Source organism: Bombina bombina, chromosome 2, assembly GCF_027579735.1.
Source record: "Bombina bombina isolate aBomBom1 chromosome 2, aBomBom1.pri, whole genome shotgun sequence".
NCBI classification, from domain to species: domain Eukaryota; kingdom Metazoa; phylum Chordata; class Amphibia; order Anura; family Bombinatoridae; genus Bombina; species Bombina bombina.
The window spans coordinates 878,456,157-878,528,245 of record NC_069500.1 but is presented as its reverse complement, the minus strand read 5'-3'; the positions used below and the strand labels follow the sequence as shown (position 1 = coordinate 878,528,245).

The 72,089-nt window shown below is 33.7% G+C and overlaps 1 protein-coding gene across 1 annotated transcript; it reads right to left on the bottom strand.

Moving 5' to 3' along the window:
- Positions 1-14,398: 14,398 nt before the first annotated feature.
- LPL (lipoprotein lipase) lies at positions 14,399-61,386 on the bottom strand. Its single transcript, XM_053703216.1, has 10 exons — positions 61,144-61,386; positions 43,693-43,868; positions 37,828-38,007; positions 35,473-35,584; positions 32,227-32,460; positions 26,913-27,155; positions 25,429-25,549; positions 21,644-21,826; positions 20,563-20,670; positions 14,399-18,128 (listed from the first exon to the last, which is right to left on the bottom strand). Coding segments are annotated over exons 1-10 (1,452 nt in total). The 5' UTR covers positions 61,238-61,386; the 3' UTR covers positions 14,399-18,127.
- Positions 61,387-72,089: the final 10,703 nt, after the last annotated feature.

Genomic DNA, 72,089 nt, shown 5'->3' with positions numbered 1-72,089 from the left:
GTCATTAATTTCATGAGGTCTTCAGGTTGGTTAGATTCTGGGATGCCAATAATTCTCAAATTATTTCGTCTAGATCTATTTTCCAATTCATCAAGTATGAAATGGTGAAATGGTGTCTTTGTTTTTTTCTCTTTTTTAGTTTAAATATTTTCTACACCTCTTTGCGCCATTATTCATGGGGTAATTGTTGGTAACATGAGTAATTTTAACTTGTGTATCTATGAATCCTGTGGTGCGGTGTGCTAAGGGTGTGTGTGTTTTGATTTATGTACATGTATGTTTGTGCACACATACATTTGAATACACACACACACACATATATATATATATATATATATATTCTCAGTAAAGGGAACAAATGTAAATCCTGCGCAGAAAACAGATGGGGGATAGGGATTGGGAGTACCTCTAGCTCTCCTCAACGGATACCCTAGTGTACCCGATGTGAACAGAAAATGATAGGGGGTGGAGGTGAGCGCCAAAGTAGGCTGAGGATGGGGAAGGGAGACAAATGTTGGTCCTCCTACTAGTAGTTAGGAGTGGATGTACAGAATAAGTAATGCTGAGGTGAGTATATAAGTTTATAAATGTATATCGATATTTATTCAACACAATCGGTTTAAAATGTCGGTTAAAAGTTCCGGTGATCTTCTAAAACATACAGTCAATAAAAATTACAATCAATAGAAAATAATACACATTCATAAACAATCATGGATCCATGTTACAATAACGAAATGATTTAAAATCAGAAAAAATAAATAATAAAAATAAAAATGTAAAAGATAAAATGACCTGGTGCACCTAAAACGTCTGACAATGAATGACCTGATAGTCCAAATCTCTTAATGTGGGTGGTACTCTGTGGTACAATCCGGATATTGATGAGTGTTCTTATAGTTGTGTTTATCCAAACAGATAATAATGTGACAAAAAAAAAGTGTCTCTATTTTATATCCAATTCAGAAAAATTCAAAATAGTGTATATCCTGTGATTGAGAAAATGCAAACTTGAAAGTGTAAAAAACAATGTGATCGCTGGATGTCAAAAAAAAAAAAAAGGTGAAAAAGGTTGGAAAAAATATATAAAAAATAAAAATGTGAAGAAAATATAAGTTCTTTCACAAAAAGTGTAGAAATCCTCAAATTGGTGAAACAAGATGATATTAGTCTTTCAAAAGTTAATCAATATGTGTCCAAAATGATATAGTGGAATCAGTGAAATGAAGTTGTCACCCAGTTGAATATAATAAAATAAAATAAAGCTGAGCAAAAACCTGCAAAGAAAACAAACAATACTGTAATATATACAAACTGTTCAGTGGATATATTAGTATTATGCTTACTCAAATCAGTCGACGCGTTTCGGCCATATCCTCCTGGCCTTTATCAAGACTAACATTGTGAGTAAGCTAAGGTAATTTATAAGAGCTGTAATTGATGTTTGAGCGCCAAAATCTAGTAGGCCACGCCCTTTCCTGTGAAGTGCATTATGGGTATGGGCAAAAATGTTTCGTTTTAAATTATGCTACTAAAAAACTTTTTTATTTTAACTCCTTGTTTTCTCAAGGTCAATTCTATCTAGGATATTGCCTATACATATATGCCCTTGGTTAGCATATTTTGGGTTGATTAGATTTGTATCGACCTACACTTCCGGTTTCGCTAATTACTGTGTTGACTTCCGGTTTCCCTTCTGTGTACTAATTATGGCTTTTGTCCTATGAGTAAATTTCAGTGTCTTGCTTATATAACTCTCTATTTGTTTATTGAGCATAGGCCCCCTTTGTTTTTTGATAAGTAGATCATTTGTGAATAGATTAAAAGCTTTCGATTTATGTTTCTGTTGTCTCTATATGTTAGTATCGTATGTACATATTTTACTTCCGGTATCGCTGTTTTTTAGCATTTCCGGTTTAACTTTCACTTCCGGTGTCTTTCACTTCCGGTATCGCTGTTTTATGGCGATTCCGGTTTATGTTGTTTCTTACTATCGCTGCTTGTAAATGTTAGTATTTATAACTCTAAAACATGACAAGTTGAGTAATGTCAAGTATCCATTCTAACTCTACTTTGGCTAGTTATTGAATATAGTGCATATAGCGTTATTTCTTATTGCTGTGTGTACCGGTTTTTCACTTCCGGTATCGCTGACTAACACTTCCGGTTCCAGTGTTTATTGACGTTAAGGCATAGGGACCAGAATTGACATTCTAAGCTGCTTTTAGATGAAATTTGAATATGGTAGGTAAATCAATAATTCGGTGTGTGCCAGGATCGTGTGTACATCTCACTGTAATTAATGTATTAAAGTGATTAGTGTACTTTGACAAACACATGCAAATATATTAAACCGTCCTAAAATATAAACCATGAAGAACATCTATAAAAATATCTGTTAAAAAATATATATCTATAAAAAATCAAATCTGATAAAAATACAATCTGATAAAAATACAGTCTTATTAAAAATACGATCCGTTAAAAGTGCAATATAATAACATAACCCTTATGGGGTATATAAAACAGAATCTAAACTCAGTCAGATTGATGGGTATACTAGTGAAGTAGGAACTTGCCAAGTATATAATGTTGGTTGGATTATAATGGGTACCTCCTAAAATCAAAGTGCCAGTAGTTTATATAACTGCTCATAGCTCATGTCGAAACTCTATGTCAGTTCAGGCAGTTTTTTGTGACCAAATACTTAAAATACTTTAAAATATTTTAAAATAATTAAAATAGTTAATAACCCCAGTATCAATTTGAAGACCTTTAGACTTGTTTAAAATTTCTATATTACAAAAATACTGTACTTAAAAACACTATCAGTAAAAACTTTGTATGTAAAAAGTCTAAAAAGCAAATTTGGCCATAATGTATAGATCGGACTATTCTATGGGATGCTCCAAAGAAGGGTGAAGGCTGACAAGACAGTGGAGGCCTCTTATCGGAAGTGAAAAACCGGTACACACAGCAATAAGAAATAACGCTATATGCACTATATTCAATAACTAGCCAAAGTAGAGTTAGAATGGATACTTGACATTACTCAACTTGTCATGTTTTAGAGTTATAAATACTAACATTTACAAGCAGCGATAGTAAGAAACAACATAAACCGGAATCGCCATAAAACAGCGATACCGGAAGTGAAAGACACCGGAAGTGAAAGTTAAACCGGAAATGCTAAAAAACAGCGATACCGGAAGTAAAATATGTACATACGATACTAACATATAGAGACAACAGAAACATAAATCGAAAGCTTTTAATCTATTCACAAATGATCTACTTATCAAAAAACAAAGGGGGCCTATGCTCAATAAACAAATAGAGAGTTATATAAGCAAGACACTGAAATTTACTCATAGGACAAAAGCCATAATTAGTACACAGAAGGGAAACCGGAAGTCAACACAGTAATTAGCGAAACCGGAAGTGTAGGTCGATACAAATCTAATCAACCCAAAATATGCTAACCAAGGGCATATATGTATAGGCAATATCCTAGATAGAATTGACCTTGAGAAAACAAGGAGTTAAAATAAAAAAGTTTTTTAGTAGCATAATTTAAAACGAAACATTTTTGCCCATACCCATAATGCACTTCACAGGAAAGGGCGTGGCCTACTAGATTTTGGCGCCCAAACATCAATTACAGCTCTTATAAATTACCTTAGCTTACTCACAATGTTAGTCTTGATAAAGGCCAGGAGGATATGGCCGAAACGCGTCGACTGATTTGAGTAAGCATAATACTAATATATCCACTGAACAGTTTGTATATATTACAGTATTGTTTGTTTTCTTTGCAGGTTTTTGCTCAGCTTTATTTTATTTTATTATATTCAACTGGGTGACAACTTCATTACACTGATTCCACTATATCATTTTGGACACATATTGATTAACTTTTGAAAGACTAATATCATCTTGTTTCACCAATTTGAGGATTTCTACACTTTTTGTGAAAGAACTTATATTTTCTTCACATTTTTATTTTTTATATATTTTTTCCAACCTTTTTCACCTTTTTTTTTTTTTTTGACATCCAGCGATCACATTGTTTTTTACACTTTCAAGTTTGCATTTTCTCAATCACAGGATATACACTATTTTGAATTTTTCTGAATTGGATATAAAATAGAGACACTTTTTTTTTGTCACATTATTATCTGTTTGGATAAACACAACTATAAGAACACTCATCAATATCCGGATTGTACCACAGAGTACCACCCACATTAAGAGATTTGGACTATCAGGTCATTCATTGTCAGACGTTTTAGGTGCACCAGGTCATTTTATCTTTTACATTTTTATTTTTATTATTTATTTTTTCTGATTTTAAATCATTTCGTTATTGTAACATGGATCCATGATTGTTTATGAATGTGTATTATTTTCTATTGATTGTAATTTTTATTGACTGTATGTTTTAGAAGATCACCGGAACTTTTAACCGACATTTTAAACCGATTGTGTTGAATAAATATCGATATACATTTATAAACTTATATACTCACCTCAGCATTACTTATTCTGTACATCCACTCCTAACTACTAGTAGGAGGACCAACATTTGTCTCCCTTCCCCATCCTCAGCCTACTTTGGCGCTCACCTCCACCCCCTATCATTATATATATATTCTCATCTAGCCTCCTGTTTTAATTACCTCTGTTTTACATATATATACTGTATATATAAATATATATATATATATATATATATATATATATATATATATATATATATATATACAGTTGCAAGAAAAAGTATGTGAACCCTTTGGAATGATATGGATTTCTGCACAAATTGGTCATAAAATGTGATCTGATCATCATCTAAGTCACAACAATAGACAATCACAGTCTGCTTAAAGGGACATGAAACCCAATTTTTTTCTTTCATGATTTAGAAAGAGCATGTAATTTTAAACAACTTTCTAATTTACTTCTATTATCTAATTTGCTTCATTCTCTTGATATCACTTGCTGAAAAGCATATCTAGATATGCTCAGTAGCTGCTGATTGGTTGCTGCACATAGATGCCTTGTGTGATTGGCTCACACATGTGCATTGCTATTTCTTCATCAAAGGATATCTAAAGAATTGAGCAAATGAGATAATAGAAGTAAATTGGAAAGTTGTTTAAAATTGCATGCCCTATCTGAATCATGAAAGTTTAATTTTGACTAGACTGTCCCTTTAAACTAATAACACACAAAGAATGAAATGTTGCCATGTTTTTATTGAACACACCATGTAAACATTCACAGTGCAGGTGGAAAAAGTATGTGAACCCCTAGACTAATGACATCTCCAAGAGCTAATTGGAGTGAGATGTCAGCCAACTGGAGTCCAATCAATGAGATGAGATTGGAGGTGTTGGTTACAGCTGCACTGCCCTATAAAAAACACACACCAGTTCTGGGTTTGCTTTTCACAAGAAACATTGCCTGATGTGAATGATGCCTCGCACAAAAGAGCTCTCAGAAGACCTACGATTAAGAATTGTTGACTTGCATAAAGCTGGAAAGGGTTATAAAAGTATCTCCAAAAGCCTTGCTGTTCATCAGTCCACGGTAAGACAAATTGTCTATAAATGGAGAAAGTTCAGGACTGCTGCTACTCTCCCTAGAAGTGGCCGTCCTGTAAAGATGACTGCAAGAGCACAGTGCAGACTGCTCAATGAGGTGAAGAAGAATCCTAGAGTGTCAGCTAAAGACTTACAAAAGTCACTGACAAACGCTAACATCCCTGTTAGCGAATCTACAATACGTAAAACACTAAACAAGAATGGATTTCATGGGAGGATACCACAGAGGAAGCCACTGCTGTCCAAACAAAACATTGCTGCACGTTTACAGTTTGCACAAGAGCACCTGGATGTTCCACAGCAGTACTGGCAAAATATTCTGTGGACAGATGAAACTAAAGTTGAGTTGTTTGGAAGAAACACACAACACTATGTGTGGCAAAAAAGAGGCACAGCACACCAACATCAAAACCTCATCCCAACTGTGAAGTATGGTGGTGGGGGCATCATGGTTTGGGGCTGCTTTGCTATCATCGAAAGAAAAATGAATTCCCAAGTTTATCAAGACATTTTTTAGGAGAACTTAAGGCCATCTGTCTACCAGCTGAAGCTCAACAGAAGATGGGTGTTGCAACAGGACAATGACCCAAAGCATAGAAGTAAATCAACAACAGAATGGCTTAAACAGAAGAAAATACGCCTTCTGAAGTGGCCCAGTCAGAGTCCTGACCTCAACCCGATTGAGATGCTGTGGCATGACCTCAAGAAAGCGATTCACACCAGACATCCCAAGAATATTGCTGAACTAAAACAGTTCTGTAAAGAGGAATGGTCAAGAATTACTCCTGACCGTTGTACACGTCTGATCTGCAACTACAGGAAACGTTTGGTTGAAGTTATTGCTGCCAAAGGAGGTTCAACCAGTTATTAAATTTAAGGGTTCACATACTTTTTCCACCTGCACTGTGAATGTTTACATGGTGTGTTCAATAAAAACATGGCAACATTTCATTCTTTGTGTGTTATTAGTTTAAGCAGACTGTGATTGTCTATTGTTGTGACTTAGATGATGATCAGATCACATTTTATGACCAATTTGTGCAGAAATCCATATCATTCTAAAGGGTTCACATACTTTTTCTTGCAACTGTATATATACACACACACATACAACAAAAGAAAACAGGGTCCGAGAACTCTTTTTCTTAGTAGCTGGTTTATTCAGTCTCAATTTCGTTTACACAAACGGTTTGGTAAGACAAATGTGACATTTTGCTGTCACTGGAGGACAAAATACCAAAAATTCCAGTTGCAAAACATTTTTGATCACATGGAGACCATATGAAAAACCCGTTCTCATTTGTGGCTGTAGAATACATTAGTAAATATATAAGAAGAGGAGACAGAATGGCCAAACTCCTAAAGAGAAAGGCTTAATGGGTCTTCAAACTTAACACACAATTTCCCAATGGTATAAACAAAAGACATGACTTGGATTTGTTTATAGATTGATCTTCTCTTTAATAAACTTAATAGAGTCATTAAAATTTAAAAAGTATATAAAAAAAGATTACATTGGTCTTTTGAAATAACCCAGAGTCACTGATATATATGTAGCTTAGGGAAACAAAACGTGCAATTAAGAGCACATATATATAACTTTCTTCCAAGAAAAGTTTTTTTTGTGTGTAAAAATCATTAGTTTATTATTGTTTTTTTATAACAAACTGTAAAGACTTATATACCAATTATAGTTACACTATTTACTTTCAATTTAACTAAAGGATTCTAAGAAAAGAAACATGTGGTAACTTTAAAGTAAGACTTTTATGTTAGGTATTTATCACAAATATAGCTGATCTTATGTACAAGATACAAATACATGGACAGATTAACAATTTTATTTATTTTCTGTATTTCTTATCTGTGTATTTAAATTAATTGGTACTTGTTTTATTTGTATGTCTTTTTAATTTAAATGGGTTTGTATTTTTTAATTTGCTACTGCAGCTATCTTAATAGTCAAGAAGTAGACATAAAAGAGCAGTTATTAAGATATATTCACAGTGTCTGTCACCACTTAACAATGTTTTCATTTTTATTGGTTGGAGGTTCCTTCTAATAGACTCTACATGTAGAGCATAATGATCTCTGAGAAAGCACATATGCACAGGCGTGAAACGCGTCTGGTAATGTCTCATTTGCCTTTCTAAACCGTTTGTCTAAACGACATTGAAACTGAATAAACCAGCTACTAAGCAATAGTTCTTTGTCCCTGTTTTCTTTTGTTGTACATACCTTGGCATGCACTATCCACATATGGACTGAGAACACTTACTTCATGACCGGCATCCTTAATACATATATGAATAACTGGCTGATTAAGTAACTTCCACATTTACCCATACCACGCTGACCTAGAGGAGTGGCTTTCCCGGGTGGAGTGATCCATGAGATGTGCGATGAGATCCATGAGACACTGAGGTACACTGGCAGTATCGCTACTTGCGAAAAGATGGGCAGAGGGATCCAGGAGGCTACTTACCACTTCGCCACTAGACCCAGAAGACACCTGTAGAAGCCAACATTGGCACTTTTAGGAACAACGGAGTTACTTGTCGTGTATACCACACAGTGAACGGATTCACTATTTCAAGTGGACAGAAATACTATACACCAATAAGAACTGTTACCCAGAACTACTAAGTTTTTTTCACAAGAGATTTTCAGTTGGACATTTAATTATACTAACGACACATTGTTTTAAAGGACTGGTCTTTGTTAACAACAGGATAATATTTTTTTGTGCTATATACTACTTCCAACTTACGCAAAAACCCAATATCACCATGTGCAACAGTTAGCATGCCACTTGTAACTTAGCCCTATGTGTTTAACCTTTATGCAGGAGCTAACATACCAGTAAATGTTTATTTTTTTTATAACCATATTGTGCAGTGTGTTCATATTTAACACTTTTCTAAATGCAACGTTTCCTTATATTTTGTCCTCTGTTTTATTCTTCAGAGCACACCTGTCAGCTGCTGCATTCTTTGTTTTTGTTTAAGACCACATCACAGGGTTGCTGTCTAATCTCAATTGTGCTTTTCAATTTCATGTAGTGTGCTCCTGTGCTGCTTAAAGTTGTTGGCTGCTTTATCTAAGGCGGAAACAAGCTACATTAAGGTGGAAAAAACAAACTTGTTTAAGAAGTATTCTAATTACCAATTCATTTATAGACACTTTTATTTGTTTCTTGGGTATTCCTGGGAATGTACCTACAAAGGCAAACCGGAGTTGCAAGTGAAAGATAACGTGGGGGCTACCAATTTTTCCAGATTGTAAAGTGATCCCTAGAACTGTACCTACCTTGTGAGTGTATTTGTTTACTCTTCCCACAACTGTGTGTTAAAATTGCAATACATAATTGGGGAATTTTTTGTTTGTTTGACTTTTTTGTTTGACTTGATATATAAGAGAGCCTAAATACCAAGAGGCCAGCTAGCTAGGACACTGCCAGTATACCCAGGCTATGAGCTTTGCACGCTAAGTGCTCTTGACTTCCAAGTGTATTACATTTTGATGGTTATCTAGTTAATGGACATAAAACAGCTTATTTTCTAAAAAAAAAAATAGACTTCATAGGGTTAGGTGCGCTATATGGTGAAAGAATTTGAATATAGTAAAATTTTCATTGAACTCATTTACCCAATAAAATAAACAAACTGACTTTAAAAGTCCAATGTTTAATTAATATTTATACCTATATATGGGGATATTTTGTAAGATTTTGATTGTGTTTAATGAATACACGATTGCACTTTATTAGTAATGCTGTAAAACAGGGTATACCACCTCACTGGGTAGAGGAAAGGGTGTGGCCTGAAATGCATAATGTCTGGCCAGACTTAAAGGGATAGTATAGTCAAAATTAAACTTTCATGATTCAGATAGAGCATGCCATTTTAAGCAACTTTCTAATTTACTCCTATTAATTTTTTCTTCGTTCTCCTGGTATCTTTATTTTAAAAAGCAGGAATTTAAGCTTAGGAGCCAGCCCATTTTTGGTTCAACACCTGGGTAGCACTTTCTGATTGCCATCCAATCAGCAAGCGCTGCCCAGGTTCTGAACCAAAAATGGGCCGCCTTCTAAGTTTACTTTCCAGCTTTTTTAAATAAAGATACCAAGAGAACGAAGAAAAACTGATAACAGGAGTAAATTAGAAAGTTGCTCAAAATAGCATGCTCTATCTGAATCATGAAAGTTTGATTTTGACTAGACTATCTCTTTAAACATAATGTTATACATTTGCAAGAGCACTAGAAGGCAGTAGTGTTTGCTGCCATATGTATTGCTCCAGACAGGTGCATGCTACCTACCTAGGTGTGTTCTTTAACAAAGAATATCATGAGAACAAAGAACATTGATAATAGAAGTAACTTGGAAACTTTTTAAAATGGTATGTTCTGTCTGAATCACAAAATAAAATTGTTGGGATTCATGTCCCTTTATGTTTAAGTGAGCAACATAAGCCAGTGTCTATTTACTTGAATAATGAAAAGGTGATGTGTGTCCCATTTGGAAAAATCAAGGTGCGCTTCTGTGCTCTCCAAAAACAATGTCAACCTTCCCCTTTACATAATATCCAAAGACTTTTCCAATATGGTACATGATCCAGCTTCTAAGCCTCAACATTAGGTAAATGTTTTGTGTGAAAATACCACAGATGTATCAACTGATGCAACAAATGGCATGCATCAATAATATCTTTCACCTTTAATTATTAGCAATGGTCTCTCATTTGAGTACCCTTGTCAACCGTATTGCCATTAAATTAATTCTCCATGAAATAAAACATATACATAAGAAAATCCATGAATAATTCATCTAAAGACTTGTGAGCCTGCACCGAATGTGCTCCAAAACTGCATACACAGCGTTATAACTGGAGCCCTTAGTGTTTAATGTCCTTTTAAGGTGCACATACAAATTTATGGGCATTAGACAATAATATATTTCCTAAAAATGTCATAGGGCTAGATTTAGGTAATGTTGCAGGGTGCACTCGATCTACTGTTTACCCAAAAGCACACATTTTTAGTCCCACTATTTCCTGGGGTGATAAAAACTATTGGACACATTGCTAGGGCCACAAAATTGAGTGCAGATGATCACACATAGCCTTTTGACCACCTACATATTTGATATTCTCTCTGTAGGGTAATAGATTAATATTATTGATGGAAATCTTTAGATATATACAGGTAAATGTCAAAATAAAATGAGTAGGGGAATGGATAAGAACTGTTAAACTGTACAAAGCAGAGCTTATGGTACAAGCATAACCACATTACCTTTTATAGTGTTCTTGAGTAACAAAAATCTATATGGAAATGTAGAAATTGGCTATATCCCAGAAAGCAAGTTATTATAAGTACTTTTAAATCAAGGGAAATACTTATAATGTTGTAATGCATTATTTAGGAAATAGGGGTTAATAAAAAGGGAAAGGAGTGTTGCTTGTTGTGAGATTATAAATTAAAGAAAGTATTTGGACATGATGACATTTGTGTGATGCATTACATTACTTTTATGGACATTCAAATCTTAAACAACTTTATGTGAAATACAATAATACTAGAAAACACAGGGTAAGCAATTAGTTATTTGCATGACTAATTTGAACTGATTATATTATACCATTGGTGTTCTGTTTATATATGTCTGCAGATAATTCTTGGACATCTACTAAGAATTTGATTTGTGTATGATTTAGATGGTTTTGTGTACTTTTTATAAGGACTGTTAGACTTGATCATAACCTAAAAACACTTGTATTATTGTTTACTTGGCAGGTTTTTTTTTTTTGTTTGTTTGTTTTTTAAGGGACAGTAAACACCAGAATTGTTGTTGTTTAAAAATGTACATAATCCCTTTATTACCCATTCCCCAGTTTTGCATAACCAACACATTTGTAATAATATACTTTTTACCTCTGCAAACTGCCCCCTTATTTCACTTCTTTTGACAGACTTGCATTTTTAGCCAACCAGTGCTGACTCTTGGGAGCTTCACGTGCCTTAGCTCAATGTTATCTATGTGAAACACATGAACTAACGCCCTCTAGTGGTGAAAAACTGTCAAAATGCTTTCAGATAAGAGGTGGTCTTCAAGGTCTAAGAAATTAGCACATTAACCTCCTAGGTTTAAGTTTCAACTAAGAATACCAAGAGTACAAAGCAAAATCCGTAATAAAAGTAAATTGGAAAGTTGTTTAAAATTACATGCCCTATTTAAATCATGAAAGTTTTTTTTTTTTTTACTTGACTGTCCCTTTAATCATAAAAACTAAAAGTAATAGCTAAAAATATTAACTGTGCTTACTAAATGGCCCACGGTTTTTCCCTAAATCAATCTGTACCAGAAAGCTATCACTAGTTAAGTCACCTGCTGCTCCCAACAGAGTCAAAAAGTGCTGCCCCCCAATCTGACGCACTAGGCAAGTGCCTTGTTTGCCTAGGCAAAAATACACCCCTGGTGAGCATTGTTAATGTTAAAACATCATGATCTTCTCTTCTTTCAACTTCATCTACATTACTAAATGTTTGATATTCACATTATGTTGAAATAAACACCTTATAGATACAGTATATTTATACAACAATATTTAGCTGCTGGTGAAAAAAATGAAGAATAATGTTTCTGAACTCATTTGAAAGTAATTTTATAATGACAACTTTCAAAGTATATTATTTGAAAATTAGACAGAGTAACTTGTATATTAACATGTATAAATTTATTTTTGCCTTGTTTAAAAGAAACAATATTTATTTACAGAGTAAAAAATCTTTAATATCCTTACAACATATACAAAATATTATTTACAACTGCATGTATCTTTACATACATAGTGAATAAATAACAAGTAGGTGGCTCTTAATTCCGTAACAGACTTTACATGTTTTTGTTCAAGTGCTTTATTGTTTAGCTGATTTCTGGTAGCCAATGTGTTAATGTAATTCTACAGTCACCTGTTATATATTATAGCAGCCAGATAATTCAATGTCATATAAACATAATGTAATAACATTTCAGATATTTGCTTAAAAATAATTCATTAAAAATAATACTAATGTTAGAGCAGCGTAGGAGGTTACAATGATTATGTCTGATTTATATTAGTTTTAGTAAGAATAATGTAAAGCCTATATGAAGATTTGAGATACATAAAGAAAAATATACATGATAAAACATTGTAGTCATATCTTTCAAAGCATTTAAGTGCTAATACAACACAGCACTTGTAGGCATGCAGATTTTGATTTAAAGTGAAGGGAAACTTTGATGAATGAAAGCTCGGTTTTTAAAAATACTATTAAAAATAGGGGCACTTTCATTCATCAAAGTTTATAAAGCAGCCGTTTTGTTTAAAAACTTACCTTTCTTCTTTTCACAGCCAGAGCAGCTTCCCCCACACGGAAATCCTCTCTTCACACGTCATCAATGACTAATCCGGCTTCCTCGAATCACGGCATGGCCTCAGGCAATGATTCCCCTGGGGGGAAAGCCGTGATTGGAGGAAGCTGGATTAGTCATTGCTGACGTGTGAAGAGAGGATCTTCGGCTGGGGAAAGCTGTTCCGGCTGTGAAGAGGAGAGAGGTAAGTTTTTAAACAAAACGGCTGCTTTATAAACTTTGATGAATGAAAGTGTCACTGTTTTTAATAGTATTTTTAAAAACCGGGCTTTCATTCATCAAAGTTTACCTTCACTTTAACAATTTCAATAAAAGGAAAAAAAAACATTCAAGATTTAATTTATTAAACATTACTTAAGGAAACACAACCGTTTTCATCACTGTATTGGTAGATTTTAAAGACACTATAAAAAAACATAAAGAAAACAACAATGACAAGGTTATATGTTATATATTAATATACTTGATAATTGACTTGTCCATATATATATATATATATATATATAATTTGTAGAAGAAAGTGAAGGGCACTCTCAGGATTTGTGTCGAAACAAAAAGTTTTATTAAGAATCACATCAAAGACAAAGTCAACGTTTCGGCCCTATTGAGAGCCTTCTTCAAGACATAGAAAATCTCATAATGGCACATAGCCGTGCTCCCCAATCGGGATAATGTGCTAATAATAGCACATTATCCTTATTGGGGAGCACAGCTACGTGTCGTTATGAGATTTTCTATGTCTTGAAGAAGGCTCTCAAAAGGGCCAAAATGTCGACTTTGTTTTTGATTTGATTCTTAATAAAACTTTTTGTTTCGACACAAATCCTGAGAGTGCCCTTCACTTTCTACTACAAATTGAATATTAATCCTAAGGATTGCACCCAGGTGTTTGACACATAACCAAGGTTGGAGTGCTGGGACACTTGCTATTTAAATATATATATATATATATATATATATATATATATATATATATATATATATATATATATATATATATATATATATATATATATATATATATATATATCTTTAGCTTTTGATAAAAAAAACAAATGTATATTTTGGTGCACAATCTGCATACAAAACAGAAAACAATATATATACTGTCTATACCAAACTATAACCTTACAATTTCTATTTTTCTTTAGTGTTAAACGTCCCTTTAAATTAACGATACATATATATATATATATATATATATATATATATGTATATATATATATTATATAGTATTCGATTCTACATGAAACATTTCTTAATTTACATTACATTTGCCCTAGATACATATTTTTTACAATCCATAGTACAATCATGTTTACTTTAGATTTCAGACAGGGCTTGCCAGGGTTTGAAGAATTTCAATTTGAGTTGCATGTGTTTGCAAACACTTTTATTTGACTCTGAACTATGTCATATGTTTGCCAAGGCCTGTTTTCCGCAATATATGAAAGTATAATAAACAATACACATGACCAGGGATATTCTGAGTATAAACTTATTTTCAAACTAAAAGAATTATTGGGTACAACTCTCTCCTACTCTATGGTATATCTATGTGAGTGATATCCTATTCTTATAAAATTCCACATTCTTTGAAATGCAGGGATTGACTTGGTTAGAAATGTTCTTTCATCTCCACCCACATCCAATCAGAATAAGTCTATACCCTTCCAATGTCTACATAGGTTGATGGATTAAAATACCCACCCTGAATACTAAAGTACATTTGGTTCTGATTTTTTGACACACAACATATTTGTTTTCTTTTATCTCTTTGTGCTGCTGAATACAAACATTTTGAAGAAAAGTAGCACTAAATAATACATTAATAGTAACGGATATAAAGTAACAGATATAACTATACTTTAAACTTATAGATACCACATAACATAGTTTGATGCTTTTAACTACCGTTAACTCTGACACAAAAATATCATATTTTAAATGTAATACATGTGAATAACTAACTGAGGTAATTGGCAATTTAAAGATGCACTGATAACAGGTTATAATTTAATTAATACAATTAATTAATATTAAGATCTAATGCTGTCAGTTTAAAGGGACATTGTAGCACAAAGTTTATATAAAATATGGAGCCTTAACGCTATTAAGTCACAATACATTTAAATTTAATAACTCTTTCATTTTTTGCACTGCCATTTTTTAAGTGGATATTTATGATTTATTGCGTGAACAGTAGTAAGTGGGTGCTACAGTACTCATGTCAGATATTGCAGATGTGTAATTTCCCCCCAGGTAAAATGAGGTCACATCAAAATATTTTGCTTAAACCTTTTAACTTGTAATAACAGATGGAGCATTATATATTGTGTGAGACTGAGCTTATCCTAATGCGCAGCAAAATTGTGCTCCACTTCTATTCTATAAACTAGGCTATGCTTACATTGCCTGCTACAATGAATAACAGAACGTCATCATGTCATGTGTTGCAATACAATGTCCCTTTAAATATTTACATAAAAATGCAAAGTGGTGCACTCTGTTCAAACCTCAAGGTTCAAAGTTTTATTCCCAGTAGAAACATTCCCTATTTTCATGTTTGCTGAGGTAAATAAATTGATATTCATTAATTTGGGCATGAAACACTAAACTTATCAGCTGCTACCAAATTGTTAAAGGGGCATTCATTAAAAACAAAATCATACAAAAAGAGCAAAACTTAAAACATGATAAAAAAAAAGGATACATCTTTTTAAATTAATTTTGAAACTTAGCATACTCAATACTAGATGCTAAAGTCTCAGTTTCTTACAGGCTGATAGGGACAAGTACAGTAGCTCTGTAAGATGATATTGAAAAACCTCTACGAGCATTAACTAGGGATGGGCAAATGTGTTTATATTGAAATTCGAATGTTAGAACAAATGTTATTGTAGAAATTTGATTTACATAATTGAATGTTGATAAGAACGAATATTCTTAAAAATTCTATAGTCGAATTTTATTTACAGTTTTCGAATGTCACTTTCGAATTTGAATGTCACATTCAAATTCGATTATTACATTTATAAAACACAGTATTAGACTAAAAATGCAATTTTGAAATTAAAATCAAATTAGAATATTAGATTTCGAAAATGAATGTGCTATAAAATACATAGCCAAACATTCTATTATTCTAACAAATATTTTAAAAGGTAATTAAAAAATTCGAAAACGAAAATTTGAAAATAAAATGTTAGAGTGTTATATAAACATTCGAAATTCGGTTTGATCAAATGTATCGAAATTCATTTTAAATGTTAAATTTTTAGAAACATTAGCCCATCTCTAGCATTAACCCCTTAACAACATGGACATACTCTGTATGTCTTGTGTACTTAAGGGGTTTTTAGACCAGTAATAGCATGGGTCTCACTATTGCTACAGGCCTAACACCCTGAGGTATTCATAAATAGTGTGGTTTGGTTGCTGTCAGTGAGACCCACTCTATTTCACCCTTTTAGAGTAAAAGTTGCAGTGGACATATGTTAAAGGGACATTAAACACTAAACACATTGTATAAGCATAGTTATTCCCCACCTCCCTCTATAGTCATGGGCGCCGCCATTTTGAAATCTATCTTTCACTACATTCCAACGCTGATTTGTTTGCACATGTGCAGTAGCTCTTTTTCTGATACCTGAAGTGTAACCTAATTTCCAAAATGGCAGTGCCCATAATTATAGGGAAGTGCATGAAATGTATTTAGTGTTCAGTGTCCCTTTAAAAACTAATGTTTTTTTTCAGTTCAGGAACATTTACATTCCTAAAGAAAGAAATAAACTGCAATATATTTTTAAAATATCTTTTTTTTAAAAAAGATGTATACTAAAGCAATTTTACTTCCTTTCTGAAAGAAAAGGGTGCTTAAGTAATAAATTACTACAACGATCATTTAAGATACCTCCACATTAAATGCAACTATTTTAGTTAGCAATAAATATGTAACAAACAATTCAGGATATCGTGATTATTTAACCATTTTCTCTAGCCCAGTAATATTCTTCTTAAAAAAATGTGTGTGAATAACATTTCAAAATTTAAAGGGACACTAAAAAAACAAAGTAACTTTTTCATATGAATCTATAAAATATATCAGCAATTACAGCTTATCTGCTGATTCATATTATAGATTCATAATAATAATACATTTTTAAGCACAGTGAATAAAACAAAAATAAACAAACAGTATGGTAGCTTAGAGGCAGAGTGGCAGGAAATGTTGTTTTGTGGATACTTTGGGCCTTTATGCCATAAATTCAGCAACACAGCTGTAGTATGTTCAGTATTTGTTTTGGGAGTGGTTATAAAATGACTTAAATAACTTACTACCTAATAACTTTCTATTATAAAAAAAATGAAATATGACATTGTGTTATAGGAAAATAAAAGCCTGGATGAGATAAATTAAAGGTGGCTTAATTGACCCTCTTAAGTAGGCCAAGAAGGGAGTGGTAAGTGGTATATATATATAGCGTGACTTCTTTCCATGCTGAGGGGCATAATTATAATTTTTTTCCTTGGGGTGGATAAACCGATGATGACAGTAACAATACAACAATATCACAAAATATGAAACCACAGCAAAAGCAGTGAATGAGAACAAAAGTTATGACACATATGAAAATATCAACAAAGGAAAATAAAGCTTTTACACTTTTTTCTTTTTTTAAACAGAGTAATAATGTTTTTTCATTGGTGTACAGCTATAAAAATGTTGCCACAGTGTAGGAATATCATTGTGTGGAACTACTTAAGCAAGTATCTTGAGAACTAGTGCATATCAAACAAATTTTCAAGTTCTCCATAATACATTTTTGTTCTAAACAATCTTTTTTTTAAACAAATAAATATGTGCAACCCACAGGTCATTTTATAAAATAGTGCTTATATCCTTACACGTGCTTGACTTCATTTTATAGCATAATGAGCTAAAATGTAAAATGTAACCGATCTGCCTATATTAAAACACTTCTATGAATGTTGACTGTAGATCCAGGTGTCAAAAAAGACTTTATTTTGTTTTTATTTTGTGTTTCAAAGCTTTTTATAACACAAACCAGCTTGTGGGTTGAAGGAAGTGTAGAGTGTTTCCAAATCTGTAAAAGAAATATATGGTTTTTTTTATTAAAATAGTAAAAGATGTTCTTACTCTCATATGGTTTCTTAAAAAAAGCAGATTGTACTATGCTAATAGAAAACATGAATGCTTTGCCAAAAAGACAAACTGTTCTTTTGTATTCGCTTAATCCGTTTGTTATTATTTAGGAATTTCTGTTTTAGAGAAAATTATTCTGCAGCAACATTGTGAAGCAAAGAGGAAAATAAAGACATACTACTAAATGTGTATAAAACTCATGTAGGCAAAAAAAAATTCTACAAAGTAGCCTACATTTTAAAATATACAGTAAGCACAAATGACACCCCCTTCAGATTAATCAAAATTTCTGTGCAAAATGCCTGGCATGACTTTTTGCAGAGTTGTCAAATTTAAAGCCATTCAAATTCATTGGGAAGTCAGAATATATAAAACCCATTTATCACACACTTTTTAAATGCACTTGTGGCTTTATAACTCTCCTTATACATTACATGGGGACACATTTCCAGAAACTTTTTCTATGATTTTTGTAAAAAACAAAGCAAAAAAACAAACAAAAAAACGGGTTTGACTTGTTTTTATCAGTTTATCCTTCATGTTTGCTCTAATTTGTTAGGACATCTAATTTTTGCACTTAGATTACTATGTTTTTAACCTTCAGAATACATTATTCGTGTAGGTAATAAAGACATACTACTAAATGTGTATAAAACTCATGTAGGCAAAAAAAAATTCTACAAAGTAGCCTACATTTTAAAATATACAGTAAGCACAAATGACACCCCCTTCAGATTAATCAAAATTTCTGTGCAAAATGCCTGGCATGACTTTTTGCAGAGTTGTCAAATTTAAAGCCATTCAAATTCATTGGGAAGTCAGAATATATAAAACCCATTTATCACACACTTTTTAAATGCACTTGTGGCTTTATAACTCTCCTTATACATTACATGGGGACACATTTCCAGAAACTTTTTCTATGATTTTTGTAAAAAAACAAAGCAAAAAAACAAACAAAAAAAAACGGGTTTGACTTGTTTTTATCAGTTTATCCTTCATGTTTGCTCTAATTTGTTAGGACATCTAATTTTTGCACTTAGATTACTATGTTTTTAACCTTCAGAATACATTATTCGTGTAGGTAAAATCCCACTCCAGAGCTGCACGCAAATAGTAATTGACAGATTTGTCCAGTTGGTTGTCTGGCTGTCCTGCAATGCTTCAGGCTTCTTGGTGGGACTTCAACTATGTGTTTAAACCTTTGGCATGGGTTAAATACATAGCATTCTTGGATCACTAATGCAAAAATGGCATGCTCTAATGAATTTGAAAAAAAAAAAATTTGCATCAGAATTTCCATTTAAAAGTATTGATGCATGCTGTGTTTATGGGGGGAGTAAGTATTGCAAGGACATCATTTTGCTGCAGAAAGATTTACAGGGTTTAATTTTTCTTTTAAAGTGATACTAAACTTTATTTATTCCTTTTATAGTTATATCTGCAAGCTAAGCATTTACTGTAACTCTTTCTGATAATTTAAGGCTCAATAACTTTATTTAATTGAACCCCATGTGGCTGCATTTTTACTGACCTTACAGGCTGTGAGGTAGTTGAGGTTTTTTTTTTTGTTTTGTTAGTAACACAGGTAGTACTAGCAATAACAAGCTGTACTTTCCAACCAATTTTGAGCAGCAGTGTGCACAACCACCGCCTGCCTGTTTTAAAGACAGTATATTGCTTTGAACTGTAAGGAACACCTACATTTAATGCAAACCTCACAATTTTTTTGAAGGCTTTCTGGAACTAGGATGCATGGGGGATTGTGGGTAGTGACTCACCATTATTTGATGAGAGGAGATATAACATGAGGAGGCGTGTCATGCACAGAGTTGCGGAAGGGATAGCGTGCAAACCTTCCAACCTGTCTCAATCTCACTTAATCCGTAATGTAAGAGGTATATTAAAGGGAAACTGAACCCAATTTTTTTTCTTTTGTGATTCATATAGAACAAGCAATTTTAAGAAACTTTCTAATTTACTCCTATTATCAATTTTTCTTCGTTCTCTTGCTTTCTTTATTTGAAAAGGAAGATATCTAAGCTAATGAGCCAGCCAATTTGTGGTTCAGAACCATGGACAGCACTTGTTTATTGGTGCTGTCCAATCAGCAAGGATAACCCAGGTTGTTCACCAAAAATGAGCCGGCATCTAAACTTAAATTCTTGCTTTTCAAATAAAGATACCAAGAGAATAAAGAAAATTTGACAATAGGAGTAAATTAGAAAGATGCTTAAAATTGCATGCTCTATATGAATCATGAAAGAAAAACATTGGGTACAGTGTCCCTTTAATGCTTAACTGCATTGTTAATACTAAATGGAAAAGTATGAAGTCCCTTTAAGCCTTACTTAAAGGCTGTACATTGCTCTTACCAGGCATGTTTCTTCTTTAAGGAGTGTTCATTGCATCTCACAAAAACAACAGACCCTTTTCCTCTCTTCAAAGACGCATGGTTGCCAGTCTCTGCACAAAAAACTAACCTGCAACATAAAAATATATGATATTAACCACAACACTAGAAAAGGGTGAAGATAAGGTAAAGGGAAGAGGAACAAAAATCCAAAACCAAAGCATAATACATTTTACCTAAAATACATAGAATCAAATGCCATGGTTATATGCAACATGGTGTATATCTGTCCACTGGTCAAAATGATGTTTATCTTAAGAAGGTAAAGCGGTATCAAAAGAAAAACAAACCGCAATTCTACAATTACATAAAACTCAAATATTTCTCTTTTGCTTTAATGATCTGCGTGATTGATTAAACTAATGAAGCACATTTTTATGAGTTGTACATTGTGTTGTTAAAATCTAGGGTAGTTAAAAACATAAAAAATAAAGTTTGTGCCAGAGTTTAAATTACCATTCCAGGGACATTTCTGGTTTTATTTGCCTTCTAAAAGAAATGCAGAAGTTAAATTCTGCTATTCCTCCTCCCAAAAATGTGTTTGATCCTTATGATGAAACATTAATAGCTCTTGGATAAGGTATTGGGGAAGCACAGCTTTTAAATGTTTCCATTAAGAGAAAGCAGAAGCCAGAAATGACCCTGCTTTTTAACATTTAAATAAGAGATTAGATTCTAGAACTAACAGGTTTTTTGTTTTACAGAGAGAGTAAAAGATACAAGGTAGAAAAATACAATTTATAAATCTATCTATTTGTCTGTCTATCTATCTGTTTGTCTATCTATCTATCTATTTGTCTGTCTATCTATCTGTCTATATATCTGTCTTTCTATTTGTCTATCTATCTATCTATCTATCTATCTATCTATCTATCTATCTATCTGTCTGCCTGTCTGTCTATCTGTTTGTCTGTCTTGAAGAGCAAGCTCAATTAGATCATTTATACTTGCTGTCATTATGTGACCTTGTTTTTCTCTACTTTGCGTATTCATATATGGGAACTTATATGAAATACAGAAGAAAAAAAAACAATCTGGCTTACTTTTTCTGCAATTCTCCCGATTTCACACGAATCCTTTGAATATCATATGCATACGTTGTGAACCAGTCAGACCAGCTAAAGTATGAATCTTTCTCCCATTGCATTTTCAGCATAAGAAGATCTCCTATATCTATTTCACTATAGAGCAAGAATGAGTAGGTCTTGTTGGTAGAAATTTCAGGTCTATAAATAAAGAATAATTGTATATTATAATTTGCTGAAACACAATGGAGTTATAAATTTACTTTGCATGAGAGAACAATATATGAAATGCGAAATGTATTTTGTTATTTTATTAACTTGTTTCACTAATAGGTTGTAGGCACATCTCAGACAGAGTAGGACAGAGGGCGTTTTATTTATGTTGACAATATTCTAATCCCCTTAACCCTTTCCCTGCAGCATACTGTGTGGAATATTTTATTTATGGCATCATATATAAATCTTTTTTTTTTTTTAAATGTAAAATATTCTCTCAGGTAACATTATCAGCTTCTTCGACCAACAGAGAGGAAGAGACCCCTCTAAAAGACTGCACATATAGCACTCTGTGCCTGGACTTATGAATGAGAAATTGGGAATTTTAAAATGTAACTTTTATTGAATTTTATTAAAATACAACACTCAATTAAAAACAACCTAATAGTGGTAAGCCACTTCCTACATTATCAGCTTGTTTAAGACATTTCTCAACTTATTAAAGGGATAGTAAAGAAAAAATTAAACCTCAAAGGGACAGTAAAGTCATAATTAGACATTCATGATTTAGACAGAGCACACCATTTTAAACAACTTTCCAATTTACGACTATAATTTATTTTGCTTCCTTCTCTTGTTATCTTTTGCTGAAAGGTTTATCTAGGGAAGGTTCTAGCTGCTGATTGGTGGCTGCATATATATACCGATTTTTCATTGGCTTACCCATGTGTTCAGTTAGAAACCACTAGTGCATTGCTGCTCCATCAACAAATGATTCTAAGAAAATGAAACACATTTGACAATAGAAGTACTGGAAAGTTGTTTAATGTATGTTCTACCTAAATCATGAAAGAAACATTTTGGGTTTCACGTCCCTTTAATGATCCAGAAAGAGCATGCCGTTTCAAACAACTTTCCAATTCACTACTATTTTCTAATTTGCTTCATACGCTTGGTATAATTTGTTGAAAAGCATACCTAGGTAGGCTAGGTGCAGCAATGCACTATTGGGAGTTAGCTGCTGATTGGTGGCTACATATATTGTCATATGCTCACCCTATGGGGCCGATTTATCAAGCTCCGTATGGAGCTTGATGCCCCTGTTTCTGCACGAGCCTTCAGGCTCGGCGGAAACAGAAGTTATGAAGCAGCAGTCTAAAAACTGTTGCTCCATAACTTGTCCGCCTGCTCTGAGGCCGCGGACAGAAATCAACTCGATCGAATACGATCGGGTCGATTGACACCCACTGCTAGCAGCCAATTGGCCGCAAATCTGCAGGAGGCGGCATTGCACCAGCAGCTCACAAGAACTGCTGGTGCAATGGCGTATGCTTTCGGTATTTATCGATGTGCAGCGGACATGATACGCTACATTGTATCATGTCCGCTCGCACTATGATAAATCTACCCCTATGTGTTCAGCTAGATTCCAGTACTACATTGCTGCTCTTTCAACAAAGGACAATAAGAGAATGGAATATATGTGATATTAGAAGCAAATTGGAAAGTTGTTTAAAAATGTATTCTCTGTTTGAATTGTGCAAGGAAAAGTTTAGGTCTTGTGTCCATTTAATCTATACCCCTCCTACACAATCTTTTTTAACTAAGATTTTGAAACTGTTGTAAAATTGAGATGTTTTATGAGGAGTCTGGGGTAGAGTAGCATTTGTGCTGCTATTTTCTATTAAAGGGACACTGAACCCAATTTTTTTCTTTTGTGATTCAGATAGAGCATGCAATTTTAAGTAACTTTCTAATTTACTCCTATTATAACATTTTCTTCATTCTCTTGCTATCTTTATTTAAAAAAGAAGGCATTGAAGCTTTTTTTTATTCAGAACTCTGGACAGCACTTTTTTATTGGTGGATTAATTTATCCACCAATCAGCAAGAACAACCCAGGTTGTTCCCCAAAAATGGGCCGGCATCTAAACTTACATTCTTGCATATGAAATAAAGATACCAAGAGAATGAAGAAAATTTGATAATAGGAGTAAATTAGAAAGTTTCTTACAATGTCATGCTCTATCTGAATCACAAAAGAAAACATTTGGGTTCAGTGTCCCTTTAAGCAAGGGACAGGAATTTCCCTGCTTCTATTATGTTTTTTTTTTTCTCTCAATAACATTTTTTCAAACATTATTTTATCTCCTAAAGAAAAATAATTTTTGCACTTACAGTACAAGTTGAAAACTAACTGTTATGAATTCATTAGGTGATAGGATAAAAAAGGATATAAGCATTTTACAATGTGGCTAAGTTTAAAAAATATGATTCTAATTAGTAATTAAAATGATTCCAATTGCAATTTTTTTGTTTTATATATCATCTTTATTTTAACTAATTTTACATGGCTCAATAAAACTTTACTTGCTCTGTTTTGGTTACAAAGGAATCACAATTGAATGCATCAATAACATAATTTTTTATTTCATAGATTAACAATTTATTAGATTTCAATCAAATATGTACTTTATTTTACAAAATGGCTTTTTCAAGCAGCAATGATTTCCACAGTAAAAAGTTATCACAAACTCTTTTTTATGTGTTTGATAAGTTGCATAGATTGTATTTTACTATATTTCAAGTTTACTGTTCTTAGTTATTTGTATCCTGCTAGAGGTAATACTGTAAGTACTCATTATTAATAAAACTATATTTTTTTTTTTACTATGTGACTGAGCTAATATTTATAGTTATCACCCAAATGCTTTAAAATATATAAGTACAATTTATATTAACATATGCATTAATTTATCCTACAATATCTTGCCAAACTCTAGTCTTCGAACTCTATTAAAGGGACAGTCTAGTCAAAATTAAATGTTCACGATTCAGGTAGGGCATGCAATTTCAAACAACTTTCCAATTTACTTTTTTCATCAAATTTGCTTTGTTCTCATGGTTTTCTTTGTAGAAAGCTTAACCTAGGTAAGCTTATTTGCAAATTTTTATGCCCTTAAAGGCCACCTCTTCCACAGCTAGACAGTGCCAGTTCATGTGTAGCATATAGATAACATTGTGCTCACTCCCATGGAATTAATTATGAGTCATCACTCATTGGGTAAAATACAGGTCTGTCAAAAGAACTGAAATAAGGAGCCAGTCTACAGAAGCTTAGATACACGGTAATCACAGAGGTAAAAAGTGTGTTAATATAACCGTGTTGGTTATGCAAAACTGGGGAATGGGTAATAAAGCAATTATCTATCTTTTTAAACAATAACAATTATTGAGTAGACTGTCCCTTTAACTTATTTCCCCATTACCAAAAAATATGCACCATAACGGCTGTGTTTCTTCTGGTATTAATTATTCTAAAATCTGAGTAAATCCTGAGAAATGATTTAGGGAACTCTTGATCCCCTGATACATCTGACTTACTAAAAGGATCTAAGTTGCACAGTTTCCTTTTTACGCAAAGTAATCTTAGTTGTTTTCTTTAATCAAGACAATGGTGATCCATTTAATACACTAAAATATATTAATCTATAAATTGTGATCAACCCACATTTTCTGCTTGTACCAAAACATTTACATTGACATATATATAGTTAATTCAATAATAGAGTAAACTAAGTACTTACAATGTTATTGCTATATTTTCGTTTTCTCCTCTGGTTCCGTACAAAGAAACCTTAAAAGGTTGATTTGTTACTGTTAAGTTTTTCTTCCCAAAATAGTGCACTTTAATTTGATAGTGGAAAACTAAAACAAGAGAGAGAAAAATATAGTATTTCAGACACTGCAAAGTATTATTTACTTAAAGGGACATGAAACCTAAAGTTTCCTTTGAGGATTCAGATAGAGCATGCAATTTACATTTGTTATCAAATTAGTTTTGTTCTCTTGGTATCCATTGTTGAAAAGCATACCTAAGTAGCCACAGGAGCTGCTGATTTGGGGCTGCACATATATATATACCTTATGTTACTGGCTAACCTTTATGCATTGATGTTTCTTCTATAAAAGATAGCAAAAAATGAAGCAATTTAGCTAATAGGAGTAAATTGGAAAGTTGATTAAAATTGTATACTCTATCGGAATCATGAAAGTATAATTTTGAGTTTCATGGTACTCCCAATTTCAGAGGGACAGTCACTAATTCTGATCTCTGCCCTGCTGTCCATCTAAGACAGCCATGTGTCCCTATTGCAGAATTCCCCTTAGCCCCACCCATGGAACACTCAGATACGCCCACAAACCACAGGACACACCCACATCCCACCCACTTACCTTCTACAACTTTGCCCCTCCCAACATAGCCCTGGCCACAAAACAGTGATGGATTCCCTCAACCTCATCCCTAATACCCAGCCACAAATTTTGGGAGATATGCATTAAAGTGATGGTAAACTCTCCCCTTTTTAAAATCAGATCTGGAATGTAAGCTCTATTTTAGATGGAGTTTAATTCATTAGCTGTAATGAAGATGCACTATAACTTAGTTATTAATATAGATTTGAAATTCAAATACCCCACGTTACACCACCCACTTCAAAAGTCAATTTTCCTTGCTAGCTAAATGAGTGAATTACTCTCCAATCAATGCTCTAGCTACAACAAAAGTGCCATATGGGGAGAGCACTGATTGGACAACAATTCAATCTGTTAGCTCACAGAAAATTTTACTTTTGAAGTGGGCGGAGGAACATGCAGTATTTGAATTTCATATCTATATTACAAAGCATGTTATACTGCATCTTCATTACAGCTTATGAATTAAACTCCATCTAAAATAGCTCTTACATTCCAGATCTGATTTTAAAAAGGGGAGAGTTTACCATCACTTTAATAACACAAATTATTAGAAAACCTGGACTATAACACGCACAGCATTTTTCTCAATATTCAAAGACATTTTTAACAATTCAAATAATATTTAATAATTTTTAAAAAAAATGGTAAATTGTATTGAAATAATTTTTTGATTCAATATTCAGGTTTTATGCAAATTATTGATAAAAACTGGCCAATCATTAACAAATGTGATAAACAATACAAACTTTGTAAAACGAATCCACAGAAAATTTAAAATATTTAAGTTTTTTTTTTTGTTTTTGTTTCATACCTTTGAAAGGCATCTGAGATCTTGTTTTCAAGTACATTTTGCTGCTTCTTTTTCCTCGAATTTTGTTGACCTTATAACCCAATGTATTACATCTGTTTTTCCTGCAGCTCAAGCAGAGTCCCTTGTCAAAGGCTTCCTTTGAATTGCAGCGATAAGCCATATTTGGCTTCTCTTCATGAAGAAGAGAATCAATGAAAAGATGAATGGAACGTTCATGAGAACATTTCACAAGCTGATCCATATCTTTGAAGAAAAAAAAAAAAGTAAACATAGAGTATGTTTTATTAAAGGGATATTAAACAGTAAATAAATAAATAGAAATTAAAATGAATTCAATTAAGTGTAAAGGTTTAGTTTCCATAAAGTATTTTAGTTTCTGTAAAGTAATGGATGCCTCCATATTGGAACCTAGTTTTTTCCTTTTAGCTATTCCTTTTGCTAAGGACAATTAAAGACAGATATAAAAAAGTTAATAACAGAGAGTATGCAAACAAGGATTGTTAAATTAAAGGGACAGTCTACACCAAAAATGTTCTTATTTATAAAGAGAGATAATCCCTTTATTACCCATTCCCCGTTTTTGCATAACCAACACAGTTATATTAATATACTTTTTACCTCTTTGATTACCTTGTATCTAAGCCTCTGCAGACAGCCTCCTTATCTAAGTGCTTTTGACAGACATGCAGTGTAGTCAATCAGTGAAGACTCCTAAATAACTTCACGGGAGTGAGCACAATGTTATCTATATGACACACATGAACTAACACTGTCTAACTGTGAAAAACTTTCAAAATGCTCTGAGCTAGGAGGTGGTTTTCAACGGTTTAGAAATCAGTTTGAGCCTAGCTAGGTTTAGCTTTTCAAAAATACCACCAAGGGAACAAAGCAAATTTGATGATAAAAGTAAATTGGAAAGTTGTTTAAAATTGCATTCCCTATCTGAATCATGAAAGTTTAGTTTTGACTTTACTGTCCCTTTAAGAATAGTAAAATTTGATAATACAAGTACAGTGGGCTTTTTTTTTCTAAAATTGAACACTGTTTCTGAATAGTGGGAGTTTCATTTTGATTTCAATGTATTTATTGCTTGGAATATAGCAAGCTCCAGGTCAGCATTTCACTATTAGGAGTTAGCTGAATAATCTAGTGAGCCAATAACAAGACATATATTTGAAGCCACCAATCGCCAAATAGCTCTCAGTACTGAATTCCTTGCTCCTGAGCCTACCTAGGTATGGTTTTCAACAAAGGATACCAAAAGAACAAAACAAATTTGATAAGAGAAGTAAAATTAAATAGTCTCTTAAAATTGAATGCATTTTTTATGTGTTCTGGTTCTTCTACTGTATTTAACATCTGCTACAACTTGGCTATGAGTAAATTTGAGCATGGAAGGAGAGGGAATTTAAAGGGACACAAAACCCCAGATTTTTTCTTTTGTGATTCAGATAGAGCATCCAATTTTAAAACAACTTTCCAATTCACTTATATTTACAAATTTGCTACATTATCTGTATTAATCTTATTCTTTGTTGTAGGAGAAGCAATACAATACTGAGAGATAGCTGAACACATCTGGTGATTCAAGACAAGAGGCATATATGTGCAGCCACCATTGAGCTATCTCCCAGCCATGCTTTGCTGCTCCTGAGCCTACCTAGGTATGCTTTTCAACAAAGGATACCAAGAACATTATATGCATTAAAAATTAAGTGAACCAGGAAAGTTAAAATTTTACTTTCAATTCCATTGAACCAGTAAAATTAGTTTTACTAAACTATATAATTGTTGAATATGCTTATGGATGATCATACTTTTTTAGTTTAACCCCATCAACTTGGAGTGTAATCTTAAAAATATTCACTATTCTCAAATTCAGACCATCATAACTTTTAACTGAAATTTGAAGATAAACATTTAACTCAATTATCTAATTAAGATTAGCATTTATTTCAGCATTAACTAAATCAAATAGTTTGTCCCCAAACTGTAATGTTTGGTAATGTGTTTATTGGCATACTGAATGCAGAAAAAAAGACCCACGTTATCCAGTTTTCTATGTGGGAAAGTATTTTTGGAGCTATTTAAACAATGTGATCATAATTGATATGGGTTTTAGCATTTTATTTATGTATTAATAAACGTTTTTGTGGTTACTTATAATTAGTTTAACTTTTGGAGTTATAAATGCAACATATCTGAATCTTACAATGCTTTGTTTATAGTTCAACTAAAGTCTTATTATCAGATCTAACTTAATTGGCAGAGAAAACACGGGTCTAACAAGGAAGTCATTGTATTTTGAATCACTTAAATATTAGCCTCAAACATCAATAATAGAAGAATTTAGTCTTGTGCTCTAAGCAAAAATATTACAAATATAGTTTTTTTTTGCTGGCTTGTATTTTTGTGAAAGTTTGTTAATAATCAGGTTATTATAACACCAGTCAATATATTGTTTGCTATAAGATTACTCAGGCTTCTGCTATCAAATGCAAACCCTTAAACCTACAAATCAAAATTTTAACCTGATGTCTATTTTATTTATTTATTTTTTTAGATATTTATTTATTAAAAAAAAAATTATAAACTAATATTGGCTAGGTATTTAAAAGGACAGTAAACTCAAAATTAAACATTTGTGATTTAGATAGAGAATGCATTTTTATACAATTTTCCAGTTTACTTTTTACTATAACATTTTCTTTGTTGAAACGTATATCTAGGTAGGCTGATAGAAGCTTCGGAGAGTGCACGTGTCTTTAGCATTCTATAACAGAAGTCTCTGCAGCTAGGTATAACATTGCTATAAACATTGCGACACACCCTGCTGCCAGATGGCCAGACACGTACATGCTCCTAGGATTACTCTTAAACAAAGGATACCAAAAGAACAAAGCAAAACTGATAATAGAAGTAAAATAGAAATTGGTTTAAAATTGTATGCTTTGTCCAATCAATTTAAGTTTAATTTTGACTTTACTGTCCCAAATAGGACGTTTGAGTACACTTTAATATATATATATAGCCAGTGGTTTCCATGTACTAAAATTCCTCATGTCCAAAAGGACAAGAAACTATTTTTCCCCTTAATGATTCAGATTATTATATTATAATGTAAAAAAAAAAATTTTTTATTTATTTTATCAAATTCAATTTGTCCTCTTATTTTTTGCTGACAAGCAGGTAGGTAGACTCAGGGTCTTGAGCACTATATGGCAGCAGCTTTGCAAGAATGATTTTAACAATGTTATACACTGCTGCCATCTAGTGCTCACAAGCATTCTTGCAAATCTGCTGCCATATAATGCTCTAGACATCCCCACCCAACCTATCTACAATTAATACCATGATAGCAAAGTACATTGATATCAAAAGCAAATTGGAAACATTTTGTATTTAATATTGCACTCTATCTAAATCATGGAGGCAAAAATGTTATGTCTATTTAATAGCGTATCTATACACAACACCTTTGCATAAATGGATATTCAGATGCAAAAATAAAATTTCCTGCTTGTTAGTCATAACACATTCTTGAAAAATATATGGCCTGTGAGCTAATAAGAACTAGCATACACAAGTAGTCACCAATCCGGAATAGAGCCTTAAAGGGATAGTCCAAAACAAACTTTCATTATTCAGATAGGGCATGTAATTTTAAACAATTTTCCAATTTACATCTATCACCAATTTTGTTTTGTTCTCTTGGTATTGTTAGTTGAAAGCTAAACCTAGGAGGTTCATATGCTAATTTCTAAGCCATTGAAGGCTGCCTCTTATCTCAGGGCATTTTGACAGTTTTTCACCACTAGAGGGTGTTAGTTCATGTGTTTCATATAGATAACACTGTGCTCACATACGTGGAGTTCCTAGGAGCCAGCACTGTTTGGCTAAAATGCAAGTCTGTCAAAAGAACTGAAATAAGGGGCAGTTTGCAGAGGCTTAGATACAAGATAATCACAGAGGTAAAAAGTGTATTAATATAATTGTGTTGGTTATGCAAAACTAGGGAATGGGTAATAAAGGTATTATCTGTCTTTTAAAACAATACATATTCTGGTGTAGAATGTTCCTTAACTATGTGTTTAACCCCATTTTAAGGGGTAAACAAATTAGTACAAAAGAACACTAATTCAAAATTACATGCCACCTTTCATTTTTGTAATCAAATATTTATATATAGTATAAGAGCATTTTAAGATGAGAGATCACTTAGTGCATAACATATTAGATCTTAATACTTTGTCCTAAAGAGTTAGCAGGACAAAGTTGTTCAGCTGTTTTTATTTATACATATTACATTTACAGACAATTCCATACAAGAACAAGATTAGAATCCTCAGCATAACTCTGTTCTACTTGGCAACATGGAAATAAACTGATTATGATCATATTGGTCCCTGAGAAAATAATTTAGTAGTTTATGATTCCTTCATAAGAATTCACATATTCATAGAGCAAGTTTTTGGATTGCATGAGTCATTCTGTCATTACAAATGAAGAAGAGATATTTAACATCTTTATATCTTATGAAATCAATTATGTAGCTTGATGAATACGTCAGTGTACTAAATATTTTACTACAGATAACATGACACACATGAGATAGAAAGGCACTAGCCTATACTGTGTTATAGTAGCTTGTACATATTTATTGTATCGTAGGCTCAAATATTGGTTGGATGGGTTAAATTGTATCACTCAAATCAAATGTGATAAATTGTCTGGTGATAATAATTTAAAGGACATTGTTAGAGAAGGTGATTTTTAGCAGTATTTGCTATGGAACTCTGTGTCAATTGGCTCACCACCTGCTTGGACCTAGCTGTTCTCTACTGCTCCTGATTTGGACTTTATCTATGAGTTTAACTATTTTACTGATGTTAAACACCAAGGGGTCTATTTATGAAGCAGCGGATGCTGCTTCTGACCCTCTCCGCTTCAGTTCCACTGCTCCTTAACTCGTCCGCCACCTCTGAGGTGGCTGACAGCAATCAGCCCGATCAAATACGATTGGGTTGATTGACACCCCCTAGTGGCCAATTGGCCACAAATTTGCAGGGGGTGGTATTGCACCAGCAGTTCACCAGAACTGCTAGTGCAATGATAAATGCACAGCATTTGCTGTCGGCATTTATCGATGTGAGGCAGACATGATTCGCTATAGCGGATCATGTCTGTCCGCACCTACATAAATAGACCCCATAGAATACCATGGAAAGCTCTAACAAAGGTAATGTTTGCATTTTAATTTATCTGCTATAATTATTATTTTAAACACTTTATACAGATATAAATACATTTTTACCTGCAAATCCCTTTTCTGCAATAAGTCGAAGTGTTTCCCCCAAGTTACAACCAGGCTGAAAGCTTCCGCCATTTGGATAAATATCAACATGTCCAACAGGCCTCTGTATTCCAATGCTGCGGTCAGGAGACCCTCTTGTGTACGTATGCAGAACATCTACAAATTCTGCATCATCCGGTGACAAACTAATGGAGGTTGCTGCATACTCAAAGCTAGGACCAGCTGGATCCAAACCTTTATGTAAAATAATCAGAAATATAGAATAATAAAAACACAATTATTAGGGTGATCAATGCAACACAGTAAATTCCTATCTGTCTATCTATATATGTACATAGTCTTTACAAATCATGTGAGATTTGGTTTTTAGATTTTAAGTGCTAGAGCTATGACAAAAGCAATATTTTGCTTGTTATATTTAAGTAAAGGTTTATATTCTGACATTATTTATTCATTTAAAGGGGCAGTATACACCAATTTTTATTGAACTGCATGTAATAGACACTACTATAAAAAATATGCACAGATACTGATATAAAAAGCCAGTATAAAACCTTTTAATAACTTACTTAGGAGCTCCCAATTTAGCACTGCTGAGGAGGTTAGCCTGGGACACCCAAATGAAAGGGGCTGAGAGCAAAACCTCCCCCATCCCCTGCATATAAAAAGACCCAATATACAAACAGAAGCAGCCTGAAGTCTGTATACATCAGTATATATCTAAAACTTTGGGGCTTGGTTAGGAGTCTGAAAATCAGCACAATGTTATTTAAAAATAAGCAAAACTATACATTGTTACAAAAACACTCCCAGATGAATCATCTACAAAACATTTATGCAAAGAAAACTCTAGCGTACAATGTCCCTTTAAGGAAACATAGAAAAACTTTGATATAATGTCATGCAGTTGACAATACCATTAGAATTGGCCATTTGCATCCATATTATTTTGACTTAAAGGGACATGAAACCCAAACATTTTCTTTCATGATTCAGATACAGAATACAATTTTAAACAACGTTCTAATTTACTTCTATTGTTTAATTTGCTTCCTTCCCTTGTTATCCTTTGCTGAAAGGTTTATCTAGGAAAGCTCAGGAGCAGCAAATAACCTAGGTTCTAGCTGCTGATTGGTGGCTGCATATATATACCGATTGTCATTGGCTCACCCATGAGTTCAGTTAGAAACCATTAGTGCATTGCTGCACCTTCAACAAATGATACCAAGAGAATGAAACAAATTAGATAAAAGAAGTAAATTAGAAAATTGTATTCTCTATCTGAATCATGAAAGAAAAATTTGGGGTTTACTGTCCCTTTAAAGGGACAGTCTAGTATAAATTAACTTTCATTATTCAGATAGTTAATAATAGTTAATAATTTTAATCAACTTTCCAGATTTACTTTTATCATCAAATTTGCTTTTTTCTCTTGGTATTCTTAGTTTAAGCTAAACATAGGTAGGCTCATATGCTAATTTCTTAGCCTTTGAGGGCTGCCTCTTATCACATGCTTTTTAAATCTCTTTTCAACACAAAGAGACAGAAAGTACACGTGGGCCATATAGATAACACAAAGCAATGCAAAATTTAAGACAATAGATAATAACTAGTCAGTCATGTGATCAGGGGGCTGGAAGAAGGTTCCTAGATACAAGGTAATCACAGAGGTAAAAAGTACATTAATATAACTGTGTTGGTTATGCAAAACTGGGGAATGGGTAATAAAGGGGATTATCTATATTTTAAAACAATAACAATTCTATGGTAGACTGTCCCTTTAAGAGAGAAAGTAATACATGCAGTTCAAACTACAGCATGTTCTAAATAAGGCCACATAACAGCAAATGGTGACAATCAACGTATTAAAAAAAATGCCATACACATTGTATAAATTATATGTTATTCAGTTAAATTTAAGACTAGGCCTAAATCGAAAATACAGTTTTCAACCATATCATCAGGAAATGCCACATGATTCTCCTCATAAGAGAAGACAGCTATCTATTTAAACACACGCATACACATAGTACAACCTCATCTTTGGTTTTGAAACTTCCTCAATGAGAAAGCTAAAAATAATGTATATATGAAAATATATCGCTATAAAAACAGAATTTGGCAGCAGAGCAGACCCAAAGGTCATCAGTACATATGAATAATTTTGTAAGTGTTTATCGTGCCTCAGTCAATCGTTCATTATTTCTCTATTTCTGTTTGTGACAGAAGGCAAGAAAAAAAAAAAAGTACTAGAGTAGACTTCAACGCAGATTTTTTTTATTACTATGTAAATAGCTAGAGTTAGAAACGCTGCAAAAACTAGTGTATGTGCTGCAACAACAATTTATATAATGTCCTTTTCGCATTAGAGTGTGCTTTTAACCCCTTAATGACCATCAAGGTACCCTGTATGTCGCTGCTCTTTCTAAGGGGTTGCGCTTTTTATATCGCAGACTCGTCGTCAGTGTTGAGACCGCTCTATTTTAGGAAGCCAGCAAGAGGGAGGGAGGGTTACATCGCAGTCATTAAGGGTTTAAAGTTAAAATTAAATTAATGCACTTTTAAAAGACTTTTCAATTTTCTTTACCATTATGAAATTGTACACAGTCTTTTTATATTCACCCTTTTTGAGGCACCTGTTACTACTGAGCATGTGCAAGGGTTCACATTGTATATGTATATGAGACTGTGATTGGCTGATGGTTGTCACATGATACTAAATTTAAGTACATTTTGAAAATTTGTGAGAGAAAAATCTACTGCTGATTAAAAATCTGGAGTATGTGCTTTAGCATTGCTCTTTTTGTGTATTTGTTGATTTTGAAATTCTACAATATTTAAATTGGTAAATCAGAAATCTATATTAAAAAATATTTGTAATTGTTTGGTAGTTTGTTATGCAATATCTGCAAATTAAAATATTTATACTTTTTTCAGCAGACATAGTTCTGAGCTATTGCCATTAAAAGTGATATGTACTGTTACATGAATTATATAATTTATATTATATTAATTTCTTTTAGAACTGTTATTAAATAAAATTAATCTTGTAATCAGCTGCAGTTCCAGGGGGTGCATAAAGGTGTAAAATTTAAAACGCAAACATTTTAAATGCAAAAATGTGAAAGGGGTGACTTAAATATGAACATCATTTAATAGTTGCCATTTGTTTACATTAGTCTGGGAATATATTTATTTTCCAGATAAAAAACCCCAAAACAATTCAAACATTCTAAAGAATCTTACCAGTTATTCGGTTTACTTTTTTGTTGGTCAGACTTCCAGCAACACCTGCTGCATGAGCGCCAAGGCTGTATCCCAATATATGAATGTTGTCCACTGGATAATTTATTTTTTCCTGTTAAATATCACAAAATACTTAATTGTATATGTAAATATAGATACAGATAACTAAATTTGTATAAAAGATCATTTTTATATATATATATATATATATATATATATATAAATATATATATATGCATATGATTAAAGATATAAAATATGCAGATTTTAATATATTTATACAGTACAATGTTTGGGACCTTGTTTAAGGCTGAAACGCGTAGACATTGACTCTAAAATGGCTCTGGTTTTCATGACAGCAATCTTTACAGTCCGGTAAGCCTAATTATAAAACACTGGGTAAACACATTTTTTGCAATATTGTACTATGCTCTTTTGTTTCTTATAGGTACACCCTCCCCCCTTTTTTATTAATTCCAGATAAAGTGAAAATTTATACAAACACTTTGGATATTGGATACGTTTGTCTCCCATTTTTTATATTGTCACAGAGACATACAGTCTTCGATACAGATCTTTCTGGCATTTTTATTTTTACTTTTTATTCATTTTTTTTTTTTTTTTATTCCTTCAGTAGACATCCTTTTTTCTTTTTTTGGGGACTTTTTTTTTTGCAAGGACACTTTTTTTTCTCCTACACACCACATTAAAAAGGAAGGTTTTTTTTTAAAGATAATCAATGGATATCACTTTTTTTGGTACCATGGAAAAATGTTTATGGATGATTATTTATAAAGGACTAATCTTTTTTCACAAATATATACATATATGTCATATATACTTTTTGTAAAAAGTGCAGCACTATCATACAAATTTGCGCATATTTGTTTTTAATATTTGTTTTTTTATGCTATCTTATAATTGTCTTTACTTATACTATATGTAATAAATAACTTTTTATTAAAACCAATATGCAGGACCAAACTTTAGCTTTCTTAGCGCTTCCTATTCCCCAAACGCTGTACAAAATCTAAGATCTTGATAGGAGATCTTTTTATAGTGGGGAGCTTGTGTGTACACCTGGCGCTGAATACTTTCTTTTTTCAGATCCTATATTTATACAGTATTTATATAGCATATATTAGTAAATTGCCCCCATTCCAATCAATTTAAGTGTGCAAGAACTTCATATTCATTTTATGTAGTTAGGTAGTTTTTGGTAGTTTTTCCATACACCCGCATGGTACCAACAAATACTAAAAAAAAACAACTAATAAAATACAAATGTATATTTATCATAAGTGCCTAATATATTCCTGAATTCAGGTTTTTTCACTTTCTTCACCAATAATATAAACCATTATTAAAACATCCAGATGCTTAATCATAAATAAACATTTTGAGGATCAATCTCTAATTATGCATTTTTTTTATTTTATTTAATATGTGTAATTTGAGTTATATACTTAAGATTTTATTAAACCAGAAAACAACTGTTAATTAACATGGAAAGAAAAAGTTTGAAAAAATGTGTACATTTAGAAAAAAAAATGAAATGAAATGGACACTAATGTCAAAATTAAACTTTCATGAATTAGATACAGCACACACTTTCTATTTGACTTGTATTAAAAAAAATTGTGCTAAGTCTTTTTCATATGCATGTTTTCTGAGGCACCAGGTACTACTGAGCATGTGCAAAAGTTCACATATTGAATACATATATGAGTATGTGATTGGCTGTCAAATAATACATTGAGCTGTAAAATTGAAGTAAATTTAAAAATTTGTTAGAAAATGTCTATTGCTCATTTAAAATTCACACTACTGAATTGAGTTTTCTAAAGGTTCATGATAATGCTATCAAATGTTCTAAGCTCTGGTGGAATTAATATGGCACAAAGCTACTGAAAAAATCCCATGAAAACATATGTCCCAAAATTTCCCACAAGTTTTCCAGGACATGGAGATGATGGGACTTGTCGGCTGTGACCACCTGCTCCTTGAGGCCTGGGTCACAGTAAAAGGGGCTGAGCTGCGGCAGGGCGAAGATCTGTTATTAATGCGGTCAGCGTATCATGGGCGGGACAGAATGTGCGTCTTTAGCAGAACTGTTAGTGAGAAGCAACCCGTGACAATCCCGTAGGATCCAGAACAATTGGGAGGTCTGCAATAACTATATTTTTCTAATGGTTTTCAAATAAATTAGAATGGTGTCAAATTTGATAACTTTTCAAAAAGCACTAAATGACACTTTGCTTAACTTTTCTGATGCATTCAGATAGACCCCCTTGTTCTCAGACCATTATTTAATTATGAACTTTTTATATTTAAATATTTTTCAGATTTACTTACTTCTATCCAGTCAATGAAACTTGCAACATCTTGTCCTACCAACTGGGTGTATGCAGCAGAAACTGGATAATGCTGTTGGGCTCGAGTTAACCAGTCTACAACGACCACATTAGAATCTGGTTCTCTTTTGTACAGAGCGTCTACTAATTTGGGGACCCAACTCTCGTACATTCCAGTCACCTAAGGAGGCAAAACACAATTCAATAAATAGATAATATATTTTGTTATTTGAAATGAAATATTTGCTAATTAAAACCGCCACCTATACACATCAGACTCGGTGTACAAAAAGAGGTAACATGAAGTCTGCTCTTTCTGCAGGGTCTGTACATTTACATGGGCATATCTTTGAGAACAATAGATGGTGGTTTCATTGAGCATAAACAGCTATTTGAAATACAAAAATAAAGACAAAGGAACAATTTTCAGTGCATTTAATAATCAGCAGCAAATCATTTGGAACACATTATGGGAAAACAAATTTTACAGTACAGAATCCCTTTAAGCTTAATGGTTTCTAATTTCAACCAAGCACTCAATATAGCAGTGATACATAATATGTTTTCATAAAAAGTTAATTTAAACTTATTTCTATTAACAGCCACAAGAAATGTATGATGCAGGTATGATGATAGCTAGATGATTTATCCAAGAGGGAAAATAAAAGGTAAATGTTACATTGTACAGATTCTGATTAAGAGGTATTAAAGAGTGTTTGCCTTTAACTAACTATACATGGGAAGAATTTCTTCACACTCACTGTCCCTTTTATCAATTGACGTGGTACAAGGTTTTATGTAAAGTTTTTGTTCAAATTAAGTAACATTCAGATGTAATTTACAAAATATTTGTAAACTGTTATTGCAGACTGCATCACTGAGTATTTTAGCAAATTTATTGGTCAATTCCTATACTATATATATATAAAAACATAACAACTGATTTTTCATAATTCATCAAATAGAGGATTAAATGTTTTTGCAACTCAGATATATATATTATAGAGATTTTCAGATCCTTATTTTGATAACTACAAATTTATTCCATAAATGATTCAAAACTAGCATAATAAATAAGTCAGCATGATACTTAAAATATATACAGTATGTATCAGTAAATTTATCTAAGCTGATGTAGCTTTCCGAGTTCTACGGTTTAGTAAATCATATTGTGGTATGCCTGGTTCAAAAGTTATCACATAGCTTAGTAAAAGATTAAAGGAATGCATGCATAATCCTAATAATATATGGCTGAGCAGCTAAAAAGCCTTTTAATGTGAACATAACTTGTTTCTTCCCATTTGGACTTTAAGAGCTGTGTTGATCTATAGATTAATATGCTTTAAAGGCCTCTGCTTCTTTAAACTCATAGATCTTTAGAAGCCTTGACCTATTTCTCAAAGCCCTGACCATGGTTTATCTGTAGACAGCTGATTGGCTAACTGCCTCCTTGTGTATCAATTCAACATCTCCCTAAACCAATAAGGGAGCCAGAAACAAACACAGCACATCAAAGACCAAGGTTGCTATGGTGTCTAAACATTAAAGGGATATGAAACCCAAATATTTTCTTTTGTAATTCAGACAGAACATATCATTTTAAAAAAAAGTTTCTAATTTACTTCTATTATCAATTATGCTTTGTTCTCATGATATTCTGTGTTGAAGAGATACCTAGGTAGGGATCTGGAGCACTACATGGCAGGAAATAGTTCTGACGTCTAGTGCTTTTGCAAATGGATGACATTCTTGCAAAACTGCTGCCATATTGTGCTCCAAAAATGGGTCGGCTCCTACGCATATGCCCCTGCTTTCAATAAAAGATATAAAAAGAACAAAGAAAATGTGATAATAGAAGTACATTTGAAAGTTGTTTAAAATCACATGCTCTATCTGAATCATGAAACAAAAATATGCCTTTAAGTATTAATAGTACTATATAGAATTGCATGATAATCATTTCAGCGCACTGCAATGACTATATTTTTTAATCAGTTTATTTATATAAAGAGAATAGTTGACCCAAGTTAAAGCTCACTACACATATTATTAGAAGAAGGTGTGTGACATAACCTGTATGAAACAGGTATTGAATTGCTCTTAATATATCACATTGACGCCTCCAAATAAGGTAAGTGGTAGATGGAGTAAGTTTGGCTTTAGGAAATCAACTGCAGAAAATAAGGTGTTAATTTGTTTCCAAGTCTTTATACTTGGCTGACCTGCTATTCTATAGCATGATAACAGATATGTAGTTAAAAGGTTTTAGTGTATCTTTATGTATGTCTAAGACCCATTGGATCCATGTTTTTTAGTAACTGTTCTTGAGTTCAGTGAGCAGTCTTGAAAATGTCCCATATATATATCTAAATCAGATAAGCACATTACTTTTAGGACAAAGCATAAAAGTCTTTTTAGTTGCATACTACTTATCAATATGGTACTTTTCATCATCTCTTTGCATCAAACGTACTGTTCATAGATAAAGGGACATTAAAGGGACATAAAATGGACAGTATACACCAATTTTCATATAACTGCATGCAGGGGTCAAGTCCTACAAAAAAAAGTGTGGGAACTCACCAAGACTTCCACCCCCCTCACAATATATATATATATATATATATATATATATATATATATATATATATATACACATACAGGTATATACACACACATACACTTACACACACTGTATTTATATGTACATAATCTATACACTTTGGTTAATGAAAGCAAATTAAACCCAATGAAGGGTTTGAATGGTTGCCTGAGAATCCTCCTCTGCCACAGAGTCTCACCCACTTAGGGTGTAATAGTCCTATTTCTGCTGAGGGGAGCTAAATATCCACAGAGCAAGCCAAACAGAAATGTAAGCACCATGTGTTACACCCATTGCAGGGTGATCACACAGCAGGACCTCTGACAGGCTTGCATTTAATGTATTGTAGGAAGTGTTACTGCTCATTACTAGAGGATCTCACTATCCTTTTACTCAGACTGTGCTCTAGCTCCTTCCCCCAGCAGTGTTTACTGAGGTGTTTTTGTTCTCTGTCCAGAGGGAACTTAGTTCCTCCTGCAAAAATTGTGCAGGAACTCCGTTCCCAGGCGTTCCCGCTCGACTTGACTGCATGTAATGGACACTACTATAAAAAAACTAAACAATATGCACTGATCTTAAAATCCAGTATAAAACCTTTTGAAAATGAACTCACATTGCTATATAAAAGGATCCTCTACAAAACATTTATGCATGGAAAAATGTAGTGTACAGTGTCCCTTTAAACTCAAAATTGATATGCACATGAATGCATTTTAATATTGAATTGAATTATTTTCGCAATACACATGTATTGGCAAAAATGCTTCTTATAAAAGTTACCATTGTTTTAGAAATTGCTTTTACTTTGCATGGGACATATGTATATATGTCTCATGCAATATAATTCAAATACAGCAATGGTGTTGGCTCAATTGCCATTATCACTGTGACTGATAAGTACATGTCAATGAAAGCTGTCTGAGCAGGACCAGTGTTTGAATGAGGCTGTCTGAACCTACATATAATAATCTGTGCATAGTAAATGTTTTCACTGAAACTGTGAGAACGTTTATTAGACACATGCTTGATAATACATGTGCAATAGAAAATTGTATCTACAGGCCTGTAGGAAATCTTGATAGCTCTTAAAAATGTAGTGAATAAAGGCCAGTATATTAAACGGACACTGGATTTTTCTTTGCATAAATGTTTTCTAGATGATCCATTTATATAGCTCATCTGGGAGTGTTTTTGTAAAAATGTATAGGTTTTGCTTATTTTTTAATAACATTGTGCTGATTTTCAGACTCCTAACCAAGACCCAAAGTGTCAGATGTAGACCCAGGTCTACAGATTCCTTTTACTATTGCTTGTGTAATGGGTCTTTTCATATGCAGGGAAGGGAGAGAGTGAGCAATGTCTGCTCTTTCTGATTTCCCGGGTGCTTTCACTGTGTGTCCCAACCTAACCTCATCAACATTGCTAAACTGGGAGCTTCTAAGTAAGTTTTTAAAAGGTTTTAAACTGGATTTTTATATCAGTATCTATGCATATTTTTCTTTATAGTAGTGTCTATTACATGCAGTTATATGAAAATTGTTGTACACTGTCCCTTTAAAGGGACATTAAACGCAATTTTTTTCTTTCATTATTCAGATAAAGAATACAATTTTAAACAACATTCAAATTTACTTCTATTATCTAATTTGCTTCATTCTTCTTTAGATATCCTTTGTTTAAGAAATAGCAATGCACATAGGTGAGCCAATCACACGAGGCATCTATGTGCAGCCACCAATCAGCAGCTTTTGAGCCTATTTAGGTATGCTTTTCAGCAAAGAATATCAAGAGAATGACCAAAATAGATAATAGAAGTAAATTAGAAAGTTGTTTAAAATCGCATGCTCTTTCTTAATCATAAAAGAAAAATTGTGGGTTTAATATCCCTTTAAGTTCAAGAAGACTGAGTACTCCTTATGATCATGTATTATTTTATTAATAGCAGCATAATAGACAATGTAACATTTTTAGAATCTTGTATCAATTGAATTCAAAGTTAATGCTGCAAAAAAAGGGCTTTTAGCTAAACTAAAGCATTTTGCATATAATTATTTGGAAACAACTAGGGACATTTGCTTTTCTTTAGAATCTGTCAATAAGGAAGCAGTTCTTAGTTAATTATTTCCTAAAGTATTTTCAACAGTTCAATCATTATTTAGAAAATGTGTACTTAAGTTGTAATTACAGTCATTGAACTTCTTAGATTTAGTGTATGGAAACTAACTATATTATATAAATCTTTCTCTTTTTTTTTCAAATTGCAGTGTAAGTGTTGTGCTTTAAAAGGATATAAATCAAGTTCATAATAGTCAAGTATTTTACAACAGGGCAGTAACAGAAATTTAATTTTATAATTAGAGCATGTTAATTAATACAGCACAAAATATGGACCTGCTTTATAAAGAAATTTGTTAACCCTTTATTTTCTATGGAAAACATTTTCAGGGCGTCAAAGCAGCGGGACAGCAGTTTATAGTGCAATAAAGTTAACATAGTAACTAGTGCTACTGATACAAGTCAGCAGCAGAACAGAAAGATGTTATTCAAGTATTTTTTTAATGGGGTCCATATTGTCATGAACAAAAGTAAAGATTACATACTTACAAGGACATTGCTGGATTGCTATTAAATAATGTAAAGTGTAAATCTGGAGCAATTTCCCATACATCTAATCCTCTGCAATCACTGGAAACACGTTAAGGGGGAAACAGTTTTACAATGCAGTCCCCCTTTAATGATAACAAAATGTCAATTCAATTTTCTAAGCACAAATTATGTATCTGGGTATTTATATATGAACAGAATACACATTTATTTAATATATTGTTTGTTTGTTTTTTCTTCAGGGAACTGTAGGATAATTAAATATGTTTAAAGGGACACAAAACCCAAATTTAACCACCAATCAGCAAACGCTATCCAGGTTCTGAACCATAAATGGGCCGGCTCCTATGCTTACATTCCTGCTTTTTCAAATAAAGATAGCAAGAGAATGAAGACACATTTATAATAGGAGTAAATTAGAAAGTTACATAAAATTGCATGCTCTTTCTGATTCATGAAAGAAATAAAATGGGTTTGTGTCCCTTTAAAGATCTTTTTCTGTCTGTTAAGATATTTGCCCTTTGCATTGCTGTTTTTAAATATACAATTATGATCTGGTCATAATGTACTGTAAGGTGTTTGTCACTGGTTCATTTACATTCCATCTTCAGCAGAGAATAAAATATATGCTTTTGAAATACGTGGAAAAAAATGTCTTACCGTCCATCCATGGATTACTACAAATGTTTTGCTTGTGTGGTTAAAATTGCATTGATCAATAGTTTGTTCTTGGCCAGGTACCAAATAACAGGTGTCATCATCTGGCTCCTCTGAAGTTCGAAGAGCAAATTTACTTTCAATGCTATTAAAATCAACTTTTTTCAAGGTGGTGCTCGCTGTAAATAGAAAAAAAAGAATAAATTAGCTAGTACACATGTACAAAGAAAGTCAAGTATGTATTGGTATAAAACACAATAAATATCACTATAACTATAAGTATGATTTATTTTTTTGCAGACTAAAGCTCAGTAATATTCACTATATTATTGTAATCAGCTAACTTTAAGTTAAAAGTAGATTATGACATTAAAGTAAAAAATTCAAATATAAAATATAAATTTATTTGAAAACAAAAATCAATCCATATTTTTTTGTTCTGGGCAAAAGAACAAAACGTTGTATAGCAGTTCATTTCAAATACAGCTAGCAGAACGTATAATGATTTTATATATATATATATATATATATATATATATATATATATATATATATATATATATATACACACCACACACACATATATATACATACACACACATAGATAAATAGATAGATAGATAGATAGATAGATAGATACAGTATATATAGATTGGATAACACATGACAGTTTAATCAACTTTCCAACTATTTTCTATTTTGTTTAGTTCTCTTGCTATCCTTTGTTAAAGAGTAATCTTAGGTGAACTCAGTAGCGTGCACGTGTATTTAGCCATATAGCAGCAGTGTTTGCAACATTGTTTGTAGCAATGAAATACATATAGTAACAAATATTACTGCCAAATAATACTAAAGACAGGTACACGTTAACAATCAGCCTACCTAGATTTAATCTTTAACAAAGGATACCATGAGAATTTGATCATAGAAGTAAATTAAAAATGTGTTTCAAATTGCATTCTCTGTCTGAATCATGCCTGTTTAAGTTTTACTTTACTGTTCCTTTAAAATGACTTGACCAATTCAAATGAAAACAGTGATACATCTTAGAAAGTAGGTGACACCAAATCTTTCTTTCAGTGCCAAAATGTTTATTTTGATTGGAGTTTCTTTCATATATACACATTTCATATCATGTTAACAAAGCAACAAATGTTTAATAAATGAGGTTTCATGCCAATTCGTTTTTAACAACAGATGCTTTGTTGAATTTAGCAATATGTTGTGAAATGCCTGCGTAACATCTGCATTGTAGGTGTTCATCCTACTCAATACAATTACCAAACACACTGGTTGAAAGCAATATGAAAGAGGAATGTGAAACGCCACAGCTCATTTTTACAAAGTGCTTACATTGACAGTTTACCCAAAAATGTTCTCCCCTTTTAATTTGTTCCAAATTATCTTATTTTACCTGCTGGAGTGTATTGAATTGTTTATAATTGGTTCCTTCACCTTTATTTCAGCATTTGAAATAGCTGATTTAGCCTGTGGAATCCCCACCTATACTGAAAGTTTTTGGACTTAAGTCCAAGTTATTGACAGGCAATGTAAACACAACCAGCAGAATAAATTACACTCCGAGTGGAAGTATAAGAGAGGACTAACAAAATTATAATTTCCCATTGTTCTCTATAAGTATTGGGGTTTGGTTTACAAACAGACACAAGATAAGGCAGCATGTGGGTGTACACAAAGTGATAACATAATGAGATTTCATTTACCTGCAAGCTCAACCCATTTCAAAAGGCTGTGGTTTTAAAAGCACAAAACAAGCAATTTCATATTCACAAATAAACCTGAAAATACAATTTCTCATACATTCTATATATACTCTGCAGCCAGTATAACAAGTCATTGGAAATACATTAACGGAAAAACTATTTTACAGTATACTGTCCCTTTAATTTTGTAAAAATGCATATATGTTATCACAGCTTTAACAAAAAAAGTGCACATTGCAAAATTGTTTCTTGCTGTTGTGTACTTTTAATAAGTTGAGAGCTATGACATTTACAATATACAATATCTAAACCTTAACTTGTGATTTCAAAAGCTGCACTAAGCTGTATATTTTTCTTGAATTTCATTTAAAAATGACATTCACATGTAACAATAAAATTATTATTATTATTATTAATAATAAACACTGTTTAAGCCTTTTTTATTTGTAAACAAAATAATTCAAGGTACATAAACCCCAAAAATGTTCCTTCATGATTCAGACAGATAATACAATTTTTAGACAACTTTCCAATTGAGTTCTTTTGTCTAATTTGCTTAGTTCTCTTGGCATACTTTGTTGAAAAGCATACCTAGATAGGCTGCACATAAATACCTCTGGTCATTGGCTTATCGGTGTGTGTGTTCAGCTAGCTCCCAGTAGTGCATTGCTGCTCCTTCAACAAAATTGATAATTGAAGTACAACTTTCCAATTTACTTTTATCACTAATTTTGCTTTGTTCTGTTTGTATTCTTAGTGGAAAGCTAAATCTAGGAAGGCTCATACGATAATGTCTAAGCCCTTGAAGGCCGCCTCTTATCACATGCTTTTTTATTTGCTTTTCACAACAGGGGAGTAGCTAGTTCATGTAAACCATATAGATAACATAGTGATCACGCCAGGGGATTGTGGCAGACACTGCACTTATTGACTAAAATGAAAGTCAATAGATAATAAATATAAAGTCATGTGATCAGGGGGCAGTCTGCAGAGGCTTAGATACAAGGTAATCACAGAGGTAAAAAGTATATTAACCCCTTAATGACCGAGGACGTGCAGGGTACGTCCTCTAAAAAAAGGCAGTTAATGCCTGAGGACGTACCCTGCACGTCCTCAGTCTGGAAAGCAGCTGGAAGCGATCCTGCTCGCTTCCAGCTGCTTTCCGGTTATTGCAGTGATGCCTCGACATCGAGGCATCCTGCAATAACACTTTCTGGCCATCCGATGCAGAGAGAGCCACTCTGTGGCCCTCTCTGCACCGGACATCGATGGCCGGTATCGTTGGTGGGTGGGAGCCGACTTGGGAGGCAGGTGGGCGGCCATCGGTGAGATCTGGAAGGAGGAGGGGGGCGGGATCGGGGGCGGAGCCTTCGGGGGCGCGCACGGGCGCGCGCGTGCACGGTGGGTGGCGGGCGGGCGCGTGCACGGGGCGGGAGCGGGTGGGAACCGCTACACTACAGAAAAAAAGTAAAGAGTAAAGTGTATTAAAAAATGAAATAAACATTTTTTAAAAAAAGCATTTAAGCGATCTGGAAGGGGTGGGGGGTTGGTATTGGGGGGGGGGGAAGCTACACTACAGAAAAAGGAAATTTTTTTAATAAAAAAAACATATTTTCACTAAAATGGGTACTGGCAGACAGCTGCCAGTACCCAAGATGGCGCACATTAAGTCAGAGGGGGAGGGTTAGAGAGCTGTTGGGTGGGGGATCAGTGAGGTTGGGGGCTAAGGGGGATCCTACACAGAAGCATATGTAAATATGCTAAAACAAAATGCACAAAAATGCACAAATTTTCCTTTTATTTTAGTACTGGCAGAGTTTCTGCCAGTACTTAAGATGGCGGGGACATTTGTGGGGTAGGGGAGGGAAGAGAGATGTTTGGGAGGGATCAGGGGGTCTGATGTTTCAGGTGGGAGGCTGATCTCTACACTAAAGCTAAAATTAACCCTGCAAGCTCCCTACAAGCTACCTAATTAACCCCTTCACTGCTAGCCATAATACACGTGTGATGCGCAGCGCCATTTAGCAGCATTCTAATTACCAAAAAGCAACGCCAAAGTCATATATGTCTGCTATTTCTGAACAAAGGGGATCCCAGAGAAGCATTTACAACCATTTGTGCCATAATTGCACAAGCTGTTTGTAAATGATTTCAGTGACAAACCTAAAATTGTGAAAAATGTAATGTTTTTTTTAATTTGATCGCATTTGGCGGTGAAATGGTGGCATGAAATATACCAAAATGGGCCTAGATCAATACTTGGGGTTGTCTACTACACTACACTAAAGCTAAAAATACCCCAAAAAGCTCCTTACATGCTCCCTAATTAACCCCTTCACTGCTGGGCATAATACACGTGTGGTGCGCAGTGGCATTTAGCGGCCTTCTAATTACCAAAAAGCAATGCCAAAGCCATATATGTCTGCTATTTCTGAACAAAGGGGATCCCAGAGAAGAATTTACAACCATTTATGCCATAATTGCACAAGCAGTTTGTAAATAATTTCAGTGAGAAACTGAAAGTTTGTGAAAAAATTTGTGAAAAAGTGAACAATTTTTTGTATTTGATCGCATTTGGCGGTGAAATGGTGGCATGAAATATACCAAAATGGGCCTAGATCAATACTTTGGGATGTCTTCTAAAAAAAATATATATATATGTCAATGGATATTCAGGGATTCCTGAAAGATATCAGTGTCCCAATGTAACTAGCGCTAATTTTGAAAAAAAAAATGTTTTGAAAATAGCAAAGTGCTACTTGTATTTATGGCCCTATAAGTTACAAAAAAAGCAAAGAAGATGTAAACATTGGGTATTTCTAAACTCAGGACAAAATTTAGAAACTATTTAGCATGGGTGTTTTTTGGTGGTTGTAGATATGTAACAGATTTTGGGGTTCAAAGTTAGAAAAAGTGTGTTTTTTTTCCATTTTTCCTCATATTTTATAATTTTTTTTATAGTAAATGATAAGATATGATGAAAATAATGGTATTTTTAGAAAGTCCATTTAATGGCGAGAAAAACGGTATATAATATGTGTGGGTACAGTAAATGAGTAAGAGGAAAATTTCAGCTAAACACAAACACTGCAGAAATGTAAAAATAGCCTTGGTCCCAAACGGACAGAAAATGGAAAAGTGCTCTGGTCACTAAGGGGTTAATATAACTGAGTTGGTTATGCAAAACTGGGGAATGGGTAATAAAGGAATTATCTATCTTTTAAAACAACAACAATTCTGGTGTTGACTGTCCCTTTAACATTTTAAAGCAAGAAACAAACAAAAAACATACAACATATTTAGCATGTACAACTTTATATTATACTTCTATTGTCAAATGTACTTCATTTTCTTGTTATCCTTTATTGAAAAGCAGAAATGGTAAGTTCAGGAGCGTGCACGTGGCTGCAGCATTATATGGCAGCAGTTTTGCAACAATGTTATTTATTATTAAGAGCACTAGATGGCAGCACTGTTTCCTGTCATGTGCACACTACCTATCTAGATATCTCTTCAGCAAAGAATAACATGAGAATGAAGCAAATTTGATAAAAAAAATAAAATTCATTTGGTATACTTTGTTGAAAAGCAGGTAGTTAGGCTCCGAAGCTAACATTTGGCTGGAGGATTTTTGCAAGAATGATTTTAACAGTTATGCATTGTGGCAACATTGCTGCCATCTAGTGTTTAAAAGCATTTTTGCAAAAATAAAAAAACTGCTGTCATATAGTGCTCCAGACGTGCACGCTGCCTACCTAGGTATCTCTTCAACAAAGAATACCATTTAATAATAGAAGTAAATCAGAAACTTTTTTTTTTAAAAGTTGTATGCTCTATCTGAAACGTGAGGAGCTTCATGTCCCTTTAAAGATGCATCTATTAAAATATTGCCAGACTGTGCACAAATTTGCTTTGCTTGTAACCAGTTCTTGGTTTAAAATGTGTTAGTAGTACCAGTATTTGAAGATTCTCATATTACATACAGCAATATAATCTCTATCTCTTGCTCTATAAAGATAAATTTAATCATATCTAACAGATTAACAAAGCTTCTGTTAAACAGATAAATCATATTTGTTAGGCTGTTCATTTTACAGCAAATAAAAGAAACAGAATATAGCTAAACTATGAATTCGGCACTATGCCGAAACGCGTAAGACAAGTCAACCGGTCTTATTTTTCCTGTCATGAACTTTTACTTTACCGAATAAAGCCTTGCTTTTTAAACTCCATTATTCGAGACTCCAACCCAGACTTTTTCTTTGTTTATATTATAGCTAAACTATACTCTGCTATTTTAAAGGGACATTAAACACTTTGAGATGGTAATATAAAATGATAAATTGTATATATAAAACCACTCTGCAATATACTTTCATTATTTATTTTGTCCTCTTTGCCTGTAATTCCATTCTGAAATTGTGAGCTTTTCAGTTCCTGCTAGAAATGGAAGTGCAGAACACTGTTAAATCCAGCACAACCATTGGCTGCACACTCTAGTGACCTATTTATAACTGACCCTAATTGGCCACAGCAGAGAAGGTAACACAAGTTACAACATGGCAGCTCCCAGTGTTTTATAGACACTAAGGCCTAGATTTGGAGTTCGGCGGTAAAAGGGCTGTTAACGCTCCGCGGGTTTTTTTCTGGCCGCACCATAAATTTAACTCTGGTATCGAGAGTTCAAACAAATGCTGCGTTAGGCTCCAAAAAAGGAGCGTAGAGCATATTTACCGCAAATGCAACTCTCGATACCAGAGTTGCTTACGGACGCGGCCGGCATCAAAAACGTGCTCGTGCACGATTCTCCCATAGGAAACAATGGGGCAGTTTGAGCTGAAAAAAAACCTAACACCTGCAAAAAAGCAGCGTTCAGCTCTTAACGCAGCCCCATTGTTTCCTATGGGGAAACACTTCCTACGTCTGCACCTAACACTCTAACATGTACCCCGAGTCTAAACACCCCTAACCTTACACTTATTAACCCCTAATCTGCCGCCCCCGCTATCGCTGACCCCTGCATTACACTTTTAACCCCTAATCTGCCGCTCCGTAAACCGCCGCCACCTACGTTATCCCTATGTACCCCTAATCTGCTGCCCTAACATCGCCGACCCCTATGTTATATTTATTAACCCCTAATCTGCCCCCCACAACGTCGCCGACACCTGCCTACACTTATTAACCCCTAATCTGCCGAGCGGACCTGAGCGCTACTATAATAAAGTTATTAACCCCTAATCCGCCTCACTAACCCTATCATAAATAGTATTAACCCCTAATCTGCCCTCCCTAACATCGCCGACACCTACCTTCAATTATTAACCCCTAATCTGCCGACCGGAGCTCACCGCTATTCTAATAAATGTATTAACCCCTAAAGCTAAGTCTAACCCTAACACTAACACCCCCCTAAGTTAAATATAATTTTTAACTAACGAAATAAATTAACTCTTATTAAATAAATGATTCCTATTTAAAGCTAAATACTTACCTGTAAAATAAATCCTAATATAGCTACAATATAAATTATAATTATATTATAGCTATTTTAGGATTAATATTTATTTTACAGGCAACTTTGTAATTATTTTAACCAGGTACAATAGCTATTAAATAGTTAAGAACTATTTAATAGTTACCTAGTTAAAATAATAACAAATTTACCTGTAAAATAAATCCTAACCTAAGATATAATTAAACCTAACACTACCCTATCAATAAAATAATTAAATAAACTACCTACAATTACCTACAATTAACCTAACACTACACTATCAATAAATTAATTAAACACAATTGCTACAAATAAATACAATTAAATAAACTATCTAAAGTACAAAAAATAAAAAAGAACTAAGTTACAGAAAATAAAAAAATATTTACAAACATAAGAAAAATATTACAACAATTTTAAACTAATTACACCTACTCTAAGCCCCCTAATAAAATAACAAAGCCCCCCAAAATAAAAAATTCCCTACCCTATTCTAAAATACAAATATTACAAGCTCTTTTACCTTACCAGCCCTGAACAGGGCCCTTTGCGGGGCATGCCCCAAGAATTTCAGCTCTTTTGCCTGTAAAAAAAAACATACAATACCCCCCCCCCAACATTACAACCCACCACCCACATACCCCTGATCTAACCCAAACCCCCCTTAAATAAACCTAACACTAATCCCCTGAAGATCTTCCTACCTTGTCTTCACCATACCAGGTTCACCGATCCGTCCTGGCTCCAAGATCTTCATCCAACCCAAGCGGGGGTTGGCGATCCGTAATCCGGTGCTCCAAAGTCTTCCTCCTATCCGGCAAGAAGAGGACATCCGGACCGGCAAACATCTTCTCCAAGCGGCATCTTCTATCTTCTTCCATCCGATGACGACCGGCTCCATCTTGAAGACCTCCAGCGCGGATCCATCCTCTTCTTCCGACGACTAGACGACGAATGACGGTTCCTTTAAGGGACGTCATCCAAGATGGCGTCCCTCGAATTCCGATTGGCTGATAGGATTCTATCAGCCAATCGGAATTAAGGTAGGAATTTTCTGATTGGCTGATGGAATCAGCCAATCAGAATATAGTTCAATCCGATTGGCTGATCCAATCAGCCAATCAGATTGAGCTCGCATTCTATTGGCTGTTCCGATCAGCCAATAGAATGCGAGCTCAATCTGATTGGCTGATTGGATCAGCCAATCGGATTGAACTATATTCTGATTGGCTGATTCCATCAGCCAATCAGAAAATTCCTACCTTAATTCCGATTGGCTGATAGAATCCTATCAGCCAATCGGAATTCGAGGGACGCCATCTTGGATGACGTCCCTTAAAGGAACCGTCATTCGTCGTCTAGTCGTCGGAAGAAGAGGATGGATCCGCGCTGGAGGTCTTCAAGATGGAGCCGGTCGTCATCGGATGGAAGAAGATAGAAGATGCCGCTTGGAGAAGATGTTTGCCGGTCCGGATGTCCTCTTCTTGCCGGATAGGAGGAAGACTTTGGAGCACCGGATTATGGATCGCCAACCCCCGCTTGGGTTGGATGAAGATCTTGGAGCCAGGACGGATCGGTGAACCTGGTATGGTGAAGACAAGGTAGGAAGATCTTCAGGGGATTAGTGTTAGGTTTATTTAAGGGGGGTTTGGGTTAGATTAGGGGTATGTGGGTGGTGGGTTGTAATGTTGGGGGGGGGGTATTGTATGTTTTTTTTTACAGGCAAAAGAGCTGAAATTCTTGGGGCATGCCCCGCAAAGGGCCCTGTTCAGGGCTGGTAAGGTAAAAGAGCTTGTAATATTTGTATTTTAGAATAGGGTAGGGAATTTTTTATTTTGGGGGGCTTTGTTATTTTATTAGGGGGCTTAGAGTAGGTGTAATTAGTTTAAAATTGTTGTAATATTTTTCTTATGTTTGTAAATATTTTATTATTTTCTGTAACTTAGTTCTTTTTTATTTTTTGTACTTTAGATAGTTTATTTAATTGTATTTATTTGTAGCAATTGTGTTTAATTAATTTATTGATAGTGTAGTGTTAGGTTAATTGTAGGTAATTGTAGGTAGTTTATTTAATTATTTTATTGATAGGGTAGTGTTAGGTTTAATTATATCTTAGGTTAGGATTTATTTTACAGGTAAATTTGTTATTATTTTAACTAGGTAACTATTAAATAGTTCTTAACTATTTAATAGCTATTGTACCTGGTTAAAATAATTACAAAGTTGCCTGTAAAATAAATATTAATCCTAAAATAGCTATAATATAATTATAATTTATATTGTAGCTATATTAGGATGTATTTTACAGGTAAGTATTTAGCTTTAAATAGGAATTATTTATTTAATAAGAGTTAATTTATTTCGTTAGATAAAAATTATATTTAACTTAGGGGGGTGTTAGTGTTAGGGTTAGACTTAGCTTTAGGGGTTAATACATTTATTAGAATAGCGGTGAGCTCCGGTCGGCAGATTAGGGGTTAATAATTGAAGGTAGGTGTCGGCGATGTTAGGGAGGGCAGATTAGGGGTTAATACTATTTATGATAGGGTTAGTGAGGCGGATTAGGGGTTAATAACTTTATTATAGTAGCGCTCAGGTCCGCTCGGCAGATTAGGGGTTAATAAGTGTAGGTAGGTGTCGGCGACGTTGAGGGGGGCAGATTAGGGGTTAATAAATATAACATAGGGGTCGGCGATGTTAGGGGTAGCAGATTAGGGGTACATAGGGATAACGTAGGTGGCGGCGATTTGCGGTCGGAAGATTAGGGGTTAATTATTTTAAGTAGCTTGCGGCGACGTTGTGGGGGGCAAGTTAGGGGTTAATAGATATAATACAGGGGTCGGCGGTGTTAGGGGCAGCAGATTAGGGGTACATAAGTATAACGTAGGTGGCGGTCGGCAGATTAGGGGTTAAAAATTTTAATCGAGTGGCGGCGATGTGGGGGGACCTCGGTTTAGGGGTACATAGGTAGTTTATGGGTGTTAGTGTACTTTAGGGTACAGTAGTTAAGAGCTTTATAAACCGGCGTTAGCCAGAAAGCTCTTAACTCCTGCTATTTTCAGGCGGCTGGAATCTTGTCGTTAGAGCTCTAACGCTCACTGCAGAAACGACTCTAAATACCGGCGTTAGGAAGATCCCATTGAAAAGATAGGCTACGCAAATGGCGTAGGGGGATCTGCGGTATGGAAAAGTCGCGGCTGAAAAGTGAGCGTTAGACCCTTTAATCACTGACTCCAAATACCAGCGGGCGGCCAAAACCAGCGTTAGGAGCCTCTAACGCTGGTTTTGACGGCTACCGCCGAACTCTAAATCTAGGCCTAAAACTTTACACTTATTTTGTCACTTTTTAAACAACTAATGAAACTAAAAAATACATCTACATGTGTTAGTCATGGACTAATCTTTTCTTTGAATGCATCATTCTATCTAGCGTGTATTTAGTGTTTAATGTCCCTTTAAAGTGTATATATTTTATGTTTAGGAATAATAGTTATACAATGTGCACAATATGAGAAATACAATAATTCCTATGTTTCCTCTTCAACACTCATTCATTTATTTATTTATAGTCAGTTAGCAGAATATAAGTGTGAATATGATAGTGAGTTTAAAAATTAACCATGATTGTAACAACACATATTTAAACCTCTCTGTTGAATATTCTATCAAAGTGCACTTTTCTTACTATTATTTTAGATAGACAAACCTATTTCAAATTCTTTCTAGTGTTTTTACACTATGAACGTACTAGAACTGCTTGAGAAATAAAATGACTATGGAATTTAGGAATTTTCCCAGCATTTGATCTGGCAGTGCAACTTTCCAGGAATTGCTGTTTTTTTTAAGTTAGTGGAAAGATCACATTAATCAAGCAATGTTGGCTCTATCAAAGGATCTCCAATGTCAAGCATGCACACTGCAAATTGTGAACATATAAATGAGTGCTTTGTCACATGATATGTTATTTTTTTGTCCTCTAACTTGTTCTTTATCATAAACATATAGGGCTATTCATAGCAAGACAAGCCTCCAATTCCATCCAATGAAGTTTAGAGACATTGTAAAATGGGAGAGCTAATTAAAACGTACAATAATAAACAGTGTGGTGAAAGCTGACAAGCCATTAAGTTGTCAGCAAGTCGTTAGGTAGCCAAACAAAGTAATAAACTGCACCACATTCCCATTCTGTCAATGTTTTCTAAACCTTAAGGATTTATATTACTTGATTGCATTATTATTATTAAACCACTGTCCAATAACAGAACATCATTATTTGAATAATAATATTAGGGGCAGAACAATTCAATACTAAAATGGTATAATGTGTTTATTAATGCAAAAATATTTCAGTATAACTATGAATTTAACAGCAACAATAGTTAATCTCCCAAAGTAAAGCCAGAGCCATAACTTAAAATAAATATATATTTTTATTCACATTTTAATAAACAATTATGTAAACAATGAGTATGTTTTTCTAAACACCATAGTCAAAAGAAGTGGTTATACCATATAAATAAATGCCTTTGGGTATATTTATATAACTTTTATGTAGTAGCTCCCATGAGCCTCTACTCAAATAAATGCTAATTTATTCACAACAGGAGATCACTATTAACACAGAGATCACCTGCCTATTAAAACCTTTACAGGGGCTTTATTTTAAAGAAGGGCTTATGGATTTAAAATGAGAGTTCTTGGGGGGTCTCTAGGCCTATTATAAAAGCCTAGAGGCCCCCTCAAATGGTCGTCATTTGCACTAAAGACATTCATCTAGTGAAATGATTATGCAATGATGCCCCCTGCACATTCGCTGCCAATCGGCTAGCAGGGGGTGTCAATCATCCAGATCGTATCTGATCGGATTGATTGCTGTCTGCCACCTCAGAAGTGGTGGATGCGTTAAGGAGCAGCGGTCTTTTGTTTCCGGCGGTAGGCTCACGCAGTAACAGCTGCATTCGCAGTATGTTAAATCGGCCAAATTGTGTGGATGAAGACCATGTGTAATTATTCACACTAAATGTGTTACTAGCAACAATAGTTAATTTCCAGCTGCAGATCCAGACTAGAAGAAAACATTGTCAGTGATTGGCAGCTACGAATGTAGGCTCTCCTGATAGGCTTATAAGCTGTCTCTATGGGGCTGATTTATGAAAGTGCGGACGGACATGATCCGCTGTACGCTGTCTGCATTTATCATTGCACAAGCAGTTCTAGTGAACTGCTTGTGCGATGCCGCCCCCTGCAGATTCACGGCCAATCGGCCGCTTGCAGGGGGTGTCAATCAACCTGATTGTATGCGATCAGGCGGAATGCTGTTGTATGCGATCGGACGAGTTAAAACCACTGCTTCTTAACTCCTGTTTCCGGCGAGCCTGAAGGCTTGCGCGGAAACAGCTGCATCAAGCTCCATTCAGAGCTTGATGAATTGGTCCCCAAGTGTTTAAACCCTTTGCAGGGTTAAACACAGAGTTTCATGCAGGCATTTATGCTCTAGTAAAATGGACTAATGCATTAGATTGAATAATAATAATAGAGCAAGTTATTGAAACTAAAGGGTAAAGTGTTTTCAGAAAACAAGGTTACAAATGATATTATCATTTAAATACCAAGGCTAAAATATTTGTGGGCAATCTAAGAAAAAATACTACTTTACTGAAAGGTCAAATAAACATTGGATGTTTAATGATGGAATAAATTACTGTAAAGAAGTATCACTACTAGCTTCCATAAAAGCAGAATAACAAAAAACAAACCACAAACGCACACAACTAATTCATTTAAAGGAACACTAAACGCAAATTTTTTATTTAAATGATACAGATAGAGCATGCAAGTTTAAGCAACTTTCTAATTTACTCCTATTATCAATTGTTCTTCGTTCTCTTGCTATCTTTATTTAAAAAGCAGTAATGTGATGCATAGGAGCCGGACCATTTTTGGTTGAGAACCTGAGTTATGCTTGCTTATTGGTGGGTAAATGTCAGCCTCCAATAAGCAAGCGCTATCCATGGTGCTGAACCTAAAATGGGCTGGCTGCTAATATTTACATTCATGATTTTCAAATTAAGATAGCAAGAGAACAAAGAAAAATTGATAATAGGAGTAAATTAGAAAGTTGCTTTATATTGCATGCTCTAGCTGAATCATGAAATAAAGCATTTGGGTTCAGTGTCCCTTTAAGTGAAGGTACTAAACACAGGGAGTGAGTATTCGTTTTTAAAGTTTTCTTAAAGGGATAGGAAACCCATACATTTTCATTTGTGATTCAGACAGAGCATACAATTTTATTGTAGGTGTCTGGATCACTACGTGTCAGGAACTAGTGCTGCCATCTAGTGCTCTTGCAAATGGATAACATTATTGCAAAACTGCTGCCATAGTGCTCCAGACACGAGCACGCTCCTGAGCTTATGTCCCTGCTTTTCAATAAAAGATCCAAAAGAACAAAGACAATTTGATGATAAAAGTAAATTAGAAAGTTGTTTAAAATTGCATGCGCTATTAGAATTATGAAAGAAAAACATTGGATTTTATGACCCTTTAATTTTTTTATGATAATAAGGATTGAATTGCCATGTGTAGAAGTTAAAAGCAGAATCAAAAAAGAGAAAGGCTTTAGCTACTTTTGGCAACATGATAATGGCTTTATTTACAAACAAACACACATATATATTTATATATAGACACATACATTCATTAAAGGGACACTGACCCCAAATTTTTTTCATTTGTGATTCAGATAGAGCATGCAATTTTAAGCAACTTTCTAATTTACTCCTATTATCAAATTTTCTTCATTCTCTTGGTATCTTTATTTGAAAAGCAAGAATGTAAGTTTAGATGCCGGCCCATTTTTGATGAACAACCCACCAATTAACAAGTGCTGTCCAGGGTCTGAACCAAACATTGCCTGGCTCCTTAGCTTAGATGCCTTCTTTTTCAAATAAAGATAGCAAGAGAATGAAGGAAATTTGATAATAGGAGTAAATTAGAAAGTTGCTTAAAATTGCATGCTGTATCTGAATTACGACAGAAAAAATTTGGGTTTCAGTGTGCCTTTAACCTATATGCAATAGCAGTGTAATTTTAGATATTTTAAATTTAAGATATGTGCATGCTCCTGAGCCTACCTAGGTATGTTCTTTTGGAAAGGTTTTAGCAAAAAATACAAACAGAAAGTACATTTAAAAACAGAAGTAAACTGGATGCTCTGTCTGCATTATTAAAGTTTAATTTTAAATTGCATATCCCTCTCAGTTAAAAGATATTCTATGTACCATTTACCAGTGTAATTTTTTTTTATTATTACAGTGACACTGCAACTTTAGAAATACATTTTTGTCTGCATTTGAACAGCATCCATTTCCTGTACATGAATCTGTTACATACATTATTATTAGGTAATAAGTAGCGGCTTTACATAGTGAGCAAGCTTTATCAAGAGCAAGGAGAATTCTCCAGGTAATTCTCCTATGGGTTCTCCTCTGCTTGCCTTTAGGGATGCAAATCTGTGCACTCAAATTTATTAAAAAACGTGGTCGGGGGGTTTGCGCTTCTCCATAGGATAACAGAGGAGATGTAAAGATACATTTCTCCAGTCACATTAGTATCTGCCTTATTTATCAATGAAAATTAACAACTATTCTCCATGTAAGTGGTATATGAACCAATAGCAATATTTATACAGCCCCACTTAGTTTTGTTAATGACCTTTTTAAAAAAACAGTCATAGAAGAAAATAGATCTGTTTCATTATTTCTATTTTTGCTCTTCATTTTATGTATTATTTGTGCGCCCCAATAGATATTATTTTTGAGCCTATATATATATATATATATATATATATATATATATATATATTTATATATATCTATCACTCCAATATATATATATATTTGCACTCCAATATACATTGTTATTGCACTTAATTATATATTATTTTTGCACCTGGCTGAACCGTATTTATGTATTTTTTTATACAACTAGAGATTAGATTTGTAAAGCAATTCTCCACAGCAGTCATGGAGAACTTTATTGCACACATTTGCAGGAAAACTGTCAGTTTGCTATAAGAAGAAAATAAATTATACATGTGTAACTAGTCAAATTAATAAGGCGAACTATAGAAAATATGACTAAAACAATATAATTTAACCCTTTTTTAGTGCCCCTGTGCGCCAAGGAGAACAGGAACAGAGTAGGAAAATTTTACAGACGAACAGCCGAATAGGGGCATTTATTCATGTGTGCATTTTTAGGAGCAAATTTAGGAGAATAGCAATGGTCAATCCTGCCCATTATAGAAGCTATGTGTCATAAGTAAAAAGTGGAGTTGAAGAGAAGTATAAAATTACTCCACACATACTAATTTATGTAACTTATTTATGACATTTAAATGTGTAACAGTATAATTAATTTTACTTTTCTTTAACTCAAATAATTCCTATTTTATGGGAAGAAAAGATTATCACACATATTTTTTTTTCTGTCTTTTAAATGTATAGGAACATTTGGTTGGAAAAATCAATTAGATTTTTTCCACTTGCAATAGTTTCCTTTGAAACTTCTGTCTGAAGCTTCCTGCATCAATAAATATGGTAATGATTATACAACATACTATTAAATATTATATATCAATGAACATGAAGTGAATATTTTGCCAAGTCCAACCACATACTTAAAGGGACACTGTACCCAAAAATTTTCTTTTGTGATTCAGATAGAGCATGCAATTTTAAGCAACTTTCTAATTTACTCCTATTATCAATTTGTCTTTGTTCTCTTGCTATCTTTATATGAAAAATAAGGCATCTAAGCTTTTTTTCTTGGTTCAGCACTCTGGACAGCAGTTTTTGATTGGTGGATGAATTTATCCACCAATCAGCAAGGACAACCTAGGTTGTTCACCAAAAATGGGCTGGCATCTAAACTTACATTCTTGCATTTCAAATAAAGATACCAAGAGAATAAAGAAGATTTGATAATAGGAGTAAATTAGAAAGTTGCTTAAAATTGCATGCTCTATCTGAATCATGAAAGAAAATCTTTGGGTACAGTGTCCCTTTAAAGGTTTTGAATATCAATGTTTTAACTTTTTTATTATTTTTTTTAAATCTAGCTACAGTGCTGGGAAAGCTTCCAAGCAGAACAACTTGTTTTAAGTGATACATGTGTCACAATAGTTGCCAAAAGCAATGCTCTCTGGGACAATTTTAGACAAGCCCTCTCATGCTGTTCAGTCACTTAGCCAATCAGCCATTCAGAAAAGGGGGTGGGTGAGCTGGGTGGTACCAGTATGACCTTGTATCAGGTTGAAAGCTTTCTCAGACTGAGTGAGGTAACCATCGGTCAAATTTGGCTTCTGTCATTCAATTACAAGCATTCTTAGAACACCAATGTGACTCTGGCACTCCTCAGACTTTCACATTTAAAATTTTGTTAGTAAATATTGCTATTAGAAGAACACAAATATACTATAAAATACAGCAGTGTATGGTTTAATTTACTATATATTTTTTTTCCATTTTAAACACTGAGGTTAAATAGCAACAGTAACATAAACATAGCATACTGAATGAAAACAAACATGCTGCACCTTGTAATTATTCCAACATTTTACTAATAAATATTATTTTTTTTAAATAAGGAAATAAATACAACTTTAGGTAAACACTTAAACAATATATGTAAAATACTAGTAATTAAGAGTTGCATTTTGATAATAAAATTATAGTATAATTTACCCAACACCCTTTAAACAAATGTTTAAAAACTGTTTCCAATAACTGACTCATATTTCCTGAATATGTTAGAAACACATTATTAAACTCACAGAGAAATGGCTTAGTTTAAATTTGATTTGTTTTTGTAACACACATGGTTTGAGTTTTAGTGACTCATCATTCACAAAAAAAAAAAACAGTATACAAATAAACATTACTGCTCAAAGTTACTACACATTTTTAAACAATAGCCACTACAGTTTATTAATAAAAAAACAAAAAAAAAAAAAACAGCTAGTTTATTATTGTAATATAATGTATCTAACATTTTTTTTTTTACTTTTACAATTGGTCAAAGACTGCTATTTTCAATTAATAGACAAAGCCCCTTAAAAAAAATAATATTGATATTTAAAGGAAAATACAGGTTAGCTATGCTTAATAAATAATCTGTTTTGATGCAGACATAACAGGTTCTATAGCAGATGTCATGAAGAGTTAAACTTACTTGGAGTAGTTGTTTCAGCACTTGCTAAGACGTCCCAGAAAACAAAGCCACAGTGCATCCATATAAAAAGAGAAATTAATTCTCTACTTCTCATGTTTTTCAAAACTTCACTTTAATTTGAATAACAATTGTTGTATTTGAAGTTTCTTTTGTCTAACTTTAGATGCTCCTTAATCAACTTTGATTAATGCTTCAGACAGTTCAGTGCAAATGTATAAAAAGGATTTCCCTCTCGCAGGAGGAGCCAGGATCTGCTATTGGCAGGCAACGGTCTCCTTATGTTATTACAGATATGCAAATCATTACCATCCCTCATGGAGGAGGATCAACCTTCAAGGAATTTTTAAACAAAGTTTCATGTACTAAAAGAGAAAAAAAAACTTAGATGACTAATGGATAAACTACTTGCTTAACAAAATTAGACTTGTGTGAGATCTCTCTATCCTCTTTCTCTATAGATTATTATTATCTATATATAATACCTGTATAATAGATTAAAGGGACATGGAACACACATTCTTTCTTTCATGATTTAGAAAGAGCATGCAATTTTAAACAATTTTCTAATTTCCTTCTATTATCTAATTTGCTTCATTCTCTTGATATACTTTGCTGAAAAGCATATCTAGATAGGCTCAGTGGCTGCACATAGATGCCTCATGTGATTAGCTCACCCGTGTGCATTGCTATTTCTTTAACAAAGGATATCTAAAGAATTAAGCAAATTAGATAAAAGAAGTAAATTTGAATGTTTAAAATTGTATTCTCTTTCTGAATAATAAAAGAAAAAAAAAATGGGTTTAATGTCCCTTTAAAGATATATATATATATTTTTTTAAATACAACCTTGATAAATTAAGTATATTTTATCCAGTCTATTATTAATACTATTTTATATTATTATTTTTTTTTGTGGTAAAAATAATAGCACTGGTATTTTATATTATTTACAGACTACTATTCTACATTTAATTACATATACCTTTTAGCTGTACAATTTTGTTTCAATTTCCTCTGTAGCCTAGGAAATGAGAAGTATCCAAAATAATGAAAAAAAAATTAAATTCTACATTTTGCAGCCTTTGTAAAACTGAGTGTGGATAATAGATGTTATTATTTATTGTTATTTATCTAAAACATTTTTTAGTAAACTATATGTTTTAATATATTCAAAGACCATTTTTAATTTTCATTGGAGATATTTTAAACCATTTTGCATATAATGTTATAGAACTCTTAGATATATGAGTAAATGAATAATGGGTGACATATTGGCTGATTTACTGTGGGATTGGACCAAGACTAAATAAATATTGTGTCAAGCTAGATAGCTAGATAGATAGATAGATAGATAGATAGACAGATCTGTAGATTAATAGTGGCTCATATTTAATATGCAGATGTAAACTAGCTTATATATCCCTTTAAAGAGACATGAAAGTCTAAATTAAACTTTCATGATTCAGAAAAAAACATGCAATGGAAAAAGAAAAACTTATACTATCAGATATTCCTTTTTTGTATCTTTTAATGAAGAGCAAATGAATCATGAGTTTAATTTTGACTTTCATACTCTTTAAAGGAATATGAGACCCAACATTTTTCTTCCACAATTCAGACAGAACATACCGTTTTAAAACAGTTTGCAATTTACTTCTATTATCAAATTTACTTAATTATCTTGTTATTCTTTGTTGAAGAGATACCTAGGTAGGTATCACACACGTCTGGAGCACTACATTACAGGAAATAGTGCTGCCCTCTAGTGCTCTTGCTAATATATTACATTATTGCAAAACTACTGCAATTTAGTACTGCAGACACATGTACGCTTAAAGGGACACTAAACCCAATTTTTTTCTTTTGTAATACAGATAGAGCAGGCAATTTTAAGCAACTTTCTAATTTACGCCTATTATCAAATTTTCTTCATTCTCTTGGTGTCTTTATTTGAAAAGCAAGAAGGTAAGTTTAGATGACGGCCCATTTTTGGTGAACAACCTAGGTTGTCCTTGCTGATTGGACAGCACCCACAAGCAAGTGCTGTCCAGAGTTCTGAACCAAAAATCGACTGGCTCTTTAGCTGATGCCTTATTTTTCAAATAAAGATAGCAAGAGAACAAAGAAAATTTGATAATAGGAGTAAATAAGAAAGTTGCTTAAAATTGCATGCTCCATCTGACTTATGAAACAAAAAATTTGGGTTTAGTGTTCCTTTAACCCTTTGAGTGCTAAGCTGGATTTAAGCTTTTTTGTTTTTTACTATTTTTAAATATATATTTTTTTTACTTTTATATATTTTTTTCAGATCCCCAATACTTACACCGTTGGAAAGGTTAGGCGATTACCTTTCCAAGGGCAGGTCTTGGGGGTCTGTAGCTGTTGTTCATTGTAATTTTCAAATAAAGTTTCACTGTGACGTCACTGCGTGAAACGGGAAGCCCCGGTGATGCCTGTCAGTATACAGGCCCAATCGCCGGGGTGGGAGTCGATGGGAGCCCCCCCAATTGCCCTCAAAATGGGTGAGTGCTAGCGACGGCTTTGAGCCACAGTTTAAGGGAATTAAAGGGTCATAAAACCCAAATTTGTTTTCTTTCATGATTCAGATAGATTTTTTTTTTTTTTAAAGTTTCTATTATTAAATGTTCTTCCTTCTCATGCTATTCTTTGTTGAAGAGATATCTAAATAGGTAGCATGCACATGTCTAGAGAACTACATGACAGGAAATAGTGCTACTCCTAAGCTCTTGCTAATGTATAGTATTGTTACGCAACTACTGCTGACATATAGTCCTGCAGACACGTGCACGCTCATGGGGGTAGATTTACCAAGCAGCGGATGCTGCTATCTACCTCCGTACTTTCCTGCTTGCCGGAAATGTAAGTTAAGAAACAGCGGTCTTAAGACCGCTGCTCCTTAACTCGTCTGTCACCTCTGAGGCGGCGGACAGCAATCAGCCCAATTGGTTACGATCAGTTTGATTGACACCCCCTGCTAGTGCAGGGGGAGGCATTGCACAAGCATTTTACGAGAAATGCTTGTGCAAAGATAAATGCAGACAGCGTATGCTGTCGGCATTTATCAATGTGCGGCAGACATGATCCGCTACAGAGGATTATGTTGGCCCGCACATTGATAAATCTACCCCATGAGCGCTTTCCTTCTTTTCAACAAAGGATAACAAGAAAACAAAGAAAAAAAATATAGAAGTACATTTTTAAAATTGTTTAAAATTGTATGTTCTATCTGAATTATGAAAGAAACATTTTTTTATGTCCTTTTCATCATATTTCATGGGAATAAAAGATGCAAACGTGAGGAGAGTTATATTTTTTGTAAAGGAATATGTATTTCTTATTAAAAAAAAAATAATATATATGCCGGTGACATGTCCAAGAAAAACACTATGGATCCCTCGAACAAGTGTTACAAGCACAACACTACAGTATTTGTCAGGTATTTTCTGCCTACATTTAGTATTATTATCAAATTATTGCTCTGGAAGCTTCAAGGTTACAGAAGTGTTACAAGCACAACACTACAGTATTTGTCAGGTATTTTCTGCTTACATTTAGTATTATTATCAAATTATTGCTCTGGAAGCTTCAAGGTTACAGAACATATTTTTAAAAGGGTTGTAAAGCACAAAACAACATTTTGAGAGATATGGGAAGAGGGAGGTTGTAAAAAGAATGAAAAAAAAGTGGTTAAAGGGCAAGTCAACCCCCCAAAAATTCTTACTTATACAGATAACGTTTCTAATGATTAATATTACAAACTGTAGCCCAATTTTGATACATGCATATTGTGCAAGTAAAAATACTTACAAGTTATCCCTTGGCCGTTTTGAAATGGCTGCCTGCCCCCTCCTCTATTTCGTCAGCCCCAGTCTTCCTCACCTGCCAGTCAATGTAAGTTTGCGATTCTCTACGCTCCCGTGCTTCGTGCATGCGCAATGCACAATTATTTTGCAGGGGGCCTTTCTAATCAGGGACTAGAAATAACCGCTCAGTTTCATAGCGGTTCCTATACGCGTCAGACCAGTGTACTTCTCTTCAGTGCCTACCGGTCCGATGCATATAGGAACCGTTATGAAACTGAGTGGTTATTTTTAGTTGTGTGTTATACCAATGTGGGGATCTGCATCTGCTCTAATCACAACATTGAGATTTAAGCTGCATTTCTCTAATTGTCTTTCTCTTACTTAGCCAGAGAGTAGAATTGGGTTAAAAAGAGCGTGTGAGCACAGGACGCTTAGTTTTGGGTAAAACTTGCTTTATTATTTAAAAGTACAGTGTCTCAAATTGCAGTGAGAAGAGCTGATGTGCTGTTATCCCTGTGGTCCTCAGCAAGGCTAAAACAAAATAAAGCCCTGTTCTGTCAATTGTAAATCTGTTCATGCTGCATTCTGTCATAGGCTATGAGCATTTTTTTACACCCCAAATTGGTTTGACTCTATGGTTGAGAATCACTGGCTTTAATATTTAATATATTAAGATAAAAGGATTATACCGGCCATTATCAGCAGTTCTCTCCAGGATTGTCACCTCCTGTATCAAATGAGCAACATCTGCACTGCTACCTTTAAAGTGAATGTAAATTTTTTTAAGATGCTACAAGATTTTCTCTGTGAGGTCTGTATTGCTGGTATGAGAAGCATTTTCCATATAAACATAACGACTATTGGGTAGCTTATTGTTCTAAACAGTAAATAGCCAGTTATTCTTAAACATAGTGTCAAACCAATTTGGGGTGTAAAAAAATGTTCATAGCCTATGACAGAATGCAGCATGAACAGATTTACAATTGACAGAACAGGGCTTTATTTTTTTTTTTCAACCTCGCAGAAAACCATAGCACATTAGCTCTTCTCACTGCAATATGAGACACTGCAGTTTCAACCAAAACTAAGCATCCTGTGCTCACACGCTCTTTTTAACCCAATTCTACCCTCTGGCTAAGTAGGAGAAAGACAATTAGAGAATTTCAGCTTAAATCTCAATTTTGTGATCAGGGCAGACGCAGATCCTCACATTGGTATCACACACAACTGAAAATAACCACTCAGTTTGATAGCGGTTCCTATATGCATCGGACCAGTAGGCGCTGAAGAGACGTACACTGGTCTGACGCATATAAGAACCGCTATGAAACTGAGCAGTTATTTTTAGTCCCTGATTAAAAACGGCCTCCTGCAATAAAATTGCGCATTGCGCATACATGAAGCACGGGAGCATGTAGAATCGCAAACTTACATTGATTGGCAGATGAGGAAGACTGGAGCTGATGAAATAGAGGAGGGGGCAGGCGAAGGACAACTTGCACATTTATCAAATTTGGGCTAAAGTTTGTAATGTTAATCATTAGAAACGTTATCGGTATAAGTAGGATTCTTTTGGGGGGGTTGACTTGCCCGTTAAAAGAACAGAAAAAGAAGACAGATTTAAAGAAAATTTGAAAGAAAGTTAGAGAGAATTAAAAGTAGAGGGTAAAGTTGAATAGTGGAAAATAACTGAGAGGTGAAAGAGGAACAAATACAAGAGGAAAATAATTGAGTTTAGGAGGGAGAGATTAAGGGAGATAAAACAAGATGAGTGTGAGCATAAATAGACATGAAATTCAAAATGTAATTCCCCATTAAAGGGATAGTAAACCCCAACATTTTCTTTTATGATTCAGATAGAACATACAATTTTCAACAACTTTCCAATTTAATTCTATTATCACATTTTCTTAATTCTCTTGTTATCCATTGCTGAAGGGACAGCATTGCACTACTGACAGGAAGCTGAAAATATCTATTTAGCCAATCACAAGAGAAAAATGTGTGCAGTTAGCAAATGTGACCAATTAGCATCAGCTCCCACTAGTGTAGGATATGTGCGTATTCATTTTTTAACAAGGGATACTAAGAGAATGAAGCACATTTGAAAATAGAAGTGAATTTAAAAGTGTCTTAAAATGACCAGCTCTATTTGAATTATGCAAGTTTAATTTTGACTTTCCTATCCCTTTAAGGGCTAGAATATTATATTATTAGATCTCTATTTATAGCTCCCACTCCAGTGCTAACTCTGCTAGAAGTAAGCTTTTTGTGCACGTTAGGTAGTGCTTGTATTACAAGTTGAAAGTAAAACGTTTTCGCTTAACCCCCAACCCGAGCAATATATATATATATATATATATATATATATATATATATATATATATATATATATATACAGTATATATATATATATATATATATATGATTATCTATTTAAAAATACATAGAACATATTCTGCTATGTACAGAACACTGGAATGTGAAATATTTACAGTAAATACATAGTTAAACACTATGATTTTACATGTTTTCAGCTACTTGACTGCAAAGGTCTCCAATGCACTTATATACTGTACATTTCTATATATGTGTGCATATGTATATATGTGTTTATATGTGTATATTTGTTTGTAAATACATATATACACATATAAATACATCTGTACACACACATTATAAGTCCTTTCTCTGCCTTTTTTTTAACACCTGAGACCTCATATCTTTGAGACTTTATAACTGTTTTGTGCAATATTTTTGGGGGGAATAATTTTTAGCAGAAAGTGTTATTATGAGAGAAACTGTACTTTTTATATGTATTTTAAATGTGTTTTGTGTAACTTTTTATTCAAGCGTAACAGTTAACCAGACCTCTGAGGTCACGAAAACCCGACGCATGTTAAATTCAATTGTGCTTGAGCAAACTTTCAACGTGTAATACGCACGCTTCTTTCACAGCGTCAAACAGGCGCGATAAACCTGATATCGCTTGCACTTAACTGTTAGAACACCACTCGTAGGGCGCGATCAAATATACGGCGCAGGTTTCGGCGCAAGCATGGGAACCCGCGTCGCCCGTAATTTCACCTTGCACATCGGGGTATTACATATACCCCGCCGGCAGTTCCTAAAGTGCCGTAAATCGGATAAACTAGCGATGTCCAGAAATGAGCGTAACTACAAATTTTTGGAGTCGCTAGTGACTTATGGCACTTTAGAAACTGCCGGCGCCTAAGAAAAGTAAAGGAAATATCAAATCTCCCGTAAAAGTCTAACACGCCTCCCAAAAATAAGCCCGACACGTAAAACCTCTATATCCGCAATTCCCCCTCTCACTACTAATAATAAATGTATTAACCCCTAGACCGACAACCCCCCACAACGCAATAAGCCTAATTATTAACCCCTAAACCGCCATAGCCCACACCGCAAGTAATAACAAAATTATTAACCCCTAAACCGCCATAGCCCACACCGCAATTAACCTATTCTAGTATTAACCCCTAAACCGCCATAGCCCACATAGCCTATTAAATGTATTAACCCCTAATCTGCCGCCGTCAACGTCGCCGCCACTATAATAAAGTTATTAACCCCTAAACCTAAGTCTAACCCTAACACCCCCCTAACTTAAATATTATTTAAATTAATCTAAATAAAATTACTATTAATAACTAAATTATTCCTATTTAAAACTAAATACCTATAAAATAAACCCTAAGATAGCTACAATATAATTAATAATTACATTGTAGCTATTTTAGGATTAATATTTATTTTACAGGCAACTTTGTATTTATTTTAACCAGGTACAATAGTTATTAAATAGTTATTAACTATTTAATAGCTACCTAGTTAAAATAAGTACAGCTGCACCCGTGTTTTTAATCCCAGAAGCCCCTCTTTAAAATAAAATCCTTGTATATCGCCAGGTGAACACTTTGGTAATATTGATTGCCTTGAAAAGAGTAGACGCTCATGGGAGTCCTTATGCACAAATCAAAGTTATATAAATATACCCAAAGGCCCTCATTTATATGAGTAACCCTTTTTTTATTCTCTTTGTATCCTTTGTTGAAAAGCAAGGAGGTATGCTCAGGAGCATGCATGTGTCTGCAGCACTATATGGCAGCAGTTTTGCAAGAATATTATACATTTGCAAGAGCACTAGATGGCAGCACTATTTCCTGCCATGTATTGCTCCATACGTGCACAATACCTATCTAGATATCCTTACAACAAAGAATACTATGAGAAGAAAGCAAATTCATATGAACAAATTATAAAAGAAAAATGTTGGGTTTCATGTCCCTTTAAACGCGAGCAATATCTAAAAGCTCAGAAACAGAGCTCCGCACAGGGGTGTGAAATGGTTCAGCAATATCAGTTCAGGTAGAAATGCTTATAGTATCTATTAGCTGATGATCATTAGCAGGAAGTTCATTAAAGGGACACTGAACCCAAATTTTTCCTTTCATGATTCAGATAGAGCATGACATTTTAAGCAACTTTCTAATTTACTCCTATTAGCAATTTTTCTTCATTCTCTTGGTATCTTTATTTGAAATGCAACAATGTAAGTTTAGATGCCGGCCCATTTTTGGTGAACAACCTGGGTTGTTCATGCTGATTGGTGGATAAATTCATTCACCAATAAAAAAGTGCTGTCCAGAGTCCTTAACAGAAAAAAACCCTTAGATTCCTTCTTTTTCAAATAAAGATAGCAAGAGAACAAATACAAATTGATAATAGGAGTAAATTAGAAAGTTGCTTAAAATTGCATGCTCTATCTGAATTACGAAAAAAAAAAAAAAATTGGGTTCAGTGTCCCTTTAAAGCCAATCAGTATTAAAAGCATGCAGTTATGAACCAATGAGAATAAGTAGGAAACACTTTTTTAGCCAATCCACTTTGGTAACAATAGCATACATGATACTTCTGTATTGTTTAATATGAAAATATACATTTAGTACATTTTTCTTTTTAGTCCTAAATCCAACTACAAAAGACAAAAAAAAGTAATTGATTAATGGGAATTTGTAGATGTAATCAATAATCTCCCCTTACAGCTGTAAAAAGACAATTCTGTCTCACCCAGGAGGGGGAGTTAAGAGTATACATTTTGAATGTATTTTCTAAACAGGAACTTAAAGGATTACTTTCTGTTATAATTTTTAAGCTAAACCAGTGATTTTTAACCTTTTTTTGCCGTGGCACACTTTTTTACATTAAAAAATCCTGTGGCACACCACCATCCCAAAATTTAAAAAAAATCACACATTGTAGCCTAATACAGCATATATATATACACATACACACAAACACACACATACTGTATGTATTGTGCTGTTATGCCATGCCTCCTACAAACTACCCCTGCACTGGGAGTAAAAAACAAGCAAAGTTTAAAAAATATGTCACACTGTTGTCAGTCTGCCGTGGCACACCTGAGGATCTCTCACGGCACACTGGTTGAAAAACACTGAGCTAAACAACTAACATATTAAAGTTAATAAACATTAATTAAAACCTACTGACCTATATTTTCTCCAAAACGAAGTTTCATAACGTTCTAAAAGTTATATCTTTTATTCGCCGATGATGTCACGTTATCCTGCCCACTATTTTCAGCACTGCATGTTCAAAATACTTAAACCAATAACTTTGTGTTTAAAGCGCCATTTTGAAACCTAGGTATTGTAAACTGATTGGTACAGAGCAAAGGATACCCACGGAGTGGGTTTGGAAAACAATTAAATTTGCAGACAAGATTTCTGATATACGGTAGAGATATGTTAATGAAATGCTATTGATAAAAAGCGTATTTGGGGTAGTTAGTTAGTAACAGGCATAGAAAATATTTACTTACAGTGGCCCTTTAAAACAAGAATTATCTGCTTTTTGTAGTTTTGAGAAGGAACTTTTATGGGGGTGTTGCCATTGTTTTTATTTATTTTTGTTTTCCAAAATAAATTTCTACTATTACAAAGTGACAATCTAGAGTTAAAAGCACAATGTTTTATCTTTAAAAGATGTTGATATTGTGTAAATATCACTACTTTTCATGTTAAAAATAACATTTCAGAAGTACTATACATACATAAACTAGATCCACACATGATACCCAAATGTTGAAGTCCTAAAAGTAAGGCAGCATAGCTGTAGAAAGCTGACTAGAAAATATCACAGGTACATCTCTATGTGAAAAAGGAAGACATTTACCTCAAAATTGCCTAAGTATTCACACCCCATTGTAAAGGGACTTTAGTTCCAGGACTTGCAAGGGAGCGTGCATCTGACATGTGCAGGCACAGTCATGTTATTTCCCTCCTCAGTTTAAGGAAGATCACAGCAAAGCAATTAAAGGGACATGAAACCCCAAATATTTATTTCATGATTTAGCCAGAGAATACAATTTTAAACAACTTTCCAGTTTACTTCTATTATTTAATTTGCTTCCTTCTCTTGTTATCCTTTGCTGAAAGGTTTATCTAGGTAAACTCAGGAGCAGCAAAGAACCTAGGTTCTAGCTGTTGATTGGTGGCTGCATTTATATACCGATTGTCATTGGCTCACCCTTGTGTTCAGTTTGAAACCAGTAGTGCATTGCTGCTCCTTCAACAGATGATACCAAGAGAATGACAAAAAAAATTGATTATAGAAGTAAATTAGAAAATTGTTTAAAATTGTATGTTCTACCTAAATCATGAAAGAAACATTTGAGGTTTCATGTCCCTTTAATAACCTCAGCACTGCTGATGCTGATTGGCTATTGTTTTTTTTTTTTCAACTTGCATCTAAACAGCAGCTGAAGAATAACTGTTACCATAGCACTTACTCTTGTAAACTGAAGGCATTTTGAGGTAAAATATCTTCCTTTTTTACACACTTTCATATGATTTAGCACATGTGAGTTATGTCCTTTTTAAAGAAATAGCAAACATGAAAATCAATACCAAACTAATGTTATCCAACAAGAGATTTTACCACGCCAATTATTTTAATTAACTGTGCAAAACTTCCATCCCATCAACAACAAATTCTTATTAGTCCCTAAAATGTTTTTCAATTACAAAATTCACCGTGAAGGTGGAACTGCTATCCCTGCAAAAAAAAAAGGAG

What these genes read in the sequence shown, in the direction of transcription:
- LPL (XM_053703216.1), bottom strand. Translation starts at nt 61,237, where the DNA reads ATGAGAAGTAGAGAATTAATTTCTCTTTTTATATGGATGCACTGTGGC. An exon ending in TGCAGAAAAGGGATTTGCAG is followed by an intron (nt 27,156 to 32,226) that starts GTAAAAATGTAT and finishes TTTTCTTCAAAG; the next exon opens with ATATGGATCAGCTTGTGAAA. An exon ending in ATCTCAGATGCCTTTCAAAG is followed by an intron (nt 25,550 to 26,912) that starts GTATGAAACAAA and finishes CTCTTGTTTTAG; the next exon opens with TTTTCCACTATCAAATTAAA.